This window comes from Saccostrea echinata, unplaced genomic scaffold (assembly GCF_033153115.1).
Source record: "Saccostrea echinata isolate AGI-Se365-2 ecotype Australia unplaced genomic scaffold, CSIRO_AGI_Sech_v1 ptg000030l, whole genome shotgun sequence".
NCBI lineage: Eukaryota > Metazoa > Mollusca > Bivalvia > Ostreida > Ostreidae > Saccostrea > Saccostrea echinata.
This window is the reverse complement of record NW_026889779.1, coordinates 11,106,199-11,177,655: the sequence shown is the minus strand read 5'-3', so window position 1 is coordinate 11,177,655 and position 71,457 is coordinate 11,106,199. Positions and strand designations below refer to the sequence as shown.

General features: G+C 32.2%; 8 protein-coding genes across 13 annotated transcripts in view; 2 read left to right on the top strand and 6 right to left on the bottom strand.

Annotated features, from left to right (window-relative positions):
• LOC133197290 (ufm1-specific protease 2-like) overlaps positions 1–1,021 on the top strand; it is a 13,787-nt gene extending 12,766 nt beyond the window's left edge. For both annotated transcript variants that reach the window (XM_061333252.1, XM_061333251.1), the window contains exon 14: positions 769–1,021. In XM_061333252.1, coding sequence (XP_061189236.1) covers positions 769–855 — 87 coding nt within the window. In that variant the 3' untranslated portion in view covers positions 856–1,021. The remainder of the gene's footprint in view (positions 1–768) is intronic.
• A 3,303-nt stretch (positions 1,022–4,324) lies between these two features.
• Positions 4,325–8,383, bottom strand: LOC133197298 (ubiquitin-conjugating enzyme E2-17 kDa). 2 transcript variants are annotated; one of them, XM_061333259.1, is made up of 5 exons: positions 8,207–8,383; positions 8,013–8,093; positions 6,442–6,557; positions 6,119–6,207; positions 4,325–5,102 (listed from the first exon to the last, which is right to left on the bottom strand). In XM_061333259.1, exons 1-5 carry the CDS (start codon positions 8,248–8,250, stop codon positions 4,962–4,964), a joined length of 471 nt encoding a protein of 156 aa, XP_061189243.1. In that variant the 5' UTR covers positions 8,251–8,383; the 3' UTR covers positions 4,325–4,961. The 2 variants fall into 2 exon arrangements, with proteins under 2 accessions (XP_061189243.1, XP_061189242.1); XM_061333258.1 differs by having other exon boundaries at positions 5,054–5,828.
• A 6,301-nt stretch (positions 8,384–14,684) lies between these two features.
• LOC133196332 (uncharacterized) lies at positions 14,685–22,063 on the bottom strand. Of its 2 annotated transcripts, none has more exons than XM_061332241.1 (4): positions 22,028–22,063; positions 16,546–16,843; positions 15,912–16,069; positions 14,685–14,929 (listed from the first exon to the last, which is right to left on the bottom strand). In XM_061332241.1, exons 1-3 carry the CDS (start codon positions 22,046–22,048, stop codon positions 15,924–15,926), a joined length of 465 nt encoding a protein of 154 aa, XP_061188225.1. In that variant the 5' UTR covers positions 22,049–22,063; the 3' UTR covers positions 14,685–14,929; positions 15,912–15,923. The 2 variants fall into 2 exon arrangements, with proteins under 2 accessions (XP_061188225.1, XP_061188226.1); XM_061332242.1 differs by lacking the exon at positions 22,028–22,063 and adding an exon at positions 17,686–17,770.
• Positions 22,064–23,878: 1,815 nt separating this feature from the next.
• LOC133196331 (uncharacterized) lies at positions 23,879–27,186 on the bottom strand. 2 transcript variants are annotated; one of them, XM_061332239.1, is made up of 4 exons: positions 26,829–27,186; positions 25,869–26,166; positions 25,453–25,627; positions 23,879–24,051 (listed from the first exon to the last, which is right to left on the bottom strand). In XM_061332239.1, exons 1-3 carry the CDS (start codon positions 26,859–26,861, stop codon positions 25,482–25,484), a joined length of 477 nt encoding a protein of 158 aa, XP_061188223.1. In that variant the 5' UTR covers positions 26,862–27,186; the 3' UTR covers positions 23,879–24,051; positions 25,453–25,481. The 2 variants fall into 2 exon arrangements, with proteins under 2 accessions (XP_061188223.1, XP_061188224.1); XM_061332240.1 differs by lacking the exon at positions 25,453–25,627.
• A 2,226-nt stretch (positions 27,187–29,412) lies between these two features.
• On the bottom strand, positions 29,413–39,528 carry LOC133197295 (peptidyl-prolyl cis-trans isomerase D-like). Its single transcript, XM_061333255.1, has 11 exons — positions 39,471–39,528; positions 38,978–39,118; positions 38,031–38,137; positions 35,647–35,835; positions 35,203–35,325; positions 34,713–34,828; positions 32,937–33,029; positions 32,594–32,651; positions 31,768–31,854; positions 31,491–31,533; positions 29,413–30,649 (listed from the first exon to the last, which is right to left on the bottom strand). Exons 1-11 carry the CDS (start codon positions 39,526–39,528, stop codon positions 30,561–30,563), a joined length of 1,104 nt encoding a protein of 367 aa, XP_061189239.1. The 3' UTR covers positions 29,413–30,560.
• A 436-nt stretch (positions 39,529–39,964) lies between these two features.
• Positions 39,965–50,926, bottom strand: LOC133197278 (integrin-linked protein kinase-like). 2 transcript variants are annotated; one of them, XM_061333238.1, is made up of 13 exons: positions 50,630–50,926; positions 49,015–49,180; positions 48,421–48,516; positions 47,816–47,912; positions 47,518–47,598; positions 47,287–47,372; positions 46,809–46,918; positions 46,249–46,370; positions 45,902–46,023; positions 45,282–45,356; positions 42,934–43,033; positions 42,453–42,583; positions 39,965–41,307 (listed from the first exon to the last, which is right to left on the bottom strand). In XM_061333238.1, exons 1-13 carry the CDS (start codon positions 50,716–50,718, stop codon positions 41,158–41,160), a joined length of 1,425 nt encoding a protein of 474 aa, XP_061189222.1. In that variant the 5' UTR covers positions 50,719–50,926; the 3' UTR covers positions 39,965–41,157. The 2 variants fall into 2 exon arrangements, with proteins under 2 accessions (XP_061189222.1, XP_061189223.1); XM_061333239.1 differs by lacking the exon at positions 45,282–45,356 and having other exon boundaries at positions 50,630–50,923.
• Positions 50,927–56,116: 5,190 nt separating this feature from the next.
• LOC133197277 (uncharacterized) lies at positions 56,117–59,886 on the top strand. Its single transcript, XM_061333237.1, has one exon. It carries the CDS (start codon positions 56,127–56,129, stop codon positions 58,095–58,097), a length of 1,971 nt encoding a protein of 656 aa, XP_061189221.1. The 5' UTR covers positions 56,117–56,126; the 3' UTR covers positions 58,098–59,886.
• A 3,084-nt stretch (positions 59,887–62,970) lies between these two features.
• On the bottom strand, positions 62,971–68,542 carry LOC133196330 (malignant T-cell-amplified sequence 1 homolog). Its single transcript, XM_061332238.1, has 5 exons — positions 68,468–68,542; positions 65,362–65,514; positions 65,001–65,101; positions 63,450–63,651; positions 62,971–63,164 (listed from the first exon to the last, which is right to left on the bottom strand). The coding sequence occupies exons 1-5, from the start codon at positions 68,476–68,478 to the stop codon at positions 63,083–63,085; spliced, it is 549 nt and encodes a 182-aa protein (XP_061188222.1). The 5' UTR covers positions 68,479–68,542; the 3' UTR covers positions 62,971–63,082.
• Between the last annotated feature and the right edge of the window lie 2,915 nt (positions 68,543–71,457).

The following is a 71,457-nucleotide window of genomic DNA, read 5'->3' as shown; positions in this document are numbered from 1 at the left end:
GTAGTTTGACCTACTTTTGCAAAATTTTACCAAACTAACCTTGGCAATAACTTTTGAATGGTTGCTGCTAGGGCTGTTATATTTTATATGTGTTTTCCATGACAAGACCTTTCTTTGGGTACCCACAATTTTTATGTTTCTACCTTGACCTTGGAGTTTGACCTACTGATGAAAAACTTTAACCTTGCCTATAACCTTTGAATGGTTGGTGCAAGGCCTTTCATATTTCGAATGTGTGTTTCTTGTGAAAAGACCTTTCTTTGGTTATCAACATTTTTGAACCCATGACCCTGGAGTTGACCTACATTTGAAAAACTTTTAACCCTGCCTATAAATTTTGAACGGTTAGTGCTAGGGCTTTCACATTTCACTTGTGCAATCCTTGTGACAAGACCTTTCTTTGAGTACCAATATTTTTTACCTAATGACCCTGACCTTGGAGTAAGAAAATTTTAGCCCTGGATGATTGGTGATATGGGCTTTTATATTTGGCATGTATATTCCTTATGAGAAGACCTTTATTTGGGTACTAATATTTTAGACCTCTTGACCTTTGAGTTTGACCTACATTTAAAAAACTTTAAACCTTGGCTTTGAGCTCTGATACAAGGCCATCAATGTTTTACAAACATGTCTTTTTGTTCTTCTGTAAAAAAAAAAAAATAGCTGTTGCAGTAAAGAACATATTTCAATATCTAGAAATTTTTATTTGCAATAATTTTTTAGCAAAAGAATTTTGTAAACCAAGTTTTCTGCTGATTTTATCAGGGCTGGTGTGGTTGGAAAGGGATGGATTTCTGGGACAAGACAGCTCATTACAACATGTGTCTACCTCAAAGGCCCAAGGTTATCTAAAACAATGAAACATATCAAACAAGTAATTCAAAAATACATGTAGCCAACTTTGTTGACCAAGCTGAACACAGCCCATACTTTTCAATGGATTGCTAAAAGGAACAGGGAACCAAGAAAGTTTACAAATTGTGTATTAAAGTATTGAACTTCTTAAGTATGGAACTTCTACCATTGTGTGTTGTTTTCTATTACACATATGTTTTTCCAAGCCAGAGAGGTTGGATTTTCACTCAAAAATTAGGAACAAACACTCTGCAATTTTAACTGGATTGGAAGCAGTGAATAAGAACATTTGTACGGACAAGTGAACTGTTTATTATTCCAGAAATAATGGTGCAATGATTTTAATTCATTATTTTAAAAAATAAACAATAAACAAAGATGAGTCACTAGAATCAGAAATTATTCTGGCATTTGTTAACTGTTGTAGTATCATACAATTTGTGAATGGGCAGCATATTAAAGCTGAACACAACTTGTAAATAGATGTACGCCATATTCTATTATACTATCTACGATATCAGCACCGGAGTATACCCTTCGCATTCGTTACACCTGACTGCTATATTGTCACAGGTATCGGCGTGGAGTGGTGACACGTGGTTATCTTGCGTTACCTTTGTTTACATTTTAGTGCCATTAGGTGTATTTGTATTTGTTTGTACACTGCACTGCCCTGTGCAACTGTTGTACGTTTCTTCGGTATCTTACTCTCCCTGCATTAGAAGAAGTACAACGAGTGTTGTGTAGCATGTGTCCGTCTACACCGGTGACGACTGATTACACTGAACAGTGACTAAGTGAGCAGCTTTATATAGGGCCTTTAGATATAGTGAGTGAATAATTGAATATGGCTGACAAATTCCTTTTACGAAAGCATATTCAGCTTTAATGATCTATTGAGAGGACATTCAATGTTTTGTAGTTGGCTATGGAAATTTATTTCATGAGTAAGACGGGATTTTTTTATATGTTCAAGAATGCGAAGCCAACATCACAAGTAAAATAAATCCAATATGCATCTACAAAACATTGACTTTCTTGTTTATTACATTTTCTTTCATTTTCCCTTTGCCTATGTCTATTAGCAACATATTGTCATAGGTTGTGATGTCATAGTTGAGCTTAGTGTTTGTGAGATTGAGAACATTGTAAAAAACATTTTCAACAACATGTTTGGAGAAACTTTGGCAGTTTATAGTCACTGTCAAGATAGTTTACTTACTCTATCTTAAAACAGACCTGTAAGGGAGTATTTTTACAACACTCTTCATGAATGGAATGGAAGGAAAATTGAGAGTTTTGCTGCACTTCTGATATTCTTTCACACTGTGACAGAATATCATTTTGATATTTTTTCACACCATGAAAAAATATCACTTTTATTCAATATTGTGACAAAATATCACTTTTATTCAATATTGTGACAAAATATCACTTTTATTCAATGCCATGACAAAATATCACTTTTGTTTAATTAATAAATTACAGTATTTCACTGTTGAAAATATAATAAATCTGTATATTGTGTAACTAAATACAATATGGAGGTAAAATATCAACTTTTATGAACTTTAACACAAAATGTAGAACACCTCAAAAAATTAACTTCAACTTGTCTGCTCTTTGATTTAAGTAGATGTGTTTCAATTCTTCAAGTTTATCACCAAACATGATTGAGTTTTATGTATTAGGTAATTTAGGCAATAAAACGTGTGATGTATGAGGCACTTGTACATTTTTTTTTTTACACATGCATATTAATTTTTTTTTTTTCAAATGGTCAAGAAAGAGCAGGAACATAATTATAGTCATTTTAATATACAATGTACATGTACAAGCAACTCCTTGTAGAATCATGCACAAACTCTCTTTAAAATTTATTTCATTTCCACTCGTTTGAAGTCATTCATAAAGCATGCAAATGATGTGAATTCTGATTGGCTAATATGTCATTTACAAAGAAATTCATGTACTTAAGAATTTGAAGTCTAGCTATGTGTCCCAACCAAGTCTGTCAATATGCCTTTAGACAGGGTTAAACTTAAATTTTTATCACTTTCAACAAAAGGTATCCAAACCAAATTTCAGCTATATCATGAATCTGTGGTTACCGATTTGATTGTGCCCAAATAGGATAACTTTGTCTCTTGGGTGACTTTTGCTATCACTGTCTTCCAGAGCTTTCAAGTTCAAATGAAGTATGTTATTATATAAAATTCCTTTGAGAGAATTCCTAAATCACATCTTGAGATACCAACTGATGATTATTAGTAAAGTTGAACTTTGGTATCTCGAACACAGATATCTCAAATACCATGTCAAAGTGATCTGGAAGTCCCAACCACTTATTCTTTAAGTGATATCTTGAATTCTCGGATATCTCTCAGTTTTTTCTGCATCCCATCGAGTTTGAGATGCAGAAATGTAGCTCTCTGGTTGAGAAAATTCAGACAGAAAACGTGTGTCCGAATTTTCTTGACCAGCGAGCTACAGTTCTGCAGCTAGAGACATGTCCGAGTGAAAAGTATCAAGACATACATGCCTAAAGAAAAAATGCATGGATGAAAAGTATCACATCACCTTCATCGATTATGCATGTTCAAAACCCATATACATTCTCAATGTTTACTTTTTCATTTTCAGCTTCTCTAACTATTGAATCAATTTTCACATAATTCTTGGGGTGGATTTTCTCTATGTTTACAAAACTGAGGCCTTGGGCTGGACCAGTGGATTAACAACATGGACCTGGGGACCCTTGTTTGAATAAATACTTCATTAAAAAGCTTCCATAATTTTTTTTCAAATTAATATCAAGCATTTTCGGATATTCTTTTCAATAGCTATACCTACAAAAAGTTTACTCCATTATTTCCCATTGATAAGAGACAATGCTACTTTTAGACAAATTTAATTGACATTTGAACAGAAGTACTTCAAAATTTAAGAAATGTTGAAAAAAGTTTCTGCAAGTGAATTCTAGACCTTTATTTTTACGTTATAGTACGTGCATTTGCATTCATATATAGTACCAGTTGTAAACATGGCACCAAAAATCTTCCAATACAGTATTTAGTTCTTTTAGCTTTGTAGTATATTTACTTGAAACAAATAGGAGAAATACTGATATGACTGAAAATAAAGTAATATATTTCAAGTTATCAGTGCAACTTTGTCTTAAATAAAATTATATTACTGGTACTTCTTTAAAAATGGCACTTTTATCAATCATTGAAAATTGATGTTTTACATATGAAAAGCACTTTAGAGACACATTAGAGAAATACTGATTGGCTTTAGATACTGAAATGACTAACAGCCTCCATAAGGGTACACCAGCAAAATGTCCCAGACCCAATCATAATCTGCTTCATTGATCTAAAGTACATGTACATGAACGGCCACATGTACAAGAAATAAATGTGCAGGAGATTGCATCCTAGGTAAAGAAGTACATAACACAATATCACTGTTCTTCAAATATATTTCATCTTTATGACTTAACAACAAACTTTGATCTACACATAAAAATGCACCTGTAGGGTACACACAAGTGCAGCAAGAACACTTGATGCTCAGTACAATCAATCTCAACAATACATTGTATTCAAGTTACTTTCCTTGACAGTAAAAAATCTATGAGATGGCCAAACATACAATTTAATGTCAGACAATGATAGTATTGTCTTAATAGACACATGAAAGACATCTTACGAGCAAACACAGATTTTCTAGGTATCACGATTAAGTAGCAGTATACATTTCAAACTTACAAACCAAGATTTTTGAAAACTACAGATATTCAGAAACAATGGTTATACATGTAATTGGCCTTTCATATAAAATAAAATTCAGTGATAGAATACATGTATGCTAGAAATTTTCATTAAAATGTTATCAAAAGAATATATAGTTAATGTCTCCCAGTTATTTTAAAAATCAATTTTTCACTTGAAATTCAGCTGGATATCAAACTCCAATTTTACATACTTCTCATTCTACCCCATTAACACTTGAAGTTTGCTTTTTTGAACAATATCATGTAACAAAATACAAAGCTAAAACATAAAGGTTTTGGTATTCTGTGAACACGCACACAATATTCATTCAATATCACCATGATAAATCCAGCTTTCCTCAACCACAACCTTTACTCTTTTTTCATATTCACGACGATTTTCTTTATATAACTGGGCTGCTACATTATTTGCGGGACTGTTTGGGTTAGGTTCATCCAGTAAGGACTGAAAAATCCAGAGCAAATCATAACATTGAAAACAAAAACAATGCATAAAGTAGGAATCATCCTGCAAGCTAGCAACATGCATGAAAAATACAACTACTTCAAAAACATTAAATATTATGAAACAAAGAAATTTACTTCCAATGAAAAAGTCCCAAATTCAAATTAAATCAGTGCATAAATTAGTAGCACAGAAAGCATTTCACACAGATGACAATAAACTTCCTTGCCATCCAAAAATGTTCATCAATAAAAAATGCACAAGTCTCGGATATTAAAAGTTAAAATGTTGCAGGATGTGTTTGGTATGATAATGATGATGAGGGGAAAAAGCTAGCAATAAACAACCCAACAATATTTGAAATATATATACCGACAGTATACAAATCTTCCTAAAAATGAGATTTACAGTCCTGAATTCAATTACTGACATGATCTGTGTAAATATAAATAAAAAGTACAATTGACAAGATATTACAAGAAATAATTTTCACACAAGTATGGATGCAAATGTAAGGTAAAGAATCGGTGTTTGCTAAGACTTCATCTCCTCATCTTCATCATCAACCCCATCATCGTCATTTTCATCATCATCATCGGAATCATCTTTCCAGCTCTCCTGTACAATGCACTGAACTTTTTTCTCATACTCTCGCCTATTTTCCCTATATAACTGAGCCGCCTCATTATTAGCAGGGCTATTGGGATTTGGGTCATGAAGAAGAGACTACAAACAGAATGGCATTTTTCAGCTACCTTTTGAGCTAGCATTTTTTAAAACAAAGAAGTCTCCAAACAAAGATTACTACATGTATAAACAAGATAATTTTTTATTACAGACTTCCAAATTTTGTAGTTTTTCTTCTAATTATATATCCTGCAATGTTTTATGCAAATTTTACTTATAATTTTTGTTAAAAAATAACTTGTTCATAAACCACAGAAAATGGTTTACATATTCATATGCCATTAAAGATTCAACTCTGAAAAAATAAATTCCTAAGCTTATATACTTACTTGAATAGAAGTTAAAATAGCAGAAGCATCATATGTGGGACTCCATCGATTTTGTAATATATCTAGACATATACTTCCATCTGCATAAACTAAAATGTAAAGACAATACAGTTTATATATATGACTAATGTAAATCTTTCCCAGATCTTTGTTTATGCAGAGATATTCTATATATAAAACTGATAAAAACCACCTTTAGTCAATAATTGATATATCACACAGAATGTGAAGCACAATTTAAATTCCACTGGACATTATTGATACATGAATTTATTCTCCGTTTTCATTTGAACAAGACCAAGAATTTTAAATTGTGTACTTACCATTAGGATGAAACATTTTTGAAACAAATCGCACTGTTGGGGGTTTATTTGGATATTCTTCTGTAAATTCTATTGTTAATTTGAAAGTGCCATCTTCAAATGGGGTATCATGTGGTCTACAAAACAAAACAAAAAAACTTCAATATAACCACAGAGAAAAAAAAGCATGCCCTCAGTTTTTTATACAAGTATTTACCATCTCTTACCATTTAAGATTTAGTTATATCAATACAATGAGAAAGAATGCTGTTAATTTTGTGTACATTAGTCACCTATAAATTACCCCCCCCCCCCCCCTTAAAAATCAACATGCAGTCATACAAATTCAGAAAAAACTCATTTTTCATTCAACTTATATTGGAAAAATGCCTTTAATTTAGAGGAAATTACTATGAGAACATCAAAATTAGGACAATGTACTTTTACAGAATGATTTCTGTGGTTTCTCCAATTACCCAATCATGACAAAGAACACACTGTGGGTTTGACTGGTTGAGAGGAGCTTCTTACTCCTCCTTGGCACCTAATCCCACCTCCCGATTTTTTTTTTATAGGACTGTGTTTGCTTTGCTTACAATTTGTATTGTTTCAATGGCCTTTTGAGCATGACTACTGTTCATCTTCCTCATTAATTTAGATTTGTTGACTCTAATAATCAAACACTGTCTAAGAAAAAAGCCCTCTTCTAACACTGTTTTGATCTAACCACCATTTCATGGGTTTGGACTTAACAAACGTTTTGTTTGATGACTACATTAACACCACCCCAGAAACTCAATACTTTAATCTAAGTTGCAATAGTCACCCAATCTTTCAACAATGTATTAAATTTTACTTCAATGGGTATGTCAAAGAAGTCTGCCACCTATATGGTGATTTAGGCAGTGTATTGCACAAAAAATTGATATCACATTTGAAAAAGCAAGCATTTTATTATGCAATATATCATACAGTGGGTTTCTTTAGGGCATGTAAAATTTGGCATTTTACTTCCTCAAAGGTATGCCATTAATTTTGATAGAACTTTTTTGTGGACAAAGAGTTCCATATTGTTGCAAACGAGAGGAAGTTTTTCTTTCAGTAAAATAAGTAATTACAGATTTAGGCAAGAGTCTGAGTAAAAACCAGAACAGGATAAAAGCTACAGTATTTAATAACAGACAGATCAATGGGGTTTTTTTTTTTTTTTTTTTGCATTTAGCACCTATATATGCAAATGTGCAAATTTAGCAAATAAAATTTTAGCGGGCTACTAAAACAAAACGTACTACAATTACCATCTGTGTAGTGAGGCAAAAATACATTTCTGACCAATACTGAATAGACATTTATTTGGTTAATTTAGTTTGTTGTGGATCCTTAGATTTTATTGTGGGTCAGTAAAACTGTCACTGTCAGTGACCTATATGGCTCTCCCAAAAAGGGATGTTCCACCTGAAAGTTATACTATGTTCATATACCAACCTTATGATATTTTCACTACGTTTGATTTTCAGTGGATTTTTTGTACCCAACAAACCATAAGAAAAGCTCAAAAGGCGCACTATGATGATAATTATGTGAATTTTTACCCAAATATCACAGCATTCCATAGCATAATATTATTTTCTGTCGGGGCACCACTAACACCAGCAGGAGGATCTTCTTGAAGTCTTAAATAAAATATAGAAAAAATATATTAGTGACGCATATTAATAGCATCAGAGGCCATCTTGGAAAATGTTCAGTAAGGAAGTCAAAACACTACCAATATGTCCCAATATACCTCTTAAAATCTCTCATTAATCGTCGTCTGGCAGGTGTAGTCATATTCTTAATAATCAGACAAAATTAAGTTTATCACAGTTAGGAAATTGGAGCACTTTTGATGTATAATTTTCGCCACAATCTTTGTTGTGGCTGGGATTTTTTTTCTCTATGACGTTCACATCCGGGCTACCCTTGCCTTTCGGAATTTTTCACGATGTTCGGAATATCTCGGATTTATCCATTCGGTATATTCGCCCCCAATCTGATTGGACCAAAACAACATTTTCTTTCATAACCTAAACATTCTCTTCTATTGATTTTATCACTACTAAGAAACAAATATATTAAAAATATTGCACAAGAGTAAAACATTAGTTTGTAGCTTTACATGTGCCTTCAATATAGACATTATCATATAATTTTAATATTTATAAATGCCTTAGCTTTTACCTTTAGACCTCACAACAAATTGCAATTGTAACTAAAACATTTTATATGTCATAATTCTAAGATTAAATATTTTCAAATTCAGAAGCTGAGAAATTTCACAATTTTTTTTAAACAAGAGGCCCATAGAACTCAACGCTAACCCGAGTCACCATTGATAACTGCTATAATATGATACTCTGTATTTCTCACAAAACATGGGCCAAGAAATCAACAATAGAGGGGGGTTCATGCACGAATTATTCAAAATCACACTTTAGTCCTTAATACTTTTAACATTCCAGTCAATGAAAGTGAATTCGATCTACCCTACTTATACTGGATACTGGATGCCCTGCTCACAAAATTATATTATTTTTTTTTATCTTTATTTATTTATTTATTTACTTTAATTTATAATTATTATATTTAGATCGACTATGATCGCCGTTTGTTAACTTCATGTATATCATTTCAAATGATGAAAAATATTATAGGACAACTTATATTGGAATAAAAAGAAAATAAAGTTTTTTAAAAAGTTAATTATTTCGGCACGGGAACTCTTTAGAAGGAAGTCCTACCAAATTTTAGTCGGCATCGGTTTCATTTCAATCATCCCTGAATTGTGCAACTTCATGCGTGTTTTAGATGTGTATTTTGTGTACAAAATTGTATGAGATAATTTTCACAATGAAATTGCACAATATGATTACCCATTTTTATACTGACTTCGTAAAATATTACTGATAGTTGTTGTAAGAGAAAAAGGTCTCGAGCCCATGTATTGCTAAAATTGCTGCTTGAAATGGAATACATGTTTACTAAAAATGCTAAAGATTAGTATTACGCTATACCCTAATAAAAGTAATGATTTTGGAAAAGTTCACTGGAAAATGTCGCAGAGCCTTGTTTTCCTTTTAAACACATTTTAATACACATTATCTAAAATATTACTGAATCATACATGCAACACAAATTAAATATGCTTTAAAAAAAGAACGAGCGTTTATTTACCATCGCAATGGCAAACCTATAGCCTCTTACAAAGAGAGAGAGAGAGAGAGATCTTGAAGGGACAACTCAACAAGCTTCTTGGTGTCAGGTTTTTTCGATACAACAAATTTTTTAGTTGTAATTAATTTTCGGAACAAAGTTATTGGCGAAGTTAAGCAAAATTTTAAGTGCAAATAAAGATTTCATTTTGTTGCAAAGTGGTAACATAAATATATAGACCGGCTACGATTCGAACGCATCCCAGATACCGCACAGGTCTTTCCTATTCAGGGTTATATGATTATTGGAAGAATTTATTCAAAGCATGACTCCTGGGGTATGGGTGGGGTCACTTGGCGATTAAAGTTTTACATGGGAATATTAATTTATTGGAAAAATCTTTTTTCTCACGAACAGCATAGCCATGATCAGTCATATTTTTTCAATTTATTGACAAAAACCAGATGTGGCTCAAGCCATACATATTACACTATACAAATAAAGTCACATAGATTTTCTTATGTTAAAGTTACAAATATTTCTTGGTGATTTCACATCTGCTGTATTAAGGATTTTATAGGATATACAAAATTATACATGTATTGTTAAAAAGAGTACAATATTCACTTCGCAGAGTGTTACAAAGAGGACATACATGTTCATCTTCAACAACAGTATGACAGTTAGTACAGTATCTTTCATCCCTTGGAATACATGTAATTGGATTACAATGTCTGCCATCTGTCTGTAATTTGTGGGCACTTGAGTAAAGAAAGAAAAGGAAAAATTTAAAAACGGTTGAGTTTACAGTTTGTTTAGATTTTGTGAACTTATTAATTGGCTGTAGAATGACAATTTTCCATTACCTTTTTCTTTGATAGATTCAATCCCTCTGACAACTACTATATTCTCGAAACCTTTTTAGAAATTATTTTCAAAATCATTTATAGACACTGTATTAGCTTTTGAATCTAGAACATCGTCAAGTATTCTTTGTATACAATTTTGCCAACAAGTTTTTCCATTTCCTGAAAGTTTTCCCTCTGCTAAATATGCATGTTTTAAAAGCAAGTTTGAGTTCTCCTGATTTGAAACAATTTTCTGTAAACTGTAATAATTTTCCTATTATAATTTGAATTTATATACATGTATTCTGAACATAATGTGAAAAGCACCAAACTCTACTCTTAAACTGCTAAATTAAAAGATTTATTATGAACATCTAAATTGTTTTTCCAAAGAAATTTTGATTTTTTTTTCTAATGGAGTTTTGCCAGTCTTTTGTCGTTTGTTTAAAATCACTTTTCTAAAGGAGATGGGCGAACATAGCGTGCAGAAAGCCTATAGCTTCAGATATACAAAAATCATGTTCAATTAGTGAATTTAGTATTTAGAGTAGAGTTCTCATTATTGATATTTATGAAATTATGATAAACAAAACTTTTCTGAGGAAAATTTTCTCGGCAAAATTTATTTTTTTATTTTAAAAAATAATGTGGTATTCGTGGGGTTCGAACCCTGGCAATAAAAACCCTGAGTATCATTTTCTTTCGAGACTAGCACGCTAACCACAAGACTACACAAGTCCTGATGAAGATTGGCATTTAAATCGTGTTTGTGATATGACCCTTGACTCAATGGACTTCAAGTATTTCTCGAAAAGATGCGATTCAATGTTATGTCATAAAAGTATATTTTTAAGGTATAGTGGGTCATTGCTCCATATTTTTGGTGACCAAAAAATGTATATTTTTATGCAAACTTTGAGGATTAACTTTCAAAAAAGTGGAGCGAAGACCCACACATATCGAAAAATTATGTTATATTACGAGAAAATGGCTCTTTTTGCCCGCTTTAGTGTGTATATAATATTTCATAGGCAAATAATTTCAATCTTTGAGGGATTTTTGCAAATTGTAGAGATTTTACATAAAGTATATTTTAATGTTAGACGAAATATCAAGGAAAATTTTGATATAATTGACATTTAATTTTTCATCTTCATGTTTGTCACACTATAGGCTTTCTGCACGCTATGTTCGCCCATCTCCTTTCCGAAGCAAAAGTCAAAATTGGTACAATGCATGATTCTTGTATCTGAAATTTATCCATTCCAATGAGGCTGAGATTATTTAGTACCTCTGACTTGATTGTAAAATATGCCTTCCTTACTCTACCTGCTAAATTCTCAAATGCATATTTCAATTTACCATATTGTTTTTTAGGACAACACCAAAATAATTATACTCATTAACAAAATTAATTATAACATTTTCTTTATACCTCATTGTTTTACAATTCAATTTTTTTTAAGTTCTTTCTAGAAAATACCATAGCATTAATTACGATTAGTTTTAAATTTTAACTTCCAGTCACAACAGTATCTTTCCAATGACTCAAGACAATACAGTAGCTCATCTGCTGATTCTGATGTAATAAATCATCTGAAAAAAATATTTAGAAGGAAGTGTCCTCAAATAGTGTAGATTCAAGTTTTTTTAAATCCTGAACCCCACCCCCTGAAGATAGGGTGGGGTCACAAAGGGCAATTAAAGTTTTACATAGGAATATACATCAAAGGAAAATTCTTTTTCCCAGGAACAGCGAAGCCATGATTAGTCATATTAATAGGTAAGCATTTGCAGGTATTGAAGATTCAAGTTTGTTCAAATCATGACCCCTGGGGATTGGGTGGGGCCACAATGGGCATAGGAATAAATAGGAAAAATCCTTTTAAAACATTCTCTCAAGGGCAGCAATTAGCCATAATTTGTCAATAGTTATATGGAAGCATCCTCATGTAATGTAGATTCAAGTTTGTTCAAATCATGACCCCTTGGGTAAGGTGGGGCCACAATATGAATTATAGGGGAAAAAATCTGCTGCTGAAGATCAGAAAGGCCCTAGTTACTGGGGTAAGTGTTGTGGCCAATGGGCCTCTTGTTTCCCCATATTATTTGCAATATGGGGAATCTTTATGGAACGCCATAGCTGCCTTATGTGGTTATTTCATGAGAAGATGGTGCTTTATTATGTTATGCTGTGGTTATTTCATGTGAAGATGGTGCTTAATTATGTTATGCTGTGGTTGTTTCATGTGAAGGTGGTGCTTTATTATGTTATGCTGTGGTTATTTCATGTGAAGGTGGTGCTTAATTATGTTATGCTGTGGTTATTTCATGTGAAGATGGTGCTTTATTATGTTATGCTGTGGTTATTTCATGTGAAGATGGTGCTTTATTATGTTATGCTGTGGTTATTTCATGTGATGGTGGTTTTTCATGTGAAGGTGGTTTTTCATGTGAAGGTGATTTTTCATGTGAAGGTGTTTTTTCATGTGAAGGTGATTTTTCATGTGAAGGTGTTTTTTCATGTGAAGGTGGTTTTTCATGTGATGGTGGATTTTCATGTGAAGGTGGTTTTTCATGTGATGGTGTTTTTTTTAAATGAAGGTGTTTTTTTTTATATTTAATGTGATGGTGGTCACTCGGAACTCTTAATACTTTTGAAGACTGAGTTTAACACTGAGTTTAACTGCTATTATCTTGAAATTTTGAACGTGAAACAAATAGTCAATATAATTTAAATCATTTTAATACGCCATTGTTAGTTCCTCTTTTTTCCATAGTCGCTTGGTTTCAGGATGGTGTATTTTGTGTATTATGTTTTTTCTAGCTATGTCTGCATTAACTCGATAACCTAAGAATAAAAAAATCACTGAAATAAGCAAGTTTTAAAAATGTCATATTACTTTATATAAAAAAAGAGTGAAGGTACGACAGTTGCAATCTTCGATTTTACGTCGAGTCCGGCTCGGTTCATACTTGATTTTAATTTATCAATATCAACACTTTTCCTACCAGTTTCGGGCAGGAATTTGGATGAAACCTACATTTAAAAATGATTGAATAACGCCTTTTAATCGACTGCCAATTCGAACTTGCCGTATAAAATATGCAGTAAACAAAAACGTCGTGATACCTAGAACTGAAAGTGAAAGCAATGGAAGTGACGATTTTTAACCAAATAAATTGTAGAGGCGTCCCGGAATAACGAGAACAAGTTTGGCGCGGTTTCTGACTTCCCTAGATTTTCCGAAGATGGCAACAGTTGTACCTACACTCTTACTATATAGACTAATATGACACTTTTTAAACGTGCAAATTTCAGTGATTTTTTATTTTAATGTTTTTAAGTGTATTCAGACCTACCTACAAAAAATCATAATACACAAAATACACCATTTTGAACCCAAGTGCCTAGATGGAAAAAAGAGGAACTAGCAATGGTGTAGTAAAATGATTTAAATTACATTGACTATTTGTTTCACTTTCAAAATTTCAAGATAATAGCAGTTAAACTCAGTGTTAAACTCAGTCTTCAAAAATATTAGGAGTTCCGAGTGACCAACATCACATTAAATATATAAAAAAACCACCTTCACATAAAAAAAACGCACCAACACTTGAAAAACCACCTTCACATGAAAAACCACCATCACATGAAAAACCATCTTCACATGAAAATTCACCATCACATGAAAAACCACCTTCACATAAAAAACCACCTTCACATGAAAAACCACCATCACATGAAAAACCACCTTCACATGAAATAACCACAGCATAACATAATAAAGCACCACCTTCACATGAAATAACCACAGCATAACATAATAAAACACCATCTTCACATGAAATAACCACAGCATAACATAATAAAGCACCATCTTCACATAAAATAACCACAGCATAACATAAAAAAGCACCACCTTCACATGAAATATCCACAGCATAACATAATAAAGCACCATCTTCACATGAAATAACCACAGCATAACATAATAAAGCACCATCTTCTCATGAAATAACCACATAAGGCAGTTATGGCGTTCCATAAATCTTCCCACCCTAGGAATTATTGCTATATTGAAAATCTTCCCATGTTGCAAAATTTGCCTTTTATATATCTATATTAAATTTGAAACCTTTATTCACACTATCACAATTAATTTTTTTTTAAGAAAATGAGACAAAATAAAGTTGTATTGGTAATGAAAAATAAAGAAGGAATTTTAATAAGAAATTACTTTATTTACAAGTTTAAATAAATAATAAAATACACAAAACGTAAAATTTACAATAATTGGTGTATTAATTAAAATAATTGTTCAGGTTGGTCTTACAAGTTATGCAAACCAGAAGAGATTCGTAAAATATGCAGATTCAAGAGAGTAACATATACGTATGTGGAGATTCAATACAATAACTGTACCACAATAATCATCATTAATAGCCATCACTGGTTACTCGTCACTCTGAAAATAAAATGAAAAAGAATTGGAGATTTTAAGAAAAAAAATCATATGTATAAGACCATGAAGGTACTTGTGTCATTTAAAGTCATATATGGCGTATTTTTTATAAGTTCAGACAAGCTAAAATTAAAAAGATCTTTCTATTTGTTTTATTACTTTATATGAAGATTACTTTCCTGTAAATTACACAATTTAAATCAATAACGTTTCAAATATATTAGAAATTTAAAATAATAACCGATTTATTTACCAACTCCGCATTTAAATAATAGACAATTTAAAGTCAATATAACTATAGAAAGATGAGATTATTCAAGTTCAAAATCGGCGAAAATTTTAATTTGAACTTATTAAAATAACATATACCATGTTTATCTACACTCAATCTCATATTTTTATTTTTTAGCTCAGCTACGCCATATATAGCTTTAAATTAGCTATGACAAAATATGATGACTACGAGAAACAAAATTAATATTCTGTGTTATCAAGTTTTTTTTTTCTTAATTCAAATTCAACAAAAATTGTTGCCATGGTTAATAAATTTAAAGACAAAATTCTTTGAAATTCATTCAAAACACTCATTCTTCTACAATTTTGGTCTGATTTTAATAAAACTTAGTGCATTTAGACATCACTAATATATAATTCTGTATATTAATTTTTTAATTTCAATTTTTGTTGTTTAATTTCAATTTTTGTTGCTGAAACAGTAATTAAACATATACATGTATATGTGAAATAAACCATTGATGAGGTGAAGACTAGAAGGTTGAACATGTAATTGTACTTTCAATCACATTTAACTTCTGCATAACTTCCTCCATGGTAATATTTTTCGATGTGGAGAACCTGGGGTGTGGGTATTACATACATAAAGGCAAGATGAAAGGTATTTGTCATGTTATGCTGAATAAAACCACCTTATCAACTTACCAATATCCCTGTATTAGTGATGTATGAAATTTTCAATAGAACATACCAGTGGTAACTGTTACATGAAAGCGGAGTGTTTGTCCTTGGAGTGGTGAAGCTGGTTATCCTCTTTGTGTTTGTGAGGTTCTGTAGAGATTGCTAACACAGCATGATAGGACTTCACAACATGGCTATGACCAGTAGGATCCTTACAATCTTTTTCAGCTGAAATATACAGGTATAATTATTCACTGACACTTCTCTCTTTCTCTCTCTCTCTCTCTCTTTAATGCTGTTATCTTCTTCTTACCAGATAATGATATTAATTACTAAAATGTCAGTATGTATAAGACACTCATAAAGATCATGACTTCCATGATTATTTATGCAAATGTGACAGTTCATTTCTAACAATGTACTTTAATTTAAACATATCCGTAATTTAGCAGGAAAATCACACTGTCAGAAGTACACTCCTAGTAAGAAAAAATGCATTTTTAATTCATATTATTTGAAGCACTAAATAACATTTGAACTATGCAGCAATTCTGCATGTGCATATACATGTATGTCTCCTTTTGGGGGGCAGCTTAAAATTATCTCATTACTTTTTTATGTGTTCATTGAATTATCCCTGTGATGTTTTATTGTTAGAATTAATTATACTTGATTTTATAGAACAAAATCTTTTTGTTGTATACCTGGAAGAGGAGCCAATCCTACTTTTTCTGCAATATTTGGGTGAGTTTCTTGGAGTGCGTCACACATATCGTTGGTGCTGGAAGGAGTAGAAGACACTAGAATTTCTAGAAGCTTGGGAACTGCCTCCTCACAACTTAAAACTAGAAGACTGTTGGCTGTTTCCTGATCAATTAAACCCCTTCTGCCCAAGTTGTCTAAGAAGGTGGGAAGGTGAATAGACTGCTGCAGCAAAACAATGTTCTCGTTTAGTTTCCGCCAGACTTCACTTCCCATGTACGGAAACCTGTTTCTACAACACTAAAATTATCCAAGATTAAATCAACTAATAAAGAAAGACACTTACAGCTTACATTCTCTCTCTCTCTCTCTCTTGAAAAACACAAGGATGTACATGTATACATATACAAATGATAGTAATTATAGGTCTCTGGTAAAACTAATCTAATATTCAATCACATAATTAATGTACCGGTAACATAAATATTTATTCTACAAGATATTGTAGTCTTAACACTACTATGCTGCATAAAAAAAATAATGAAACCCTCTAGATAGTCTTCTTTTTTTTTTTTTTAAAATAACTAACATATATAATATATCAACATATACACAGGCCCTACTGTCAATCTTTTTTTTTAAAAATTTAATAACTAACATATATATCAACATACACACAGGCCCTACTGTCAATTTTTTTTTTTTATTTATTCATTTATTTTATTTTATTCATTTATTTTATTTTTATTTTATCGTGAAATCACCAAACGTACAAGCTTAGTAAGAGACAAAGAAGCTAAGATCTACTTTCGTTTTAAAAACGTGGGTGATGCAACAGAGACCTATAATATATACTAGTGTGGAGCTGTATCTAGGTCCATGACCATGCTGACGCAACGTACAGTTACACAACTATGTCTACTAATATATGGCACGCTGTATTTCTGAAATCAATATTGGGTATTGATCATCATCTATAAATCTGCGCCTCCTGAAGCACATGTCAGGATGTGATTGAATTTGGCAGTATCCCTTACATTATTTCTTCAAACGATCCCTAGCCTAGTTAAATATTTAATGATTCCAGTGATTCTCATATATGATTCTTTGAGGATAATTACGTTCGTTTCTTACGGACTTACCTTGTCTAATTAATATCACAGGAAGAAATATCGAATGACTGATTCAGTGATTGTACGTGTATAAACAAATACACATGCGCTTGCGCAGGGGGTTACAGGGGCACACGAAAGGCATCACGAATCTGAGTCAAACTGGATTTTTAACAGTTTAATATTTTCAACAGTGAAATACTGTAATTTATCCCATGTTTATCCCGTGGATATGACTCATTGGGTATTTTTTTCATAACTCACAGTTAAGTGCAGTTGTGACGTCACAATGGTTTTTACGTTAGAGTGATGAAGTAAAAGAAAGTGGAGTCCTACATAAAACAGTGTAAAACATTGGTTGTGAAGTATTAAACATGGGATAAAAAGAATCTCCCATGATTTGTAGTTGGATATGACTTTTATCCAACTCGTTTTGTGTTTTTATCCCCTCGCCAAGGCTCGGGGATAAAAAAAAACACACAACTCGTTGGATAAAAATCATATCTAACTACAAATCATGGGAGATCCTATATTTATTCATTGAATAAAAATAAATATTTCATAACAGTGTGAAAGAATACGAAAGTGATATTTTGTCACAGTAATAAAGAATATCAGAAGTGCGACAAAACTCTCTATATATTTTTCCTTCCCGTTTTGGTAACCGTATGTAATCCCTGCATGGCTATTCTCTATTGAGAAGTTGATGGCTCGTTTAACGAGCCACCAACTTCTCAATAGAGAATACTCCCTGGCCTGTTTTAAGATGGAAAGAGTAAATAAACCACCCTGACAGAGATCAAAACTGCTAGTTTTAATGCTTCGCACACGTAAAAATATCCAAAAAATCTTGTCCCACTTTTAAAATAAATTCCATAATATTCTTTTTGACAATAATATTAGATAAAGACCTTCCCGAATTCGAAACAAGGACAGAGGCCAAACTTGACAATATCATAATAGACGAAAATGAAATTATGGATATTATCGAAATTTTAGATTCTAAAAAAGCCTCCGGTCCCGACAATTTTAGTCATATTCTAATAAAAGAAATAAGTAATGAAATTGCAATCCCTCTAAAAATTCTGTTCAATAAATCTCTGAAAACTGGGAAATTTCCATGTGTTTGGAAACATGCTAATGTTATTCCTGTCTTTAAAAAGGGAGAGAAATCAAACCCATCAAACTACAGACCAATTTCCTTGTTGAGTTGTATGGGGAAAATCTTTGAAAGAGTAATGTTTAAATACATTTATAACCATTTAGTATCACATAAACTGTTATATAACATACAAGCTGGATTTATGCGTAGACATTCAACAGTCACCCAGTTAATAGAAATTTATCATAACATTTGTATTGCTTTAGACAATAAAGAAGTCACCTGCTTTGCTTTTTGTGATATCAGTAAGGCATTCGATACGGTTTGGTTGAAAGGCTTAAAATACAAATTAGAAAAATACGGGTTTGTGGGTGAAGTTCTTGCTTGGTTAAATGATTATCTTACTGGTCGATCACAGCAGGTCAAAATCAAATCATCAAGTTCTTCAGTGGGAAGAACGAAAGCAGGAGTTCCCCAAGGTTCTGTTCTTGGGCCTTTACTTTTTTTAGTATATATAAATGACCTACCATGTGGACTTTCAGGTCTCTCTAGACTATTTGCAGATGACACATCTGTGTCAAACACATCTAAAAACTTGAAGGACTTAGAAAAACTTACTAACCATGATCTAGAAAAAATTAACCAATGGTCAAAAAACTGGCTTGTAAAATTTAATTCTGAAAAAACCAAAATATTAATATTTGGCAGTAGTGAAGATGAAGTATCCAAACTAAGCTTTAAGTTTAACAGTCAAGAAATCATTCCATCTTCTACTCACTGTCATCTTGGACTTACGTTTTCGAATTCTGGGAAATGGACAAACCACATTGATAATATTATTAAAAAGGCTTCAAAAGAAATTGCAGTTCTTAGAAAATTGAAATTATCTTTAAATCGTGATTTCTTAACAAAGATGTATACTACATTTATTAGGCCCTTATTTGAATATGCATCAGAAGTATGGGATAATATTTCTGCAGCTGACTGTGAAAGGCTAGAGAAACTTCAATTAGAAGCTGCACGTATTGTAACTGGACTTCCTATTTACTCCCCCCGTAACTCTTTATATTATGAAACAGGATGGGAAACACTTGCTTATAGACGAGAAAAGAGAAAGTTATGTTTAATGTTTAAAATAAAACATGGTCTCGCGCCAGACTATTTATCGAATCTCTTACCTCCTGAAGTCTCAGAAATAACCCAGTATGATTTACGAAATTGTAATAATATTGTTATACCCAAATGTAGAACGAACTTATTAAAAAATTCCTTCTTTCCATCTACAATATCATTATGGAACGCCTTGCCCTCTGAAATCAGAAACCTTGAAACTGTAAGTGCTTTCAAAAAAAAGACTTCTTAAATGTGAATCTCCTCCAAAATATTTTTCTTTTGGTGAAAAGAAAATAAACTCAATTTTAACTAGAATGAGACACAATGTGAGTCTCCTTAAGTCAGACCTGTTCAAAGTCAGGCTTTCAGATAACACTCATTGTTCTTGTGGATATATCAATGAAAACACTGAACACTTTTTTTTGTATTGTAAGAATTATGCTGAAATAAGATTAGAATTATTTCACACTATAAGAAATAACAAAGGAACAATAGACCTTGACATAATTCTATTTGGGGACTCAAACTTGGGACAACAAAATAATATGAACATAGTTAAAGCCGTACACAAATATATTAAAAAATCGAAAAGATTTTTATGAATACCCAGCGTAACCATTCTGTATCTATTACAACCCCTTTCCTTTCTTTCTTTGCACCCTCCCCCCCCCACTCTTTTCTTATTTCCCTGCACTTTTTTTGTATTGTACATTTGTTGGTTGTACATCACGTATATATGTATATGTCATTTTGTTTGTGTTGGAGAGGACAATTCTAAGTTGGTAAAACTTGTGTCCAATCCTATTGATTATGTTTCAATAAAATATGTTTAAATACAAAATATATTAATGAAATTATTGGAGTAGATGACATTTTTTATAGCTATGAATGCTTTTGCAATACTTATACAGATATAAAGATTTTTTTTTTTTTAGAATATTCTAGCTTAATCCATGCAGTTAAAGCTTTGATAAAGAGGAACAACTTTGATAAAAAAAATTATAAAAAGCAGAAAATCCTCTTATGTCAAATTTTTATCTTGTATCAAAATGCAAAAAATCAAAAAAAAACTTCTATGAAATTCTAAATGAAAATTCTTCTATAACAGCTGGTTACAAAAAGTGGATTGAATTATTTGATTTGGATAGCAAGGAATGCAAAATAATTCATAAATTACCATTTCAAGTTACAAAAAACTGTAAACTCCAGTGGTTTCAGTACAGAATTTTAAATAAAATATTGGCAACTAATTCTTTTTTATTTTAAAATCAGACAGTTTGTTTATAAGCAGTGTATTTTTTGTCAAAAAGAAGAAGAGACAATTGAACATACTACTATCCTATATGAATGTGATATTGTACGATCACTCCTTGAAAACTTTGAATATTATCTCCAGCAGAGAAACCTCCATTTGTCCAAAACAAAAAAATCATTCATTTTTAGGTATTAGAGGAAAAAATAATGAAATAGCAAATATCTTAATCTTATGGTTAAAATATTATATTTATACTTCTAGATACACTGAAAAACCTCTAAATGTGCACACTGCGATAATCACACGTGAGTTATTTTTACCAGACACAAAAATAAATATCATATAAAAATGGTGAGAAAGAGAAAATTGACACTCAGTGAAACAGGTTGAACCAACTATTTTCGTAATTCTATATATATACAATTCTGTTATAGAAAAGATAATGGACATTTTGTATAGAATGAATTGTGTTGAAAAAAAATAAAATAATTAATAAAAAAGAAAATTAATATTCTCTATGGCAGTATATATACCTTAAATAAAACTTCATTTACCACTTTACATAGGAAATTTTTTGAGTTGATCAAGACATGTAATAGAAAACTTTACAAGACCAATAAAATGAAAATTTTTAATATGTATAAATTAAACATTTGGAGGGGGGTTGCAATGATAGATTTATTTAAGGGAGGACATCTAAAAATAAATCCAATGTGCTACATTATGTTCAAGTACCTATATACTATACATATAGTGAGTGAGAGTACAAATTAACTAGGGTCTATAATTAAAAAAAATTAGTACTGTATTATGTCATTCATGGCATGTTTTCCAAGGCATTTAATTCTCATGTACACATGTAGCTTTTTTTTTATACGCAATATGTATAGAAAATAACTCACCATTGTTTCATTACTTTTCATTTTTCATCATGCATGCATCGATCTTCTTTCTTTCTTATGTTCATAATATTTATGTGTGCAGTGTATAGATTGTGACGTAACAATTATGTTTTATGACGTCATAATTGCTAACATAAAAAATCTTAATGACGTCATAATTAATCTCAACTTTCTTTTTTTCCCCCCTTACTTTACAGCTTTAATAGAACATTATACAGAAAATAAAGCATTTTCATGGAATTCAACTTGAAATTATGTGAAAAGTTGTACCGATATCTATAACCAATTCAATAAGTAGAGGCCAAGGACATACACATTACTGTTTTCAGGGAGACTGTAGGCGATATGGATACATTTCATTTGTCTGATATATAGAAAAAAAACCCTCCAAAATTCAAGACGTGTTTTCTTCATTTTTCATAAAAAAGGACTATTTAAAATATGTTTTTAGCCTTATTTACCTAAAAATTATGCTCCGATACACAATATTTAAATAAGCTGTAGTGATGAAGCATCATAAAAGGAACTTTTTTCTCAAATTTGTAGGCACCTTTCATTTACTAGATCTTGACCTTTAGGGCAAGATCTAATAAATTTAATGAAGGAATCTACAGATTTCCAAAATTCCAGATACATTTTCATTCCTTACGATGTCAGAATCTGTGGTGGTTTTTATTTCGAGTTTAGTGGGATATACTGAATCAACACAGGAATGAAAATGAATATTGTTTATTGATAAAACGTCGTTAATATAACTAAATGTCGAATAGAAGGTCACAACAAGAGACTTCTTTTCACGTTTTTAACTTTTTGAATTAATTTGGCTTCATAAGAATACAAAAAAAAAAAAAAAAAAAAAAAAAAAAAAAAAACAGGTCTGATAATAACGGGCCACAATTAGTATCCATGGAAATTCCAACAAATTATTGGAAGACTTGGCTTTTTCCAACAGTAAAAAAAACCCTGAAAGTTGAATATCAATTAACATGTGCCTCGCAGTTCGTGTAAAGTTTGTTATGTCACACTACACAAAGTCTTGTGCCTTATTGTTTACAAATAAAAGACTGCAAATTTTAATTAATCGTATTAACTCAGTAGCATTTCATCGTACAGATTTTATAATTAAAATAACCAAAATAACCATAATCCGGATAAGTGGGGGGGGGGGGGGTTCCTCCATAATATCGCAACATTCCGGGCAAAGAAATTCTACAAAGAGGGGAATATTTGCGAATAAGCACTCATTTCTAAAGTGGAAGGGGGTAGAATATAGCATTCCATTAGGGAAAGATTTGCTATATGAAAATAATCCGGGGTTAGTTTTGCTATATATAGCAAATTAACCCTAGGGAATTTCTGAAAGGGGGAACCTTTGCTATATAACACTCACTGTGCAGTAACCCTTTTTTGAAGAAGTCTTTTATTGACTGATGTTTACCATGAGCAAATGGACAAATGGAATAGAGATTTGGGTAGAATAATGCTTTGTGAGTAGCTTATTATTTTAAAAAAGTTCTTTTTTTTTCGTAAGTTCTATAAATATCTTCGTTGTGCATCAAACTTTAATTTTTTTTAACTTCCTTTCCCTATATTAATCTCTAAAATTTCAATTCCATGACAGAAAAGTCTTTTAAAACTTTAAAATGAGGGAAAAAATGATTTTAAAAAAAGGAAGAAAGGAAAAATGAACAACTTTCTGAACGATAATCCACAATTTGAGCAATAAGAAAATAATCAAAGGACTGGGCGTACTCTTATTAAAGTACTACATGTATATAATAAATTTTTACTTCAAGATTATAGACACAAATTGCAAAACGACACAAAAGTAACTCAAGTAAAAATACAAGCTTGAGGTAACAATACATGTTTACTATCAACAAATAATATAATATACAAACTGAAAGAAATATTATGTGGAGTTGCAATTATTCTGAGTGTTCCTATAAGGGACAAACAAAACAAAGAATTCCTGTATCACATATTTATCTTAGGATCACCGCAAGTATAATGGACTCTTCATCCTGGAATTAAAAAAATGTGGTATACAGTAAAAACAACCATTTAATAGAATTGATTTTAAGCACTTCATGTTAGAAAAGTGTAGACATGCTCATCTTATGGTTATCTTATATCTAAAGGGAGACATTTTTTTTTTTGGATTGATTATTTGTTTGTTAGTTTAATGAAAGACGGGGTTTTTATTCCTGAAATTGCTTGAAGAGTATTGTACACGAGAATACCCTCCTATTTTTTTGTGTATTTCTGTGAAAAATTTATACTTTCAAATACTGTCCGTAATTTTCCAGTCTGTTTCCCCAATTTACTAAGATAAGAGAACTTTTATATCTAACTCCCTTGAGATTTAAAGAAGAACTCTCTTGATTTTGAGCTCAGTAGGTCAAATGCAAGGCGAGAAATACGTAAAATGGTTTTCAGATAATAACGTTAGTTTTCTTCAAGCTTTTGCAACTTTTGATGGCTCTCTCTAACTACATAAAGACGCATATTTCAAGGCTACATGATGAAAATGCACTTCCTTTGATTGCTTAATACCCAGGAGCAGAGAAGAAGATTTTCAAAGAATTTATGCATTTTCACGATAAAATCAATAGAGCCCCACCCTAACAACAGAAACCCTGACCCTGCATGGGGCCATGATTTTCACAATTTTAGACGAGGCATCCTCGCTCATCATAACCATGCGCTTAGTTTATCTGCTGAATATCAAGGACCAGAGAAGAAGATTTCCAAGGAAATAATGCGTTTTCACCATATTGTCAATACACCCCCACCCCACCCCAAACACCAGAACTCCTGATCCTGGGGCCATGAATTTCACAATTTCGAAAGAAGAAGCTTTGCTCAATACAACCATCCACTTATACTTTGTTTGCTAAATATACAGGGACAGAAAAGATTTTTAAAGTATTTATACATTTTCAATACATGATCAGTAGGGTCCCACCCTAACTCCAGAACCCCTGATCCAGGTGCCATGAAATTCACAATTTTGGTAAAGGACTCATTATTACAACCAGTTAACTGATTTATGTCCAGAAGTAAAGATTAAAGAAGAAGATTTTTTCAACAATGCATCAATTTTTATAATTTTAGTCCCACCCTTCACGTCCCAGGGGGGATCACGAAATTCAAAAATTATGTTCTCCTTCACCCATAGACGCCCAATGCCAAAATTGGCTGGAATTGGTTCAGCGGTTTCAGAGAAGCTGAATATGTACGAATATTAATTTAACACGATGGACGAAAACAGATAGCAACAGGTCACTTGAGTGACTCTGGTGATCTAAAAATCATTATAATATCACAGTATTTGCCTCATAAAAAAACAGATCAAAGGGGTAAGCGTACAGAAACTGAAAAAGAAAAATCTCCTCTACGAATCAAGAAACGGTGATACTAACCTGACAGTATATCCAATGTAACGTAAAAGTTACATGAAAACTAAATGTCTATTCCGTGAATGACAAAGTTGATTAGGCTCAATGTGTATGTGAGGCTCTATAGATATTGTTAACACAGCATGATAGGATTTAACAATAGGACTATGAGCCGGAGCATCTGTACAATCTTCTGCAGCTTTAATATAACTGTTAAGTTTTCAATGTTATGACAAAACTGACTGCATAAAAAGCTTACGGTTAAACTGAACTTATTAATTTAAAAAAAAAATGAGCAAGCATATGTTTTGTTAAAACTATCTAAAATTTATTAAAATATATCTAGCTTTTTAAAGTTTATCCATTTCAACACGTTCGTTCTTTTTTTATTTCATAACTCAAAAGAAAATGTACGCACATAATTAATTGTGCCAGCATACCTGGGAGAGGGCCCAGTCCCACTTTTTCTGCTATGTCGAGGTTTGCTTCCTGTAGAGCGTCACACATGTCGAGGGCTCGGGAGGGTCTCCCGGTCACCAGTATATTTAAAAGTCTCATGACTGCGTCATCCCGATTTAAAAGTGAAAGGCTTTCGATTGTCTGCTGGTCGATCAAGCCCCTCCTCCGGAGATTATCTAACAGGGTGGGGAGATACAGTAACTGCTGCAGTACGCTCATGTTATCATTCAGTTTCGACCAGACTTCACTTTCCTTGCAGGGGAATCTATTCCTACAACACTGTATTTAAAATGCTAACATAAAATAAAAGCAATTTTTACTGTGGTTCTAATTTTATCATGCAGACAAGCAAGATCTCAGGGCCAAGAAAATGGGTTTAGAGGTTACAATTTTTTTTAGTGTTTACGTAAAATCTTGATGTTTTATTCAAAACTGACATTCAAACTACACTGAGATAAAATTTGCTGAATGCATGACTGGTATTCTATTAAAATACTCTTCTAATTAAGACAATTTTATGTCAATTTTCAAGTTATTCTTTAGCAAATCAAAACACAATATGGGGAAAATATTCCCCTTTCCTATTTCGAATTCACAAGAACCCAATACATCAAAGAATGTTAAAATTTCATGTGATAGATCAAAGAAATTTTTCAGTGCACACAGATTCCAGCCGAATGCTAATCAAATGCGCCCTCGTTCTTTCTTTGAAGCTGCACGTATCCTATCTGAGGAAAATTGGTTTGGAAATGATAAATCTTTCATATTTATTATTTTCATTTTGCTTCATGTGGGAATTCTCCATAATACTTCCAGGCGAGTTAGAAATGACAGACTATAAATATAATGTCTTAACCCGGTATTCATCAATCTGACGTGCAGTATTTACTTTAAATGTTACATCTGTACAATAAGGATATTGTACTAGAATAAAAACTCACCTTCTCCTCCGTACTTTTCGTCTGTTCCTGCATCTATTTTTATACAAGAAATCAAGATCCAAAAATGTACACTAGGATTTGTGAATCTATAGTTTGTGTCACACAGCGACCAGTCCTGATTTGTATTATTTTCTATTGCAAAGCGAAAGACATGATCGAGTTGACGAGGATTGTTTTATTTTTTTGCGTCTCAGAGTTGACAAGAAATGAACCCATAAATAAGTCACCTTGGATCCACGTAAAAGCCCCTCGATAGGAAGATTTGTTACGATCATTTTTTACAAATCCATTTAAAATTCAACATCATGCATACACGTAAACCTCTGCACAATTGATTTTTTTCTTTTACGTCTAGAAATGCTTTGGTTGTTTTCTACGGTGGCTGATTCAGGACATATACTGTACAGGGATTTTTTTAATTCGTTGCAACAAAATAAACATACAAAATCTTCAAGAAATTTTTAAGGTTCACCCTCCCTGTGTACTCATAATTCTTTTTAGTTTGAAGCTAGTTATTTTCCAAAAGAAATTTAATATTTAAATAAAGTGCACACAATTTCATCATACCTTACGGAGAAAAATTTTGTCAGAATGGCCTTTTAACTTGACAATTTTATAAGGAAATTAGTCACTTATCCGAGTGAGAGTTATCGCTCTTATCAGAGGAATAATTTATGAAATCCTTGGACCAGGGTGTATATATTGGGGTCCACAAGCACCTGTGATACAAGTTAGAATTGAATGCTAACTAACACGTTTGCAAGAAAAATCTTAAAAAATCCGATGAAATCATACGATTGTCATGGGTATCCAGTGTACAAACTCCATATGATCGTCATTGATCATTTACTTCGAAGATAGCTCACCTGATCTACCAGTCCCACATGCAAATCCAGTGAAAATTATATAACATCAGAAATTTTTTTTCATAAAGAGTTGCAACTAGTTTATATTTCAGACAAGTCAACTTTCAGTCTAACTTACAGATTTCCCCCAAAGGCACAGGGGGGGGGGGGGGGATCAGGTCTTTTCCAGAGTTTTTCAACATAAATTATTATTTTATTCTAAAGACAACAAGAGGCCATAGGGTCTTAATAGTCATCTGAGAATAAAACAACTCTGAAAAAGATCCATGGACATAATAAAATAAAATGAGAAAAAAAGATGATCAAAGATCAGTAAACTTCATTCGAACTTAAAGATTTCACCCACAGGCACGTAGAAAGGGGGGATGCCCCACTCCAATGTTTTTTAGAACATAATCTTTAACTATTGATTTAGAATGAAAATGTTTGTTGAAAGGCTGGTCCCCCCCCCCCCCCATTTTTGTCGAAGTTTAGTCATGTATTGCTAGACAAAGACTTAAGGTAAATTTTCAAATTATTATCCTGATTGTCCATTAAAAAAAACGATGCTACATGCCTAACCCAAGATCAGTTTGAATGAACTGGTGCATGAATGAACTTGGATATATTCCAAATGCAGATTCATTTTCTTCAAATGAACATTTTCTAGCTTGAAGCTTTATAAAATAAGGCAAAATCTTGAGGGAGAGTCATCCTCACAACATCAAGGGTACCACAGCCACGAGTGGACTCGGGATTACTGATAAGAAGGGGAGATAAAAGGAATTTGAGAATTCACCATTAAAAGACATTTCTGGGACCATTGTTAGTTTAGATTTCTTATTTCAGTGGAGATCATCATTTCCTTAGTTCGTACTTTATTTTCAAAGAATCAATGCATTTTCACTATATGATTGATGGAGCCCCACCTAACTCCAGAACCCCTGACCCAGGGGCCATGAATTTCACAATTTTGGAAGAGGCACTCTTGCTCATCATAACCATGTTTGTATAACTTGAAGAATTGCCTAAAGTTATAAGTTTGTGTTCTTAATACCCAGGAGCAGCGTAGATTTTCAAATAATAAATGCACTTTCACTTCAACACCAATAGAGTTTCAGCCTATTACCTGGACCCTATCTTTAAGTAGGGCCATGAATTTCACATATTTCGAAGAGGCACCCTTGCTCATCATATCTTTGCATGCAGTTTTTCTGCTAAATATAAAGGGAGAGAGAAGATTTCTTCATTTTCACTATATAATCTATAGAGCCCCACCCTAACACCAAAACCCTTGACCATGGGGCTATGAATTTAACAATTTTAGTAGAGGTCTTAATGCTTATCACAGTCATGCCAACAGTTTGACTGCTTGATGTCCAGGAGTAAAGAAGATTTTTAAAGATTGCCTTAACTTTCATGGTTTTGAGCACAACCCCAGTAGGACAGGGACCATGAAATTCATATTTTTTGTTCCTCCTCACCAAAAGATACCATATGCCAAATTGGTTCAGCTATTCCTGAGAAGAAGCTGAAAAATTATCAAATTTTAACCACAAGAGATGACGAATGTCAAACTAGGACAGACAAAAACAGATGGCAATAGGTCACCTGAGTGACTCACAGATTACTTGATAAAAAGATTTGCCTTCGAATATGCAATCAATTGAGAAAAGAATGTTTTTGTATTTAAAGTCTTTATTCATCTACAGTACATGTATTTGATATATGAACACTGAAATAAAATGTTATGTTCTTCAGTATAAATCCTTGTAAAAAGAATTGATCATAATGAAAAAAAAAATGTAGCAAATCTTAAGCATGAAATGACAAACCCTCACAAATCCTTTACACAATGCTCAATTAAAGGCAAACTTAAGTAAAAATACTTGTATTACTGACATACAATATAAGTAGTACATGTAATAGTATTGACCAAATATAATTTTCTTAAAAGGTTTCCTTTCACAAACAATCTATTGAAAATCCTTACAGTGGTCACCAAAGGAAAGTCTATAATGTACGAGCAGCAACTTAATATCAAAGTACATTTGAGGCTTCAAATGTGAGCATTACAAGTTTTTTGTTCTTGCAAATGTTGATATCTATTTCTGTATTGTTCCCCAATTGTGGCATACCTAGGGATCATGATTTGAATAAACTGTAATCTACACAACATTAGGATGCTAGCATATCATTATGGCTAATTTGCGGTTCTTGAGATTTTCATCCATACTTCGATTCCCTATTTTGGCTCCATCCTAGCCCCCATGAGCTATGATTTATCTACTGTACAGTTAAAGTATCTTGAACATCAACACCTCTAATACCATGGATATGAAAGCCTCACTACTTTTTGTATGTATATTAACCTCATTATCTCAAATCCAATAAAAAATTTAAAGGTCTGATTGTATGTGGGAGCTTTCTTTTCTGGTCTAGCTGTTCTTGAAAAGAAGATTCTAGAAGACCCTCATTTTCACTATTTCTTGATTATCTCCCTATGAAATAGGGATATGGCTCTTCATTTGAACAAATCTGTATCTTATTCATCCAACAATGCTTTATAGAAAGTTTTATAAATATTGACAAAGAGGTTCTGGAAAAGTTAATGAAAATATGAAATATTTACAGATGGATATCAGACATTCTTGAATCAGAGAATCTCACTTCAGCATTTGGTTCAGGTGAGCTAAAAATGAAACATCTGAATTTACTGTAGCTTTTCCTTCTTATTTTGCCATCCTATATTAACAGTTCATCATTCATAAAACTAATTCTAAAACATGTTCCATTCAAAATGGTATGATTAATTAGTTGATTATATTTATACACATACATTCAAGTAAAAGGAAATAGTTTGCAACAAAGTTTGATGTGTGAGAATTCATGCAAACATTTTGGCATACATTTTTTTCTCTTTAGCTTTATATTCCTCTATAACCTTCTGAACCCTTGCCAACTCTCTCTGAATACCTAAAATTCAAATGGAAAAAAAATCGTGTGGTGGCTTTGTATGGTACATTTTGTACATATGATGGTTGTCCGGTAAAATTGTGGACAAGTTTTCTACAGTGAAAAATAAACAACACTGTGTTCTAAAATTTTCACTACTCTTTAGTACATTTTTAATCAATATACATAGCAAATTTCAAATTGATATATACTAAAATAAACAAAATATGAGATTTTATGTTATGTGTGGTATCGCCTTATGGTGCACGGATGATAACATCATTTAATCTTTGAGAATTCATGAGGTACATGAACTACCGGTACAATGCTTCACGACTGCATATTTATCATGAAGCGCTAACACACATCATGAAATATGCTGGCGTGAAGCGTCGTAGTTCATGTCCTCATGAATTCTCATAATTTAAATTCATTTCTTAATTGACCTTTAATGACCACAAGTGACATACAAGTTCTGAAATACACATGTACCGAATTTATTAGGGGAAAAAACTGTAAAAAGGGAACTGGTACTTCATGAAATGAGTAAGTAGTATTACAGTGATCAAGTAATCAAAGTGTTCTTTTCCAAAATATACAATAAATTGCTATTATACACATGATGTTATACTGATATACCTTTATTATGTCATTATACAGAACAAAAGAAACAATTTTCTGCTTTACATTGTATATTTAATTGTATCATGACACACAGTATTATTTTGTCGTAGTAACATGATACCTATCATATCATGACAATACCCGCGATACTCAAATATTTACATGTGTATAACAACATTGTATGTTAGCAAAAGCACCAAGTTTATTTCTTTTTTTTTAAATTAGGAAAATGCATTACCTTTATCAGATGGTTCCAGTTTAGCAGCTTCACTTAAACAAGCCTAGAAAGAAATGTAAATAATATTTAAACTTAAATTTTTCATAGCTTAATTTTTAAAGAATAAATAAAGTACATGCAGATAAAGAAATTTGGAATTCAGAATTTAAATTTCCAAATACATATTGCATTTATTGGTGAAAACCTTGAATCTTGGGTAGCTTGTTGACTGTCAGATTTGTTTTCTTTTTGAGAAATTAAGACATCTGCTGAAAACACTGACAAAATTTATACATACCACGGCCACATCAAAGTTCTTGCGGGCACTCTCTGCTTGGCCTTTCCTGAACAGCGCTTTGACATTTTTATCATTTGCTGCTAGTACCTGAAAAGTAGGAAAAAACAGTATAAATGATTATTAAGTAAGCTCACATCATATACTATAAATATTTTTAAAAAATTAGGAAGCAAAAGGCCCACGGGCTAAATGCTCATCTGGCCAGTAAGAAATTACTGAGAAATATCTCCAAACAAATGCTTATAATGTAGCTCTAACTGAAAGAAAAAAACTGAAATTGTATTCATAGACTGAGGTTTGCATAAATTAGATAACTTTTATCAAGCAAACTTGTTTTTTCTTGTCAACTTCTTTGGAAAAAATCCAAACCTTTTTGAGATATGGAAGCACACATAGCCCCCACTGGTTTATGTTTCAAAAATATTCTTGCATATCTACTTTATGACATATTAAAGAAAGATTAACACCCATTTAAAATGCCAATTCCCTCTGATCCAACCTAAATTGATATGTTACACTGAACATGGAATAAAATACAAATCATGCTAAGTTTTTACTCTGGTTGTAATGCTGTTAGTAAAGAATGTTTTTTTTGAATGAAACTGACATCTAAATACACTGTGCAAACTCTTATGTATATCAAATTGCAGAGGGAGATTATCCATTAAATGTTATATGTTATAAAATGTTATTAAATGTTATAATTGGATATGACTGCAAAACTCGTGGTTATATACATGCAATTATAAAGACATGACTTTCATGAATCCTCAAGTGTTTGAGAAATTAAACACATTCAAATGTTTTTAAGAAAAAGTCTTCTTACTTCATTACATTGTTCAATGGCTTGATCATATTCTTCTAGTTTAAGGTGACATGCAGCTCTAGCAAAGAAAAAAGGCAGTAAGATCAGTAAAAATTAAATACATGTATGTTTTAGCATGATAATTACCATTCTTATAATAAAACTAAAACAAACTGCACAGTATGAAAATATTAATATATACAGTACATGTATTTTGATATATCATGTATTTCTCAATAAATCATATAGAGAGAAGCTGGGTTTATACAGAGCCATATCAGCCTGCATGTGCACTGTGACGTCCGGGGACTACTTTTGCATTTGCAAGTGTCAAATATAGAACAACAGTAGTACATGTACTTACAAATTAAGAGAAACTGGAATTAGATATGATGTTTCAATGTCTTTATTTTCTTCATCACTTAAATCCATGTTGTTGTCGACTTCATTTAAATATCTGAAAAAAAAAGGGGGGTGAATAAGTTCAAAATTGAAAATAAAAAGCTGATTACCTACATGTATAAACATTTTTTGATTGTTATATTATATTAACGTGTTTCTACATTCCTGGAGTATAAACATTAAACAATAACTGAAAACTGAAATGTTCAACCATAAGTTTCTGAAGGAACTGTCTCTCCATTGGTTAGACTTGTATGAAAGAAAAGCTGCACATGGATTTGAGTGCTTCATTATATCAAGCTTTTACACCATTCTACCATGCATACCATGCATCTAGTTTATAGAACTTTTGGCTCTAAGAGACCAGAAGAGATAATGCATTGGTAAAGTGTCCATCACTGATTTGTACATGTACCTGCCATTTCATCTGTAAAATAATATTCAAAATCCAGCTTAATTCTCTTAGTCTGATCAATAAAACTTGGTACAATGTTAGACCACTTCAGGTACCTAATTCAGTGCATTGGTTTGGGGTTTTGATGAGATGAGGTATGTTGCTTATACTGAAATAGAAAAATCTGTGATTTTTAGCTCTACTGGTCAGACACCATTAATTGCTGTAAACAATGTTTCAAAATGCTACTTCTCCTACAGTTTTGGTCCAAGTTCAGTAAGACTTAGTATACAAGTAGACTATATTAAGAGTTGTCAGTTATGATATTTTGTGAACTGTATCTCATTTTAGAAAAATGAACTCAAAATCTAGTAGCCTTGTTTAAAATTTTACCAATTCTTTTTTTTTTATTTTAGTTACCATGGAATCACATTCAATTTAATAAAAAAAATCAACACAAATAATAGTGTACATGTATATTGGTGTATGAGTCTACTTATGAACAAAGTTTTTTTTCTGAAATAAGATTATAACTGAAAAAGAAGTAGCAGTTTGAAAGAACTTTGCAGATTATTACATTTCAAGTCATACCTATATCACTCATCAAAATCAATATACATGTGTAATAAATATAAAAAGTTGCATATATCTACATGTACAAGTATATAGTCAATTTGTTCCCCAGTTCTAATGAAATAAAAATATAATTTTATGACAGTAGCATTGAAAACCAGAACTCTCTGATGAGACTATAGCTCTACTGATCCAACCAAAACCATAAGAGGGGTAATGTTTTGAAAGAATTTCACAGAAATTTCTATTTTTAGTAACTTTGGCAATGCCATTTATTGAAATCCAAAAAAAGATAGAGAATTATTATCTTAGTATAGTCTACTTGTATACTAAGTCTTACTGAACTTGGACCAAAACTGTAGGAGAAGTAGCATTTTGAAACACTGTTTACAGCAATTACTGGTCTCTGACCAGTAGAGCTAAAAATCACAGATTTTTCTATTTCAGAATAAGCAACATACCTCATCAAAACCCAAAACCAATACACTGAATTAGGTACCTGACGTGGTCTAACATTGTACCAAGTTTTGTTGATCAGACTAAGAGAATTAAGCTGGATTTTGAATATTATTTTACAGATGAAATGGCAGGTACATGTACAAATCAATGATGGACACTTTACCAATGCATTATCTCTTCTGGTCTCTTAGAGCCAAAAGTTTTATGAACTAGATGCATGGTATACAAACATATACCCGTTACCAGTTCAAGGAATACACTTTTCTGTCTCTAGAGAGTATGTATAGAGTCAGTCTATTAATCTTTATTTACCTGAGAGCCTTTTTATATTTTCTCTTTGCTAGTTGATATTTCTGTTCCTTAAACAACGCATTACCAGAGTCTTTTATGGATTTTACCATCTCTAACACTTTGTCTTTGTTTTCAGACTGTAATAATATATGATCACAGATTATTTAATACACATTACAGGTATATAAAATGTGTAGATGTAGTGTCTTTCCATTGGAAATAAATATATGTGACTTGGTGTCAATTTTTAACCCAGTGTTTATTTTCAAAGATGATACTTTGCTCGATGCTTTAATAACCTACAGTGTCTCCAACCACAGGAGTGTACTGTGGAATTATTTTAAATCATGGGGATCAATGTTACCGGGCAAGCAAAATTTTACTGGTTCGTAGGGATATAATTTCATTGGTAGCTAATTTCAGTAAATCAATACATTAATAAAATAATTGTTCATGGGGATGTAAATTCGTTCATAAGGGTGACCCACAAATTTATAATAATCATACATACATTACTGAAATCTACATCACAGTCCTCTGGCCAGTCTGGAATCGCATCACCTGTCTCATCACCTGTGGACACACCATCATCCTGACCGGGGGCTAACTCTCCACAATCACTGATTATACACTCCTGTAGGAAATATGTCAAATTTATGGTACTTTTAAAGTTGTATGTACAAGTATGTGTATTTTTCCCCACAAACTATCATATATCCAATAAAATTATCCATTTTACTTAATTTCGGACTTTTATAACTGAAAACAATGGTTTACCTCTAAAGAAAACTGTGCACTTTGAAAAAACAAAACAAAACAACAACACCTCCCTTTTTATGGTCTTGACATTGTCATTTCAAAAGCACAAAGCAAAAGAAAACTTTCCACAAAATTTTGTATGTAAATTTAAAAAAAAAATTCTATACATCCTACCAATTCTTTTTTTTTTACATACCAATTTTGGATTCTCTCCTTCTTTTTCCACATTCTCCAGTTCACGAACAACACCCATTCCTTTAATAACTTTTCCAAAAACTACATGTTTACCATCTAGATGATGAGCTGGCTTACACAAAATAAAGAACTGTGATCCATTTGTATTAGGACCTGCATTGGCCATACTGAGAAGACCTGCCTTGTCATGCTGAAATATAAAATTATAAAAACTAGAAATTTGTCCAAAAGACATGAGGGCCCACCCCAAATACATTTTTATTGCAACATGAAAAAAAAAGTACTTTCCTTCATTGGTCAGAGAAAATAGTCAAATATGATGATTTTTTTTCTCCATACAGAACTGATAACCTCAGTACAGTTGTTGTCCTTCATAGCATGATATGTAGTTCCAATCTATCATCTAACAGCTAAATGAAGTCTCACTGTTTCAAGTTCATATTTACAACGTTTTTATATGATCTCCTAAGGATGTATGGTTAAAATTCTCTTACAGAGATTTATCGCTGTGTGGAGTTTTATAAAGTAATCCTTTATGAAATTATGTAAGATGAACTAAGAGCAAAATGGGGAAAAAATTTAAATTCAAGGTTATGCAGCAGGTCAAGGTAAAAAAAACAAATATGACACATTTAATTGCATTTAATCGCTCTCACCAATTTGTATCAATATAACCAGTTTGATTTAAAAAAAAAAAGATATCTTGAACACCTTTTTAAAATTTAGGTAACTGCATAATGAAGGAAGAGTGAGGTAAAGGTCTGACGATGAAAATATCAAAGTAAGAAAATAATGGGTTACTTTCCTTTTGCCCCCAAACCAGAATGCCCCCACAAGAATGCCCCATAGTCTCTCACGGGTGCCCAAGTACTTGTACCAGTGCCCTAAATTCAATTTGAGAGTGCCCCAAATATATTTCATGAGCGCCACAAATATTTCAACATCCTCTCTTGTATAATATCCCTGGTATAGCATTGGTGCCCATATGTTATTCTTCTTTTTAATATAAACAATACATTGAAAAGTTATATTTTATCTTCTATGAAGTTATTGACTATTCTTTTAGATCTATGCTGCTAAATGCAATTGACTATTGTTTATTCAAAAACTATGCAGTTGTTCAAAAATATTAGAAATATATTCTTATTATAATTTGTATCTTTGTATAAAGTTTGATGAAAATATCTCAGTCTCTTTGAAATTAAGAGATCATAAATTTAAAGTGAGGATAGGGGGGTCATGATTTTACATAATGTCATGGTCAGAAAATTATGAAATATTTAAAATATCTCTTAATAATTGGTATCTTTGTATGAAGTTTGATGAAAATTTTAAAACTTGAACAGTCTCTTTGAAATTGATATAAATGCAAAATGAGGAATAGAAGGGTCTATGTCATAGGGAAGGTTAGAAAATTATAAAGTTTGAATAGTTCCCACCTGTATGTATCAGCTAGTGTTTAAGTTTTAAAATATCTTCAAAACTGAGCTAAATGCGAAATAGCAAATACATGTAGTGATGTCAAGGTTACAGGAAAGGCCAAGGTAAAAAAATATTGACTTTGTTGGAAAAAACTCATGAATATGAGTTTTGATTAAAAAAAAATCTAGAATAGTTACTTTACCTAAACACAAAATAGGGAATACCCTGGCAGTGAGGTCAAGGAAACGGGTAGGTGAAGGTCAGAAAATTATGACACAGTTGAATAGCTCTCTCTCTAATATGTATAAGTGTACAAATTCTGGTTAAGGCATCTTTAACAGTTTCTTTTAAAAGGAGTAAATGCAAAGTGTGACTGACAGACAGAGTACAGTAGTACATGTAAGGAGGGATGGAAGATAGATGGTAAACACTATATGCCCCTGCAATATTCACAGCAGGGACATAAAAATCCAAAAATCATCACACTTTATAAATCTATCACTAAGGCCAAATAAAAAAATATGTGTGGTTCCAGTTACCCGACCTTCCCTATTTTATACCCCCAACCCTAAACTTTTTTTTAGGCAATTTTCATATTTTTTCCAGAATTTTCCCCGATTTCCATTAATGGCTCCAGTTTAAGTTTTAGTTTCAGCAATGATGGCCTCCTTGCAAAACAATGTGCAAGTGTTTAATAGTGTTAAATCCAAAGCAAGCTAGCATGTAGGTGTCCCCTACCAATATTGACTAGTATATCATTACACCTCATCTAAATGCCATTTGCAAAGCAGTGATAGGTATTATTTAGAAAAAATTAAGAAAATCATTTTGTTTAAAAAAAAAAAAAAAAAAAAAAAAAAAAATTCCCTACCTACCTACCCTAATTTTTTTGGAAGTGTAACCGGAACCACACATATTTTTTTGTTTGGCCTAATGTTATTGCATTCACAATAAGCCTCTTACTTTGTACGGGAATCCCTCATCTTCAAATTTAGCTCCATAAATACTTTCTCCCCCAGTTCCATTTTTATTGGAAAAGTCCCCTCCTTGGACCATAAAATCCTTTATTACTGAAATATAAAGATCATTTTCTTACACTTAAGTTGCAGTTTACTTGTGGCAATGGCATTTAAAAAAAAAGTTTTCATAAGTTTACAATGCAAATGTATAGAGAGTTATTTTTGTCCCATATTATTTTCACCCTTTCACACTTGCAAACAATTTTTCCCAATTTTAATCTACCCAGACACAGTTGTGTTGAAGAGATGATGCTGTCTTCTTTGAATTCTTCTGTTGGACAAGAAAATGATGGCAAAAATTTCCCTGTATACAATATTCTGATTTGCTTACGACTAACCAACTACAAAAACATGTTGATCTTTAGTACCCATGGGAGACCTGGCAAAATATGCCAAGCTGATTTACAACTCCCTAGATTATTTTTCTATATGCATTCCATTTTTCTTCCAAAGACAAACCTACTTTATTAAGAATAAATACTTGTCTACTTTGATTTGTTAGTTTTTAAGCAAAACTGGAACTTAGGATTGTACTTGTCTACTTACCCTCCAGACAATCCTAATAAATAAAGGATGTCCACAATAAATTAATTACTAATGAGGAAGTATTATTCTCTTTGTAAGAATTATGCAAGGAAATGCAATACTTTTTCACATATTTTGTGATATTTTTTCATGACCACAGAAATGTTTTTATGTGCAATGGACTTCAGTACACATTCATGTCAGTCCGACATTACACATGTGTGCCTATACTGACAATAACACTTCTCTCCTCTCCCTAAAGTTTATATCACTGTTTCAAGTAATGTAATATTTATTGCTGTATTGGTTCAAAGGCTGAAATAAATGCATGGTACTGATGCTTTGCAATAATATTGCCCTACATACTTCTATGAAAAGGACAATTCTTAAAATGGAGTGGACATCCTGTTGTTTCTCCAGTGCCCTTTTCTCCTGTACACAGTGCTCGGAAGTTCTCACAGGTTTTAGGAAGTTTATCTTTGAATAATTCAAAGACAATTCTGCCCACTACAAAATAATACAGTTCATTGAAGCAGGGACCTATATACTTAGTATATAGGTCCCTGATTGAAGATTTTAAATAATGTATCATTGATTACATTATATATCGTATTCGACGTTAGACTGGGGGTCACAAATTAGAAATTCATTAAATTCGATTAAAAAAATAGTTTAACATTTACAACCATGTTGCATTGCTAATTGCATTAAAAATTTAGAGAAAATTCGAGACACCGCACAATACCGCGGTCTTTCTAAAAGAATGGGTTTTCCATTACAAAGTCAGGTCTTTATTTAAATTCCTCTTTTTTCATTTACACCTGATATGAAAGAAACAATAAATGGAAGAATGTCTTGCCATTTTCGCCTCCTATTTGAACATCAAAGAAAACTCGTGGGTTCTCTGGATTCTCCATGTTTTCAATGGCCTAACCGGTGCTAGACAAGTCGTACCAAGGTGGAATCTTGATGACACAATATTCTTGATATAAGCTTGCAGACAACATAGTACACCACTGTTTTTAAAATACTTGACTTAATTATATATTGTCCCCATTTCAAACAAATACCGTCCTTGGAAATTACAAGAAAGAGAATAATTAGTGTTTTGTTTACTTTTAATGGTCATACATATTAAATAAAACTTCTGGAGGACTATGAACCACATTTTTATCAATAAATTTATTGATTTTCTTAGGTAATGTAATCTAATCATTTAATAAATCACAAAATCTTAAGGTTCATGCAGCTATCTTTATAATAGAAATGTATTTTTGCACACAAATATTTACACTAACATTTGTAACATTTATAAAAGCTGCTGAGAAGACAATCTTTCTAAACATTTATATGTTTTGTTTGAAATTTTATTCACATCAGTTCATGCATAAAATGCAGTTTTTGTAATTTCTCAATCAGATGTCCGTTGATGAAAGGTTCCACAAAGTTTCCAAGATAAAAATATAACTTCTATATAGACTTGTGCCTTTAAAACACTTCTCATTGTTTGAAGACACCTCCAATATAAGTCTGAGTATTATTTAACATCAACTAATTAACTTTTTGTCATGAACTTCACACTCAAGTTATCTGCACTTTATCTTTTGTTTTTGTTTTCTACTTTGATTTAAAAAAAAAACAATCTTTAATATGCCGTAAAATCTTCAACTCAGAAACACTAGTCTAATAAATTGCTTACATATACAAGATTCAAAACACAAGCATTGCTCAGCATCATACAAAAAAGTCATGCATTATGACACCATAAAATATAAAGCTATGACATACATATAAAACCAGATATAAATAATTGGCAGTAATAAAGGTAGCTTATGTACAAAAACTGTAGACACACGTACATGTATATGTAGCACCAATACAAGAATCTAACATCTAAAAATTTACATTGTATGCTCCTTATTAAGTAAAGTCTAGTACAAACTGAAATAAACATGAATACCACAGCATGTGGCTAAAGTAAACCAGATTCAATGTCATACACAGTCCTATATTTCATTTAGAGCACTGCATTAAAAAAAAAGAAGAAGGAAACTTCAAGTTAAATCACAAAGTTCTTGATGCTTTATACAAATAGTTCATAATCAGTTTGAAAAACTGTAAAGTGCACTTACTGCAGAAAGTTATCAATATTGTTTAACCCATAATAACTCAATAAATTAATAATCATGCAGTCAGTTATCATATTTATAAATTAATTTTGGAAGGTGGTTAAAAGCTTCCATGGAAAAAAAGCTGAAGGCACTTTTCCTTGTATAGCATATATGAACCGGTACATCAAATCTGAGATTTGCAAAAACAAAAAAAAACAAAAATACAGTTTGTCAATTTTAACTTATCATCACTCTCTAAATGTAAGTTAATGTGTTATTTATGTATACACATACGTAGTATACCATATTTAAATGTACATGTACAATTTAACTTGGCACTCTGTGAAGTTAGAAGAAGGATAGATTGATAACATGTTATATATGGCTCAATGTTCTTTAACACCATTCAACTGTGCCTTGTTTGAATTGTCTCCTCTACTTCTGCTTTAATTTTTCCAGAATGGGAATAATCATATCAAACTTGGGTCGTTTTCCTGGCTCTTCATTGCTGCAGATCTTAACAAGTCGGGACATGTGAGAGGACATTCCAGGTGGTAGTGTCAACCTCAATCCCTCCATAGCAATCTATGAAAAAAAAAATCATATGTACAATTGTTTAATCTATATTAGTTTTTATTAACACAATAATACACAGATAGTTCTGCTTGCTTTTTACACTTAGAGTAAACCAATCTGCTAAATTATGTACAACGAATAAGTCATTGGTAATATAAAACTGTGAAAGTGTGCCATTTTTGCCCCATTCCACAATGCAATAAAACAAAATTTTTAATTGGAAAGGAACAAACCCTAACTGTGTCATGTTCTGACACTTTGATAATCATTAAAACAATTCACTTACACTATAAACTGTTTAAAAACATTTTGATAGCTGGAGCAATCAATAATTGAATAAGCATTATCTAACTGTTTAACAATTTCACGGGCACCGTGTGAGACCCCCACCCCCACCCCAAAAAAAATGTGACTGGCAATTTTTTAATGCTTACCAAATAAAAACTAACTAACTCCCAAAATTCAGACTTTACTTTGGTGAGTATATACAGTAAGCCCCACCCTTGGGCCTGAACCCTGGTTCTAAGTGGTCAGTAACATGTTCAAGATTAAAAATAGATTTTCAAAGGTTAATGTATTTTCAAAATAATGACCCAAGAAAGTCCAACCCTTGGGCATAAATCCTTAACATAAGGGGCCATGAATTTCACAATTTTGTCAGAGGGTTAACTGCTCACTATAAACACAATTTTATACTACTTTGTCCCTGTTTTCTCAAATAAAACTTTGATTTCCCCTACTGCAGCTCCATGCTGGCTCCAGGGACTATGATTTAAAGAAACTTGAATCTACACGGTAACACCATATGAGGAAGCATTCAAATGAGTTCATCTTTTCTAGCTTAGTGGTTCTTGAAATTTTTATTTAAAATACCAGACCATATTTTCACAATTTCATAATTTTCTCTTGTTAAACGAAGGAATTTCTCTTCATCTGAACAAACTTGAATCCCCTTCACCTAAGAAAGTCACAAATTTGGTTGAAACTGGCCCAGTGGTTCTATATAAATTGAAAATATAGAAAGTTTATAGACACACAGACAACAGACAGGAAGACAGACTGAAGTCAGACACTCTTTGATCAGAAAGGCTCACTTGAACCTTTGGTTCAGGTGAGATAAAATTTTTTCAAGAGAACATTGTAGAAAATCATACTCTCATTCCAGCTTCCATGGGTGACAGTTCAGCATGTGGTACCACTCTAGTCTCAAGTTCCCACAGTAGCACAGCAAAACTCCACATGTCTGCAGCCTTTACATTGATGTCCTCTGGTCGCCTCTGTAAAGCTAACATAAAAAAAAGACAGATTTAATGTATCTTTATGTACATGTACCAGTTCATATTTTGAAAATATTTTCACAAGGCTTGAGATCTTCACTCAATTAATTTTGAAAGCAAAGAAGAACTATTTTAAGTTTTAATTTCTACAATTCCATGGCAAAAAAAAAAAATAAATAAAATAAAATAAATAAACTACATCCACTTGTATGATAAAGCAGATTTTGTTTCCTTAATGTCGATTTTTTTTAACAAAAGGGTTTAATTTAATAACATTTAAGAAAATCTAAAATTGTAGCTTAAGGACTGCAAAGTCTTTTATGAGTCTGAAATCCACCACAACTTTTAATCCTCTTACCTTCTGGGGACATCCAGGCAGGGGAGTAGAGTTTGCCTCGCTCGTGGAAGGAGAATCTATAGTCCCCCATGTTGATCCTGGCTGTTAGATCCTCGTCTATCTGTGGTGTTTATAATCAACATGCACAGAAATTAGACAATTTAAATCTGACCAGACTGTCACAAATCATAATCCATATTTTAAAAGTCAACAAGAAGGCAAAAAAAAAAAAAAAATTAAACAAAAAATGATCCTAAAAACTTAATGACACCATTTGATCATTAAAATCTGATTTTTTTTTCCATATAAATTTTACAGTTCAGTTGTTTATATCAAGTCCAACATGCACATAATATACATTTGTATACTACTAACTTTATTGCAGTAATGCCATCAGCTTAATACAAAATAAACAAAAAAATCAAGACATGCTTTTCAGAAGAGTAAAACCAAAAACATGAATCAACCAGCTGCAGAGGCCATAGACATCTACCAGTATAACACAAGTGTTTTTATACATTCCTCATGATAACCCCTCTCCCAACCCCCTCCCCCAAAGTCCCTCATCAATGAAAGACTTATGTAGATCAGAAAGACTGAAGTGAAATATAAAACACTCATATGGTCTTTATCACATACTTTTTTTGGACATACATTGTAACTCATAAAATTAATTGAGTTTATGAACTGTATGGGAAGTATGTCACATGTCATTAATTATTATTTTGATAATCAACATGAGAATCTTTATATTATATCAACCTCCACTAGTTCTGATTTCACATTCCAATGAGCAGAATAATTCATTACTGCTTGAAATTAAAGAGCTACTTGCAAGTATGTGATAAATGAAAAAGTATGTATTGCACATGCCATATTTTAAATGGAGTTTATTTTTCCTTTAAATATAAATCAGAATAGTTTACATTATTTTCTTTCTTACAACAATAATTAATGTTCTGTTTAAAAAAATATATATACATCATTATAGCGCGCCACCAAATTCCACCGCCAATGACAACCAAGTCTGCTTTGTAATGCAACTTTGTTATACATGTGTACAGTTAAAATTTCATTAAACTGTACTGACTGATTACAATGTATGGCTTCATAATAAAAGAAGAATTCAGAATAAGCGCATTTGCTTTAAATATTTTTCACTGTATTTTTTAACTGCATAAAGTACATGATACAATAATTAAAACTTACTCAACATATACATACACTGAAATTTACACTAACAGTATATATACATGTAGATTATAAGGCTATGTTTCATTATATGCTACAGGTATACATTATCTATATTCTAAAGTTTAGGAAAAGAGTATATTTCATATTGTAAGTTCAGTTCGTGAAACACTTCTATAATTAATCATAGAGGAAAGTACAATAAACCTGGGCAAAATTACTGTCAATCTGTAAATGTAAACGGTGCAAAAAATTACCAAAAAGAAGGCAGAATTTATTTCTGAATACATGTATTACTGCAAAATGGTTATTAAAAGTGTCTTTCAATAATACCATCTGGAAAATTTATTGTAGAACAGAAAATTCCTTCATTGGAAGGAAGCTACAGTCTTGTTAATGGGAAACACAGCACAACTGAGTGGAGAGGTGGAAAAAAATAAACTGAACAAGTACAGTGTCATTGTAAACCATTTGTTGAGAGAATTTGTTGAAGTGTAAGATTAAAAACAAACTCCCTTTTCATTTATTATATCTAAATTGATTTTTGTGCATAGTATTGGTTACAGTAATTCACACTACATCATAGTTAAGTGCTGTAGTTATCTGGTTGAAGAACTTACAACTAACCAGTAAACTCTCAATTTCCGGCCTAGGAGAGCCAAAACAACTAGACACAAGGCACATTTTGTGATAAAAGTGGTAAAAAAAAAAAAATATTGGACTTCTGTTAATATCAAGTTTTAAAGTATCAATTAAAGCTATGCCATATAAATCGCATGTTTTCTGCGCAATGAAAATGCATGTCGCTGCATATCCATCCCCAATTTCTCATACCAAACCACTGTTCCATAGTCAAAGCCATTAAAAACTTTCAATTGTTCAATTATATATAGTGTACATCTGAAAATCCATATCAGTACTGTAAACGATTCTTATTTCTTAATTAAACATAGCAAATGATCACACAAGGACTTGGATTATATTCCCTATGCCTAATAAATGTATAGCAATCCTCTAAATAGCTAAAGTATATAAATGATGATTGGTTGACATGTTTTTCAAACTGATGATGATTGGATCATATTTTGCTAAACCTACATGAGCATTAAATAAGAATAATGATGATTGGTTGAATGATAAGTTAGTAGGAACTACACACAATGGGCACATTCCATTACCCCTCCATTAATGGTGGCATCTGGTGTATAATACTTAGGGTCATCGATATTTATCTTAGCCAAGTCCTCATCAATCTAGAAAACCAAACTGCTGTGATGAATTGGTGGGAATATTAAATCTCAATACTCTATGTCTCCAAACACTAGTATTACCTATGCTAGGTTAACAATATACACAACCTAGAACACAAACTTGATGACATAAAATATATCGACAAAATCTCTTAATACTGTAGATTCCTAAATATACGCGAGTAATTTATTATCACATAAATTTCACAAAAAACACTACTCCCAAAATAAAAATACTTGTTTTTATTTCTACATTGATAAAACACATGTAAAAAGTCTAAATCAACAATCCACTCATGAATTCTTGTTCTTGCTATTTGACTTCTACGAGGCATTTCGCAATATTAAGTACTAGTGTAAAATAAGGAAATAAGTCTGTGCATCTATAATCATTATACACACCATCCAACAATAGACAGTGTGTCACAATATGAGCATTTACATATTTAAGATTGTTACTAACCTCACTAATTGCAAAAAAAGAAAAAATTACCCCAACCATTGTTTCAGAACTAAATAAAATGGTCTTTGGAACATAAGTCACCTACCATGACATGTTTGCTGGTGAGTATCAGGTTTGGGATGGCTGGTTCTATGGTGTGTAGAAACTCCATCCCACGGGCAATGTCAATGGCAAATCTCAAAGCCTGGTTCTGATCCACTACTATACCTAGAAAAAATGCACAATGCATACCTAAAGATTATACAGTTTATTTTCAATAAAAATGCATCTTCCCATGCAGTTTCACAGAGCATCAACAAATATCTCTTTGTGTGCCAAATTTTAATGGTTCCAAATTTTAATAAATGAAATTTATTTTCCTTCTTTAAAACTTTTATTTATTGTAATTTGTAAATCTCTTCATGAGAATAGCATATTAAAAATATGATGTACCAGTTTCTCCATGTAACACATTAAAGAGAGATCCATAAGGCATAAATTGACTTATGACCACAAGGTTCGGGGGCTGGTTACAGCATGCCAATACTGGTAATATGTTTGGATGGTTGAAAATTCTGAAATATGTAAAAGATAAAATTATACATTCAATATCAAATGAAAATATGTTACAATCTCAGTCTATTTACCCCCTCCCCCTTTCCATCTTTTCATCAGAATAACTGAGAAGGAGAAAGGGTACAGTTTCAATCAAACTGTAAGATTACCTATTAAGTAGATTGATTTTTAAAAAAATTTTTCAAAAAGAAAAAAAGACTTTAAAATGTGTATAAGCAATCAGATATTGTTCAATATAAAACTACTGCTTGTTAATCTGGATGCTTCACCTTCAGGACAAAATTTATTGGGGACAATTTATATTTATGTATATTATGTATATCATTTCTGTTTCAGTAATCTGTCAAGTATGTTTTAGTAATCTGGATGTTTCATTAATACAGACAACTTGCTCAGGAACACAAGCATTCAAATTAATGAGGTTGGACTCTACTCACCTGAGTCTAGGAAATTCCTCCTGAAAATCTCTCGAGTTTCTTACGGTGCATTCTCTAAGGGACAAAATTTTGGCCACAATATCATTTTTCTGCCACTGTCCTCTCCAAACCTGTTAGATGTACAAAAGAAATAAATAAATTTGTTGTAACAAAATTCAGGATATTTCTTTCATTGCCTTTTTTAACATCAGTGAGCATGACTCCCTAAAAATGTTGTGCTCTACAGGTAAGGTAATCTGAGTATAACAGAAATGTAAAACTAACTTTAAAATACAAAATACAACTTGTAAACCACACTCTAATTAAGCTGTTTTTGTCATAAACATTCACTTCTGAATCTTATGACAATGTCCAAAAAAGAAAATCTATTCTACCAGGTATTCTATTTGGTAATAAGTCTTATTTGTGTAAACAATAATTTTGAAAGTGACAGCCCAGATAAGTACTGAGAAAGACAGAGACAGAATAACACAGTTACCTCTCCTGAGTGAGTGTTGGCCATATGCGTAGTCAGACTTAATTGTTCAATATCTATTCCTGTGTGCCTTGATAAAAGAGCATCTCCTTTAAACAAATGAAAATCATTTTTTAAGTCATTTTTTTACATCAGTAAATGTATCATTATTTAAAAATTAAAACTATACAAATTTGATCATCAAAAATATATACAAACAATAAAGGCCTATGAGATATTTGTTGATAAACTTACTGCTCCTTGTTTTGTATCCTAACCAGCTCCTGTCTTTGAATGGGATTTTCTGCAAATCTTGTCCAAGTTGAACAGCCCTATCTATTGAAATCAATAAACATTTCAAACAATTGCTGAACACACATTTATTATCAAGCACTTAAATTTTATAAACAAATATACCTTAATCAATATCATACACTTGAAGCAACATCTACATGTACTTCTTTCACAGTATTGTTTTTTTTTTCAATTACAAAAGTCAAAAGAAATCAGTTAAACTTGTACTATAAGTATTTATGCAGCCAAACACTGTTACCTTTGAGGATATTTGCCAGTCTCTTTTTGGCTTTATCCAAAGGGGTTTCATCAAATTTATTAGCCATCCCAACTAGGGCTCCATTGTTAACTAATTCCTAAATAGAGTCAAATATTCAGCTTACGTTGTGCTGGTGAATTTTTTGCACAAAAACATATGTTCACATGCAGCCTTAAAGAAATAAAAACACTGCCACGTTTAAAAATATATATTCTTTTAGAAGATGTGGTAAGCCTGGACACTTAACTCTAAGGTTCTGGTACAATGAATGCATATTAACCAGGAAATACTAAATGAAAGAAACTTTATTTTAAAGCAGTGTTTTTCACAACCTTAAATCAAAGCTGAATAGAGGCAGTTTCCCCTAAGAAATGGTCATTTTTTCCTAAAATTAACTACTAGTATATTTTCCCAATTGTTTTTAAGATTTTTGTGTAAAATTCTTTAAAGAAATGAATTAAAAAAGGGTGCTTTTATCATATGGTTGAAAATGGCACATGGTACAAAAAAACATGGTTGAATAATTTATGTACAATTAATAATTTTGTTAAGATTACTAGAATTTAGGCAAAAGAACTAAAATAATAGAGAAGGTTAATTTCTACCTCAGCTACATAATCGTGGCCCCAGAAGCAGGCATAATGCAGTGGAGTATTTCCATGTTCATTTATAGCATTGATGTTAGCCTTGTTATGGATGAGCTGAAAAAATATCGGTACATATAATAATTAAGGTAAAGAAAAAAAAAAGAAACACTATACAAATGGTAAAAATACATGTATGTATGTTTACCACATAAAATATTGCATTTACAGTATTGACAGTGCTTCTTAAGAGAAAAACTCCAGGCCCCAGGGTCATAAAACTTAGATGAGCTTACTTTTGATCTCAGTCTCACTTTTCGACTATTAATTCCTTTGGTAAAAGTGAGACTGAGATCAAAAGTGAAAGTTTTATGGGCCCGAATCCAGGTATTCAACTACAATTACCTCATGAAAGATCAACTATTTCCACATCATATCTCCCAAAATTATATTCCTTTTTCCTAAACAATAATTTATTACAATAATCTCTGTATGCTTAACAGATAATTGTATACAATCCAATCATATCTCTATTCTCTTAACATCTTATTACAACTTTTCCCAAAATAAACATTCATGTACAATTCATTTTATTCCTCTTTGCCCAGAACATACCATAACAACTATCTCTCTGTGCCCATGACTTGCTGCCAAATGTAGTGCTGTGTCATCCCCCATGTTGGTAGCATTGATACGAGCCCCTCGCTGGATAAGCATATCCACAATATTAGTACGTCCTTCACGGCTTGCCCAGTGTAATAAGCTAAATCTGTGGTCATCACTGAAGTGAATTTGATAATCACAATATTTAATCAATATTAATATTCTGACATCAGAAAAATTTTCATTTCTTAAAGAGAAACTAAGGTAAAAATACTATGAAATATGAAATTAAAACCTTTTAAAAAGTACAATGCAACTACATTGTAAATTATCTATAAGCAATTTGGAATTTCTTTGGAATTGCTAAGGATTTCATACACTAAACATTGACTTATAATATGCTATTTAACTAAGTAATATTTGATTAGTTAGAGTGGCATTGAAAAGTGATTTTTTTGCTCTCAAAACTTCATCATTCTTATCAAAAACATTAGTTTGCTTTAACATTCTCTTTATATAAAAATCTCCTTGGTTTAAAGTTAAAAATATTATACAAGATTGTGCTGATTAGCTTCATAAGTAAAAAATTGTCAAGTCTGCAAAACCTACAGGTTATTTGCCCTCTAAATTCTGTAAATTGTAGAAGACTGCATCAATTTTGATTGGAAACCATACTTTAGTAAATGACTTTCCTAATTTTTCTAATGTACATAAATCTTAATTTTTTTTTTTTTTTTTGGTTAAATTCCTGTCCTGTGCTACATCATTACATGTACAATGATGCACAAAAGTTAAAGTACTCAGTCATTAAAATTGGTAAAATGATGATCATACTGAAGTTCTTGGTTCTATGTTATCACCTGGTTATTACATGTATTTTAATAAAAATTTAAAAAATATTATAAACAATGACTAAGAATTGTTCTAAAAAGGTATATGAATAATTTTGTAATTTTGCGGTTATGTACATGTTGAAAATACAAAACATCTATTTTATAATTTATTTGTCAAATAAACCTGTGTACATCATGTACATCAAGCTGGTGTAAATTAACTCATTAAATACAAAATAGTTCAGCAATTTGCATTCTTTGAATACCTGGAAACATTTCATCCGGTGATGAAGTGCAGCTCCAAGTAGAACTGCCAAACAAAACAAGTGGTTGTGGTGTTTGGATGTACATTCTAAGTACATAAATAACTTCTAAGTATTCACAAGCTAGAGGTCTTAACAGGGTGGCTGGATGCAGATTTAAAATGTGCATTTTCAACTGCTACTTACCATACTAACTATTATATCAAGGAGAATACCTATATCACATTGTTTTCATTATCTTCGATTCTTTTACAAATAAATTTGTATAATTCAATCTAAGTTAACAAAATAAATAAATTCCCTGTGGTGTGCCCCCAACTACAAAGTTGAGAAAAAGAAATCCTTTTTTGGGAGTACCAGAACTTCAGCTTTGATACCAAGCTATTGAAATAGAACGAGGGCTTTCCTAATTTATTAATTCCTTTAATTCATTCTGCTTAAGATTTGTGTGGAACACTGACACAATTCTATTACAACAAAAGTAGAACTGAAAGTATCTGCATTTTTGCTTAGACCGGAAATGAACATTACCCCTGATTGAGATCATTTTCCGTGTTATCCAACCATATTCTAACTTGGAAAGCGTTGCCTTCTCTAACTTGAGAAAAAATATCATCCATGGTGATGTTTTTAAACGGTCCAAATGAATTATATTTTCCTGATATACGTTTTCATTCACATATCAACAAAAAGTAGGTCAAACTTCACCCATTCGGTTTCAATATTGATCATTCTCCATAAAATTCAAATATAATGAACGCTTTGTTTTCGAAGCTGAGAGTGGTGTAAATACACCTTGATAACGGTCCCCAACTTGAGAGAACTTGACAAGTTTCTGTTTCTGTGTGACAGACAAGTACCAGACACAGGAAATTTTACAGATAAATTAAAAGAAAAACCGAACCGGGAAATAAATCCGGAAGAATAAAGAAATATAAAAATAGGATCTTATGAGAGAGAGAGAGAGAGAGAGAGAGAGAGAGAGATGTATATGCATTATGAATATTGCAACCTAGCTAATAGTAATACCAATTTCAAACCTTATAATATATTTATAGATTGCATCATTATAAGAAAATTTCCTTGAAACAAGCTTTTTGGAAATTGCAAAGTTCTTGAATTTTATAGAAAATACGTACATTTAAAAACATTCTTCAAAGAATTAAAATGTGAACACACCCATTGATCCTTAATCAGTTTAAAATTACAAAGAATAAAAAGTATGTAAACAATAAAGAATAAAAGTAATCGTAAGCCAAAAGTAGGTTTACGTCTTAGTCCCATCTTGTTCTTTAAAAAAAAAACAAAAAAAAAAAAACGCAACCTAGATTTATTTTCTATAATAGTGAAGCAAAAGTATATATGGCAAAATTATTGGGGAGCCCCCCCCCCCTCCCCCATGCCTGCATAATTTCTATAATCCTGGCTCTACTTTTGAATGGGCAAGTCTTTTGGCATCTATTTTAAATAAATAAAGCATACACATATACATGCATATCGTACGAAAAAAGGAACAGATTATATAAATCCGATTCTATTCTATTCTATAATTATAAAGCCAGCTACTAGTACCCGGTGAATGTATGTTTTCACCCTATATTTTATATTGACTAAAATAGTCTAATATGTAAAAAATGTTTTAAAATATCGAGTAGTCATCCACACAATACGTCATGCATCTTTTCCAACACTTTTTTGATACAAGCACGAGGCGGATTCAAGCGATAATTTGTCCTATTCTTCATCAGACAAACGTCTTTCATTGAATTACCGCGCGGAGTGAGTCTGTTGATTGTCATGTGTTATATATTAGCAAACTACAGTTCCCTTATGATCGAAAGATTTATGAGTTAAATAGAGAACACCGATGAACAAAACGGCTTTAGAAAGGATTAGATCGCGTGTGAAGACCATTTATTCACTTTGAGTAGTTTAGATCAAAAACAGTAAACATCTCTATGTTGCACATATTAATCTTCAAAATTGTTTCGATTTTGTCGATAGAGATATAAAATGCTATATAATGCTGCATTAATATAGAAAATAAAATTATAACTCGGTGAAAAATATTTATCAAAGCTCAGAAACGAATGCACGAGTTAATGGTAAACTAACAAATTAGTTTAGTTGCAAAACTGGTATTAAACAGGGAGATAATTTAATTCCAACTTTATTTTCATTAATAATCTGGTACAGGATATTAACAATCTTAATTTAGGACTAGGACTAGTTAATCGTAAGCTGTCTATCTTATAAGATGCAGATATATAACATTGCTTTAATAGCCTAGTTTCCAGAAGATTTACAAAGTATGAAAAATTAAACAGCTGGCGCAGACCTTGGGGAGTTCTTACAAACACCAACAAATACAAGTGTATACATTTTCATAAAACTAGATAGATGCAAAGCAACCGATTCTGAATTCACAATCGAAATAAATAATTAAGAAACAGTTGATTATTATAAGTATCTAGGTATAATACGTTTACATATACTGGTATTTTCTGAAAAAATGCCGTGAATCTTGCTGAAGTAGGAGGGCGTGCTCATGAGAAAAATATATCCACAATTCAATGCACTATTTACTCTCGTGTAATACCTGCTTTGGACTATGCATTCAGTGTCTTGTGTTTCAAAAAAATCCATTCAATAGATTAAAATATTCCAAACAGCTAGGAATTTTCGGTATTTTATTGGGGTCCACCGCTTTAAACCATCTACAACACTCCCCTGCCTAAAATTTGCGGTACAATATGGCAATATAGTTGTGTGGTGTCGATTGAAGGTCGCGACCACCAATAGAAAACATTTTTATATTTGTTAATCTAATCGCAGTACTTTTAACTAAAATAAAGAAAACTTTTTTAAAATTGTTTTAATTTGCTTTTTAACATAGAAATTAGGGCTGGGTATTGGCTAGAGATTCGTATATATCGCGATATTTTTAACTGCATTGCGATATATATATGTATTGCAATATTTTCAGCAAAAATTTAAATGTTTATATATATATATATATATATATATATATATATATATATATATATATATATATATATATATATATATATATATATATATATATATATATATATATATATATAGATAGATATATAAACTTCCTTTTACATGTAGAATGTACAGAACTTTGATAGATATCTTGTTGATTGAATTACTTTACTGGAACTGTTGAAAGTGCATGCATCAGAGTATATGCAAATAAAAGTTCAAACATTAAACTATCGATTGTATGTTGCGATTTTGGGATTATTTGTCTAGATCTTTTGTAATTTATTTTCAAAGTGGCACTTTTTGCGCTCCCTTTTTTCTGCATATTTCTTTGTTTTGAAAATGTCAATAGGTGGCGAGACCGCCTCTTCTGATTTTGGAGATTTTATCCTCAAAAAACGGAGGCCGCCTGGACCTGTATCACAGAATAAAGCAGCCGATATTGTAAACATATATAGTAAATATGTCTCTCGTACCAGATAATGGACTACCATCATATTTTGACTTAATTTTTTAATGTCAATATATTTAAACCCCTACCTTTTCAAATTAGAATTGTGATAGGAAAGAAGAAAATGCGACGAATCCCCACTGAGGTCGACCAGTCAGGATTCAAACCCAGGCCCCCTTATCGTCGCAAACCACGGTTTTGAGTTCACAAGCTCCCTTGACAGAGAGAACCGAGACATGTGAATCAACCGTGGTTTACCGCCGATGAGGCTCCCTAACTCCAGTGGCATATGGTCACATGCGAGCTCGAGGACAATCAGACTTGTCTGACAACCACGTAACAGGCCCGTAGGAAGCAATTTCAATTTGGGGCACAGCCTAAGAATTTAAAAAAAAAAAAAAAAAGTCATCAAGCAAATTTTGAAGGGCTCAACCTCAACTAAATAAGTTTTGTTTCTAATATATTTAATACTGGCAACACTATATTGGAGGCACAACTGAGAAAAAGGCCCTAAATTAAAGAAGAAATTACAACTAAGTGTAAAAAAAAATTTGCTCAGTAATAATTCTAATTCTCACCTAAACAAATAATTTTGTGAGATTTTATTTATATAAATTCACATAACGGAATATTTCTGAAAGCTATATATGGCGTATCTGAGCTAAAAAATAAAAATACGACATTTGAGTGTAGAAAAACATGGTATATGTTATTTAGGTTCAAATTAAAAAAATTAATCGATTTTGAACTTGAATAACCTCATTTTTCCATAGTTAAATTGATTTTAAACTGTGTCTGTTAATTAAATGCGGAGTCGATAAAGAAATCGGTTATTGTTTTAAATTTCTAATATCTTTGAAACCTGGTTGATTTAAATTGTGTAATTTACAGGAAAGTCCTTTCTTTATATAAAGTAATAAAACAAATAAAAAAAATCTTCTTTTTTTAATTAAATAGTTAGTCTGAACTTTAAAAAAAAAAACAACCAAAAAAAAAAAAAACGCCATATATGACTTTAATTTAAACAAAGACAGGCACAGGACGTTTGAAATCCTCCGAAATCGAAGGATAATCTATTCCACAATGCATGCGATTTTCCATATATGGTAAAAAAAAAGTTGGTTTGAAAATGTATAAATATTTTTTGACTCCTCTTAAATGATAACTTAATGGTTAACAAGCAAAAGCTCGTTAGACTCGCATAAACTGATCAATACTTAAATTTCAAAGAATTTCTCCAAATCAAAATTCCCGCTATTGATATTTCGTTTTGTCAAAATCTCATCGTAAAAATATGTAATTGTTTGCTTCCTGTTTACATTTTCCCGAATAAAAGGTTTCACAATGATTACAGCTTTTGCAATTTTATTTCCCAGGGATGATCTTTTAAAGAATATTTGGGTGTTAGTAATTTTATTCAAAACAAACAAAAATATGCGTTTCTTGACCTTGTGTCCTTCTAATCAGCAATCGTCATGACGTGAGGTCGCTAGGTCAAGGCCAAACACGCAACACCCGCATACCAGATCGCTGTTGATGTCTGTCGGAACAAAAGAATCTGATAAGAACCTCAGGTAATTTGCAAGTTAACCGATCTTTTTATAATAATTATGTTATATCGTCCTGTGTTAGATAGAGTAATCACATATATACACAGGCTTTTTCTGACCTTGTGAACGTGACCGACTTCTGTTCTGGCGGTCGAAAGGTGGGAAACCATTTTACGAAAGTGGTAGAGATCCTTCTTGTTCTGGCCATTGAATTGTATTTAAGTAATGAATCGTGTCATTCGCACATGTATGAAAACTGTTAACTTTCATTTTCAAAACAAATAGGCCTACATGTGACAACAGGACAATGTTCAGCATGTTCAGATCACACACCAGTACCATGAGTACATTGGTTAAATTAATATCCTACATATGTCCTTTTGAAATAAAGTTTTTGGATTTTATTATGCACAGAATTCTCATTGATGACCCCAACAAATGATTGCATCAATAATGGGTGGATCTATAATTTTTGATCAACAATTATACATTTGTCTGTTTTGTATATATTTTACTTGGTTCCTCCTCTATGTTAATTAACGTAAACCAACAACAAAAAAGACATTTAGTAGTAGAAGATGCCAGCAAAATATGTTTCTTTAACTGCCTGAAAAATGTCCATTTTATTGTAGATGTGACTGATTTTCAGCAAGGTGTAGCATAATTTAGGAGCTCCATGATTTTCGTAACAGGTAAGTGCATGATACATGTATATGGATAACTTTGAAGAATGAAATTGACTCTTTACATGAGAAGAATTTAACAAAATAAAAAAAATCTGCAGCTTTAATAATAATAAAAAAAAAGACTATTGCCAAAAAGCTACCAGGTTGTAGTCAACATTGCAAGGGGCTTTGTGACATTTTTGAAAAATTTGTTCACAGATGCATTCCAAACTTGTTGAGCAACTGAATTTTTTAATCAAGCAAGTACAATACATAGCTCAGCACAAGTAGATAATAATAATAATAAAAAAAAAACCTTTGATATTTTCTATATTATTTTTGTTACAGATGAAATGGAACAGAAAATAAGTCATTTGCTGCAGTCGGCAATTATTTCACTCTGTTCTCAGCATTACACTGAAAAGTTAGAAGTGGATGGGATAATCTGTATCTCTTCACAACAGTCAAACTTCCAGCATGTAGTGAAAATCCACCAGAAAGTCGAACCCAGCAACTCCCTCTACAGTCAACGAGTCTCAAGAGATTCCTCACCAGCACCTCCCCCAAAGTCTGTCGCACCATGGACTGAGCAACAGATTAAAGTAGGGACACCTGCAGAGAAAACAAAGTCCAGAAAACGGTCGAGAAATACAGAGGATAATGATCCAGACTTTAATTGTAATATATCAAGCAGTGTAGATAATTTTCCAACCATTGTAAAGCAGCTTCACAAACGTAAATCACGAGCTCAGAAAATAAGCAGTTATACAGAATATGACACTGATGGGTCTGAGAGTCCTGGCTATGGATCTGATGTACAGGATGGCCGTTATGGGGTCAGTGACAGTAATGTAGGAAAAGAGCCTATGGGATCTGCCTCTGTGCTACTCAAACTATTGGCAAAGCCTCACAAAAGGTCTATGCTGGCAAACCAATCAAATTCAATACCTCCAAGTATTGAAATGGTCAATTTAGAGGGAGCCTCAAAAGCGGGAATGGAATATCAGATCAGACTAAACGATGGTGCAGTAACCAGTAGAGAACATGTCCCTGAAGGTGAGGACACAACAAAATCTGTGATCCCAACAGTGAAAGAGGAGCCTGTTTGGGATGGAGAGTATGGAGGGATGGACCAACAGGAGCAAAACAGTGAGTGTGATGAAAATAAAAAAGATGACAGTAGTGCAGGAGCTAATTCAGACTCATCTGAAAAAAATTCTATTCTAATGAAAATTTTAGAGGGTAAGAGTTTGAGAGAAGCATACAAGTCAGAAAATAGTCCATCACCTGGATTACAATCCCAAAACTTGGAGGAAAAATCAAAATCCTCAGAGCAGGAGAATTCTTTACTTTATCGATTGCCTTTTGTTTCATTCCAAGATCTTTTCCCACAAAACTCACAAGACATATTGCCCAATGAAAACAACACTGTGAGAAAAGAAAGTGGTGGACCTAAAAAGCCGCTTACTCTTCAAACTCTAGAGTATACAAAAACAGGTGGTGTTCCAACTTCTCAGGGATACACAGGTACACCAACCCATAAAACAGATCAAAAATATTCTACACGTCTCTCATCAGGAAAGAAAAATCCGGTTAGTTATCAGGAAATGTTGGGAACTGTAAGTTATAGTTCAGACGATGAGAAGGACCAAGGTGAGAGAGACCTCGATGATGAAATGTACACACCACAACAATCTGAATATCAGCTGATGACACAGGAGGCTGACATGATGGAAGTTAATACGGGGGCAAAACGAAGAAAAATGGGACCAAGAAGTAAAGTAAGTAACAAACAAGACAATTTCAAAGGAATAAATGGAAAGGGATCTGAAAGGTCCAAACCCACAGTTGTGTGTAGCAATGACCGGTTTGAATGCAGTATTTGTGGACGAATCTTTAATAATCGAGCTCTACGAGACATGCATGAGGATGCTGAGCGTGCTGAACACTTCTTTAAGTGTCCACTTTGTGATGGATTCTTCGGAAGTGAAGAATCAAAGCTCATTCACATGCAAGACAGACATGGAGTTGCCACAAAAGAATTTGCAGAAGAAAGAGCTAATAAGAAACTTGTTGCAGCAAAAAATAAGTCGCTAGCTAAGAAGAAAGAAGCGTTGCAGGCAAAGAAAACACTTCTTTCACAAGATGAAGAAAATGGACCAGTAGGCAATGGATCTAGGGACGACAGCCAAGAATCATTCTCTGTAGAGGTTAAGGAAGAGAAAATGGATGAAAACTCGATAGAATGTGACATGTGTGATATGACATTCTTAGGACTAGATGAACTCAAAGCACACACACAATCCTTTCACGGAGCAGTTTGATGATAAATTTAATGAGAAACGTTGGTAGTTTAATGTTGAGTACAATGTGAGTGATTTTATACAATATCCTAGTTGCATTAATCTAGTTTTTGTGAAACTTTTTCACATGGTATTTAAAATTTTACTTCATTATTTTGAAAATGGTTGCATTACACAGGATAATAGGTTAAGAATTCTGTAAAAAGGTTGGGTTTTTTTTTTTCTGATTTAGCTAGTGCAAAGAATATGAGATATTATTCTTTGGAAGTATAGTCCTTTAATTACCCCTATTGAAACAAAATGAGAAGTATTTCATTAAAACCTGTAAAATAAAAAAAAGGAAAGTTGCAGAGGAGAAGTTCGATACTTTTCTTATCTATAAACCTGTATACCAACTACTGTGTATTTTTTTGACAACTTTTAATTGCAATTCGGTTTGAAGTGGATCTAAAACTATTATTTGGAACTGAGGAAATATTCTACATAAAGTTACAATAATGAAATATTTGATTTGTGGCAAGAAATGTTTGTTAGTAAAAGAAGGGCATGTAACTCTTGACTATTTTTTCGTGAGTAAAAGTTTCCTTAAAGTGATATTGTCTGTAATTTTAGAAATTTTTGACTTTGTAACTAAGTTAAAAAAATTATATGGTTATTGTTTTTGAAAAAAAAATTACTTTTGCAAGAAAATTTCCTTAATGCGTTACACAAGCATGTTAGTAAACAATGACCTTAATATGATATTGAGACCTTGCAAGACCAAGTGTTATACATAACAAACTTGCTGAATGACACATCTTGTCACATGAAACTTGTTTAAAATTTTATCCATTGCTGAATTTATTTTTATAAATGCTATGCTGTTCATGTGATGTTTTGGTCCTTGTATGTAGCTATATGTAGTATTGACGAGGTCACTAAACTGCATTTGAATTGTCAGACTTTATTTTCTTTTTTGCCAAGGAATCAAGTTTAAATTTTGCAATTATCAGACCCACCTTAACTTGGATGAGAAGAAAAAATACATTTATTTTGCCCAGTATTCTCCATCAAAATCATGGACTATGTCATTCTGACAAATTTTTAGAATGCTAATTTCAAACTTAAAAAAATACTCTGCCAGAAGGAAATTTGTAATTTCATGGTCACATTCATGTAAACATAATTAATACATTATGATAAAAGTGAATCTCGAATCTCTTTAAAGTGTATATCATAATATCAATGAGTTCAGTGAAAGAGAAGTGTGTATTGCACTGTGAAAGTAGTGAATATGGCATTCAAACTCGTACAGATGTATATTTCTAAACATTCCTGGCACATTTTTAGATTTTGGACATTTTTTGTTTTATTTGTATATATAAGAATTTTATCATATCATGAAAGTGCAAGTTCATCATTTCATTTTTGTGTTTTCATCCTAACATTACTGTAATATTCACATCCCATTTAACTGATTTTCATGAGAACTAGAGTATTTGAATTGTACATTTAATACAGGTTGAATAAGTGTATGTTTTAATAATTATGTTGTATTATACTGTATGTATGTAAAAAAAGAGAAACAAATGTCTAAATTCTTAGATATATAGTTTATTGCTCATTTTCATAGTTTATTGTACAAAGTCATATATGCTGTATTTTCAGAGGAATTCAAGTACATGCATACACATTTTTACTCTTAACTGCCAGTGCAGTTCATTAATTTTCAATGTATAAAACTATTTGTAATGAATATTCTTTTATTTCCATTCTGAAGATAAATTCTGTTAGTCAGAATAGTAGTATTAAAAATGCAAAATGCTCATAATTTGCTTAAATTTCTATTTTAGCTCTCACCTCGGCATAATGTCAGAGTCTTGGGAGTTTTAGGAGCAAGTCCATTCCCAAGTACATGTATCTATAAGCCCTACCTTGACCAAATTTTGCATGGACTATGCATCTAGGGTTGTACACTACCACACTTGCTCTGGATGCTGGATCTTACCTATATTCCCAGATGAGCGACCAGGTTAAAGTTTTTGGAGCTAGTCCATTCCCAAGTAACTATCAGCCCTACCTGGACTAAATTTGCATGGATGATGCATCTAGGGATGCACACTACCAGATATGCTCCTGATGCTGGATTTGACCTACCTTTTCCAAATGATTGACTATAAGACCTATGTTGACCAAACTTGCATGGATGTTGCAGCTAGAGATGCTGACTAGCAGGCTTGTTTTGGATGCTGGATCTGACTTGGATTTTTCAGATGAGTGACCAGGTTAAAGATTTTGGGGCAAGTCCTTTATTAAGTAACTAATAGTCCCATTTTAATCAAACTTGCATTGATGATGCATCTAGGGATGTGTAATACAGACTTGGTTCAAAGACTGTATCTGACCTACAATTTCTGGATGAGTGACCAGGTGAAAGTTATTGGAGCAAGTCCATTCCCAAGTAAATGTAAGCCCTAGACCAGCCTTGCATGGATGATGCATCTAGGGATTCATACTACTAGACATGCTACAGATGCTGGATCTTACTGACATGTTCTGGATAATTGGATAGTAAAAGTTTTTGGAGCAGGTCCATTCCCAAATAACTATATCCTGTCAAGTGCATCAGTGTTGCATCTAGGTTTGCACACTACCAGAACATTCATTTGGTGTGAGACTTTGCCTTACTTCTAGATGATATTTGTCAATGTAAGCTTTGTAATCTTTGATTACCTATGTTTCAATTCAGCAAACAAAATATTTGATGCTGATGAATAAGACTGAACTGATAAGGAAAAATGTAAATTTGAAAGTTTTCATGATCCCAGGATATGTTCAGTATAATTTATGGATAGACCCTGTGTTGTCCAGTTTTGTAAAATCGCATTAAATTCCCAAAGAGTAAAAAGGTTAAAATTTTGTGAACATGAATAGTCATGAAACAAAAACATTTAAGTCCTAGAAAGTCCATATTCTTAGTTCTTTTAATGTGATCCGACTTTGTCTTTAACCTTGGTCACTTTGGTACCGTGATTGTTCAAACATAGCGATGTCTGCTGATATACACCTGACCTTAATTTTCCAGATAAGTGGATGGGTCAATAAGTTTCTGGAGCAGCTTCTCTACAGAAGGACTGTGTAAAAAGTAACTATGTACCATAACTGGACCACATCATAAAATGATGCATAATACTGTCATAGCTGATTCATCTTATTGACCATTCCTATGATACATGAATGTCATATTGCTTCAGAAGCCTTCTTTGGTAGGGAGTAACCAACAAACTAATGACATATTTTTATTCATGTATCTTATTGAACAATCATTTGAAGCCTTGTTGCTATTACAGAAGATATTTGTTGACACATGAGCTATTATCTTTTATTTCCCTTGTGTGAAATTTGAGGTACTACTGGACATGTGCCCTTTCAAAAAAGTGTTAAAATATCGCTACTACAAAGTGGTCTTTTTATTGGAGATAGAGTGTTCCAAGAAATGCTTGTGTTGCTTGCTTTGTAGCTTCATTAATGATGTAATCAAATCTAAGAGTGGTCAGCTATTTATCGTATACATTGAATTTTTAGCGAGATGCAAATTTAGCAATTTAGCTGTAAATATCAGACGAGTATATAATTTTAGTAAGAAGTAATTTAAGCGATTTGTCAATATCTTGCAAGATAGCCTTACCTCCTTAGTGCTGAATGAATTGTTAGCAATATGCAATTTTAGCAATCTCAACACCTCGCTAATAATGCCAAAATTGAATCCTCGCTAAAAATTCTGCTTATAAGGTATTAACTACTAACATAGCTCATGCATTTGCCTGCAAAGAAAAAAAAAACATCCATGGATAGTATAAGACTAAGACAGAATTTGTCAATCAAAGAAAATAAAGTTTCCCAATCCTCAAATGAATAACTAAATTAAAATTATTAGAAATAATTATTTATCATTTCATCAATTATACATGTTTCCAATAATCCTACAAAAGAAATTTCAGTCTGTATTTATTGCAACTGTCAGTCTATGCAATCCATTGTGGAATACCGATCCTGATGTATTTTCATAGAATTAAATAACTATAAGTTTTTTTGCAGAAACTGAAAATCATACAGTTCAAAGTACAGTGATCATGAGCTCATGAACATGTATAAATGCAAATTATCCAATCCCTGCCTCTCAAAATTCAGAAGACATAAATTAAACTGTCAGGGGTACTTTTTGCAAAGTAGGTCATGTGTTCTTGCATTTGCAATTATTTTTTGTAAGATATAAGAGCAAAAAGGTTCATTTCTGTTTGATTTCAGGCCCAGGATCAGAAGGGCTATTAACAATGGTTATGGGGAATGTTTTGTTGTAGAAATAGTAAAAGAATATATTGGGAACATACAGTAAGCAATATTTTGAGTTAAATATACAAAGAAATTGAGAAACAGTACATTTTTTTTAATGCGCAGTAAATATACTTTTCTCAAAGGGTGGCACTGTAGCTCTCAGGATGACCATCCCAATATTTTCAGACCAGCAAGCTACAGATCTGCAGCTAAATTTGACCTGAACAAGGATTCTGGACATCTGAAACCAGTAATCGTGACTTTATCTGAATGACCTACAATGTAATTTACACAGGGTCTTAACACACCTCAATTTGGTGCCACTTTGATGCCAATAATGAGATCTCAAGACAAGGTATTTAAAGACAGTGACCTTGACCTATTTTAAATGGCCTCAGCTACAAGTGACAACAATAAATCTGGTTATGCACATTTTATGATCTAAAATTATTTCAAATTCTCAAAAAGCCAAAAAATCCAATTTCAAATATGACAAATAAAATTAATTTTCAAGTATATTTCATATCTTGAAAATATTTAATAATATGAGCATTTTAGAAAAAGAAAAATATACATATACTGACTGGGAAAGGGATGGTGGTTTATTCATGATAAAATGCTTTAATATTGCAATAAATATTAAAGATATTTATAACAAAGAGTCAAACAATCTGAAAGAACATCATCCAGGGTCATTTTACAGTCCTCATGTTCCAAAGTCCATCATTAAGGTAATGGATATTCTCTAATCCAATACCCTTGTTTTTAGAAATGCTGAAAGACAAAAAAATATTTATATATATATAATCAGTCTCTTTCCATTATGTTTACATTTTAAAAATTGTATTAATGTATATGTACATAATAATATGCACTCAGGATGTAAATGTAAACATAAGCAACACCATATGAACATTTTTTGCATTGCACTGTAACATACATCTCATCAGAAGGATGTACAAATTGTCATGATTTCTTACTAATTAATTTGTGTGTACACCTTATTTGAAGTTTGACACAATGAAATACAAACAAAACTCAAAGTTTAAATATACTAACATTTCATCTGTGGACATTTTTGTCATTCCTATGGCCACAGCATGCTCTTTTCCCTCTGCCATCACAGCAACTACCTTCTCTGCATCTAACTTTGTCATCTTGGCACCTGGAGATGTCAATCCTGGACACATGATGTTGGCTCCACTCAAAACAAATCTAATGGCACCTTTATCTACCTGCATACGAGGCAACATGAATGGGTCTGTAAAAGAAAAGAGTACAACTTATGCCAAATTTTCACAAATTTTTAGTCCTTTGTAAGAGTCATTTATTTGAATAAAATTTAGCACTCAATAACAAACTTACTATGGACCACAATCTTTGAAATTGAATAATAATACTTTAAAAAATACTTAGAATGAAAAGGGCAAGCAACATTTGTGCAGATTTACCTGAATTCAGTATAGGACATTTGCTCAAAAGGAAAAGTGATCGTGAATCTTAGCACTAAAATTTATCATTTACCTGCACATTTTTAAATGAACTTACTGTCAGTGAATGATAGAAGTAAAATGTGAGATATACTTATTGATCATGACTTAAATACATTAATTACAGTTCAACTTGGATATTTCAAACATTGCTTCTCAAACACCAATTAGATATATTGAAATAAGTTGGAAGCCCAAAACTTTTTTCTTTAAAGTGACATAGTGAGTCAATATCATGTGTTTCTTTTAAGATAATTGTATCATAAAGCTAAAGATTTATGAGAAACATGAATAAGGTGAAGTTTTGAGATCTCAACTACATGGTAAAGTAAAACGCAAGAAAAGACTGCAAGTGCCGGAAAAAGAAAAGTATCTATGGCGTGGTTGTTATCATCAATGTCAAGATCATGTGTCTTTTACTTTTAGCATGAAACTTGTAAACAACATTGAATTGGAGCAATCAAAATTTAGTGAGGAATAAGTTCTGATCCTCTTTTTTGAAGATTATATAAAAATTCTCGGTCATCTAACATTTATATCTATGGAATTAACACCATGGTAACTTCTTCAACTTTTCTGTGCATGCGTACCTTAAAGAGGAAGAAGTGAAGCAATATTTTCATGTTGGGGCAAACTAAAATTATTTTTACTTATATTTTTCTCCATAAAAGTAGACTTTTTAGGTTCTGAAACCTGTAATTTTCTGAAACCTAATACTTCCAAGAATTGAATAAAATTTGCATGTGTCTTGCAAAAATTTTACTTTTGTCAATTTTTCCATTTGTCCATCACAGTGTCTCCTCAGATTTCTGAATTTTTTCACCTTGTCCCACTGTCAGTTCAAGATAATGGGGATTTATCGGTACACTATTTATGGATGATCTACATGAAAAAATTGCATATTACCAAATATTGATTCAATGTTGACTCGGACCAACAAAGGTAAAGCAAATCCTAATTTTGTACAAAGTTGTAATTTTGGTATCGAAAGTGCTAAAATTGTAATGGTTGGCAGGTCTAATAATGTAAATGTACATCCAACAAAAATCAATGTCAACATCAGTGGTCCAATAGGTGCTCATGCTACAGAAATATTACAGAAATAGAAAATGTCACTCACACTTGTGTAAAAGCTTCAGTGTCGGCATATAGGGTCCATCTCTGTGTCGAAACATCAAAGGTTCCCCTGCAGCATTTGCAAGTATTTCTATGTGCTCATGGCTAAATTAAAGGAAGAGAGAATTCTGAAATTTAATATATGTAACTGTACTTAACATATACCATATTGACCTTTTCATGAAACTTAATGCATTCAGTAGTTCTTCAGCAAACTTCTGAAGGCATTACAATAATGGGCCAAAAATTAACTAAAACCTGCCAGATCCTTTAAATGTCTACTTGCTCAACATATTTTACTCACATCAGTTTCATGCTAAATGTATGTAATATATTCAATCAGTATTATATTAATTAGAACTTACCATTTGACAACTTTAAGGTCACCTTTCTTTGGAATAATCTGATCAAGATATGGTTCTATAAAGGGATAATTTTCTAATACTGAATTTCTTATGGCTTTCTGGACTGAAGACTTTGCATTATTCACACCAGATACCATTTCTTTGTCATCAAATCTGAAAAATAATGAAAAACATTAAAACATTGCAATTGGTAAGTTAAACTTTCATAACCATAATGCATTAGGAATTGATATTTCTTTATAAACCACAATTCGTTAGGCTGTTTAATTGATAAAAAAACTAGGACTACAGGTCTTGACCAGTTCATAGTTCAACAATTTGCAGGCCCGTAGGAAGCAATTTCAGTTTGAGGGGACACTATCAACTACGAAAAATTCTTGACAAGCTAAAAAAAAAAAAGAAAAAAAAAAAGGTCATCAGGCATTTCGATTGAGGGGGCACAAACATATAGTGTTTATGTTTTCTATAGTGATCTATATCGGCAAAATTATTGGGGGGCACAGCCCCCCACCCCCCACCCCCCCGGTTCCTACGGCCATGATTTGTTACTCCAAATTAAGGCACCAAGTCCAGGTAAGATACTGTTACACATCACTGCTTTCATCAATTACCATGTATAGTGACAATACACTTAATTGACTTTGCTTTCCTGATAGGACACATACATTTTGGCTAGTACATGTAATTTGCTAACTTAAAATTATTTTATCTTTTAATCTTTTCATTAATTTAATTTTGTTTGCCAAATATGTGTACCTACTTTATGGTTGGTTTTGTGAATGTCTAAATGACTTGTTCAGAAATCATTTACAACTACCAAGTCCTGACAAAGCGAACTTGTGCTGTGTGTCTATGAGGGCAAATCCTGTTTAAGGAGTGAGGAATGTGGACAGTTGGTCTGAACAGTGTGCACTTAAAACTTTTTTAAGCACTACCCTAGTCAGGCAAGCAATGGCAAAATTTTACTAGTTACTAGCAGGGTAAGCCCCCCTTAAAAGTGTGAAAATAAAATGACAGTTTTGATTCATTCCTGTAGATTTGTTTTAAAAATATTTTCCGTTTTCCTTTGATTTCTATAGTGAAAAACACAAGTTTTACAAAAATTATAGAGTTATCTCTCTTTGTTTTCCCAAAGAAGTAATGTTTTATGAAAATTCATACAAATATCTATATAGATATGAAAAATCATTCAAATGTGTTAACTTTTGAAAATTGACTTGGAGGTAGGCGGGGGAACAATACTGTCGTTCGCAGTTCTTTCTATGAAACCTCTTCTCTGTCATTTTATTGTCATTAATTTGTTCCTGTAACTAAACTATTTAGTTTTACACAATGATGCAGTCCAAAGTAACATTCATCACAAATGGAGTCATGGCCCTCTGCCTACCAATCTTCCCATTCATTTGATTCTCTCAGTAACATTTTAATTCAACGACAGTCTCTGTCTCAAGTTTTCTTCGCATCCATTAGCCATTTCAACACAGCAACCAGAAACAACAAATTATAAATAACCAAACCAAGCATGGACAGAAAGAAAAGAAAATCATTGTGTCTCATCTTTTTCTTCACATTGATTAGCCATTTCAACACGGTGATCAGAAACGTCAAATTATAAATAACCAAACCAAGCATGGACAGAAAGAAAAGAAAATCATTTAGAAAGTCAAAAATTTCAATCAAGAAAATAAAACTTTTTCATACAAAAATGTTTTGGACAATTAATACCATACTTAAAATACTGAGATGAACATGGATAAATACAGCTGAAAATTCCACTAGTCTGATTGGGCTAGTACCAAATTGCATTGTACCAGCCCAGCAGAATTTTTACTTGTGTTCGGGCTTTAGGCGCACACTTTGGAATTATTCACAAGATGTGAGGATTTTTACAAAAAGGTAATCAATGTTCTGAGATGTCTAGCTGGTGCAGTTGGTTCAGCATTTATTTTGAAAGAACAAGGTACGTAAACAAGTGGGTGCAGCAGATTCCATAATGGAGTCTCCATACCATTACACATCTTTACTCTTTTTACATATGAATAAGAATGCCAAACTTACTGACAATAGGTATACATATACAAACCTATTCTCTGTTGAGAAGTTGATGGCTCGTTTTAATACTCCTCCTCAACTTCTCTACGAAATGTCCAATAAAAGCAGTTCAGAAATTGACTAAATGAAGAACCAAACTGGACCCCACTTCAATCCATGTTTTAGGGTTGATGCATTATCATAGACATATTTTGGATGCACAGATGTTGTTCTGCAATGGAAATGTGATTAAAAATACCCATTCTGCTGACTTAAAAACATTTATCACGGAAGAACACTTACTTGCGATATCTGTGTCACCTGATTCGTTTATTAATTCAAAACTGCATTTGAACCCGATTGACGTCTAAAAAAAGTCTAAAACTTTTTCTCCTGAAAAATTGGATAAAATGTTCCAGTGTTAAATAGTTATCTGGAGGAATAGTTTTAGACTTTTTTAGAGGTCAACCCGGGTTCAAACACAGTTTTGAAAAAATAAACAAATCCTGCGACACAGATATCGCAACTAAGTGTTTATCATTAAAAACATGTTTTAAGTCGGCAGAATTTGAATTTTATTCGCATTTCTATGGCAAAATAGCATCTGTGCATCCAGACTACATCTATGATATCGTGTCAGACCTAAAACATCGATCAAAGTAGGGTCCGGTTTGGTTCTTCATTCAGTCAACTTCTGAACTGCTTTTATTAGACATTTTATAGAGAAGTTGAGGGGGAGTATTAAAACGAGCCATCAACTTCTCAATAGAGAATAATACAAACCAAGACATTTGTCTATTTCAACAAAAAGCATTCTTGTGAAAACTTATATTAAAATAGCTAAATCAAGCTACTCTGGGTGCTAAATAAAGCTATGTAGGTAATTCAAGCCATGTACAGCTAAACACTGAGTATTGTACTGGACCTGATTACATTTAATACTAACAGTCGTCTGTCATCCAAGAAACTTTCGATTTATCCATTATACTGTGTCAATTTTGCACAGTTATAATAGGGTATTACTTCTCTGAAAGAAATTATCTTGAAAAGTATAAATTAAAATTGAAACCCTTACTTTTTAAACATTTTTGTAACAGGTTAGTTGCTCACGTTGTTTGTTAATTTCTTGTCGGAAACTGTTCTAGTGTCATAGTGGAAAAAATGAACTAAAAGAAGTTAAGAATTCCGGAAAAATAAGGTGTACGTTTTTTCTGGCAGCGTCACAAATGGTAATTCATGTTCAAGTGAGCTTAGACTGTCACTAAACAGTCAAGTGCTGCGAAGTAAGACTCACTGAGCTATTAAAGTGCAATGGCGCTTATTTCTTTCCACATACCAGTATACCAAAACAGACAGATTTTTATCATAATGTCCATATGTTTTTTTTGTTTTTTTTTTCCAAAATAATTTGTTCATGGTAAAATTAGCGTAAATTTATATATAACGTTATATATTGGGAGGAATTTGTTTGTTTTTTTGTTTGTTTGTTTGGTTGGTTGGTTTTTTTTCCTCATGTTTCTGCATTGAATATATTTGGGAGAAAGAAGAAATAAGGCTGGTTTGATGGGGAAATTTCGTGATTATTATGTGTTTTTAGCATTGATAAACCTTGTACAAGCTGTTTTGCAAATTTATATATATATATATATATATATATATATATATATATATATATATATATATATATATATATATATATATATATATATATATATATATATATATATATATAGTATCCTATGTCCTTAATTGAATGCTTCGATATTGCATTACGTAGTAAGGAGACAATATTAAATCAATGTTTAAAATCCATGTTAAATACAATGTATATACACAGGCATAGGATTTTATCTTCATTTGAAAAAAAAATGCTAAAAATGATTCAAATAGTTCGAAGAAAATGTTTTCAATCAGTATAATGTAAGCAAAGGGTCCATAGACCACATCGCTCATCTGAGTATACTTTGGTTAGCGAAAAGCAGAAATCAGTTCAGTACTGAAATGTTTATATACGTTGCCCCACTCTACCCTGGGAGGGACAGGGAAGGGGGTCATGATCTGAACAAAGTTGAATCTACACTAATTGAAGATCTTCCGTATTTATATAGCTAATCATAACTTTAAAAAAAAATTTATATTTTTTTTTCTTATATATTCCTTGTTTCTTTTTGTTTGTTTGATTATTCAGTGACTCATATTGAGAAGCCACAACTTGCCGACCGAGGGCTGCAAATTTAGACCTGTACTTGATTTGTGAGGGGTCTTTTTCGTGCCAGCGCTTACTGCAACACCGGGACCTTGGTTTATACGGTCTCATCAGAAGGACCAGTCTCCATGTCCTGCAATAGGATTCGAACCCGCGATGTAAGGATCATCTCCTTATTTCGCGACTCTAACTACTGCGCCAAGCAGGAGACTATATTCCTGTGTAAAAGTTTGATATTCTATTGTGGCCCCGCCCTACCCCCGGAGGTCATGATTTAAAGAAGCTTGGATCTAAACATCTGAGAATGCTGTCATATTAATATACCTGTAACCAATAATGACTGTATTTTCTGTTCTTCTTAAGATTTTTTCCTGGCCTCACCATACCCCCCAGGGGCCATGATTTGAACAAACTTGAATCTAAACTACCCGGGGGTGCTTCCATATAAATCTGACTTGAATCTACACTATCTGATGATGCTTCCATATAAATATAACTAATCTTTGCTGTTCTTCAGAAGAGGATTCTTAAAGATTTTCCTTAAATATTCCTATGTAAAACTTTGATCGCCGAATGTGGCCTTGCCCCGGGGGTCATGATTTGAAAAAAAAAATCTTTACTATGTAATGAAGTTTTTACATGAGTTTCATCTTTTCTTGCTCATTGGTTATTAAAAAAAACTTTTAGAAATATGACATTAATTTTTCATTAATTCTTTTAATTATCTCTCCTTGAAAGAGGACTTGACATTCCCTGATGACAAACTTGAATTCCCTTCACCCAAGGATGTTTTGTGGTAAGTTTGGTTGAAATTGACCCTCTGGTTCCTGAGAAGAAATCGAAAATGTGAAAAGTTTACATAGGACACACGACAGACGGACACTCTTTGATCATTGTTTGTTTGTTTATTTCTTGGCCCTATTCTCAATTGCATTCTTTTTATTCAAAATAACTGTATGTTACAGTTATAGTTGAAAATGGAAAGAATCACTAAAATTTGAAGACACGTTGTTCTAGTGATGTACAGTTATTGTTAAATCTACTCTTAGATTAAAAATTCTAAGTAATGTAAAATGAGGCACATGCACCACAATGTTCACCTGAGTTTATATTTAAGGCTCTTCCTGATCTTCATCATTTCCTAAACATTTTCATGTAAAACTTGATCACCAAGTGTAGCCCCACCCTACCTTCTGGGGTCATTATTTGAATAAACTTAAATGTGCACTACCTGTGAGAATACTTTTTTTTTTTTAAATAAGACTGATCATGGCTTTTGTGTTCCTGGGCAAAAAGATTTTTAAAGATTTTTCTATGTATTCCTATGTTAAACTTTGATCTCCCATTGGCTCCACTCTACCCCTGGGGGTCATGATTTGAACACATTTTAATCTACACTATCTGAGGATGCTTCCATATAAATATGGCTGATCATGGCTTTGTTAATGAGAAAATTTTTTTTTGAAGATTTTTCATATTTATACCCCTGTAAAACTTTGAATTCACCAATAGTGGCCAAACCATACACCAGGGGTCATGATTTGAACAAATTAGAAACTCTAAAATTTGTCCTTCCTGTTACTTCATTTTATGTTGTAAAAGCTAATTTTGCATAAGCAAGCGCTTTTCTAAATGTAAATCCTGTCTATTTGTATTGTACATGTAAATCAGTAATATCTAATATCTCAGTTATATCTAATTTACATGTAACATTCTTTTACTATTTACAAGATTGTGTATATAATTAGGAAAAGTCTCTCCTGTTAAATAATTTATTATTTTTGTTCTCTATTTCCATATCTTAAACTTGTACTTAAGGTATTACCATTAATTGGGGACACTAGTGTTAATTTTCAGGA

Bases quoted from the DNA above. Each gene is read 5' to 3' on its own strand.
- LOC133197295 (XM_061333255.1), bottom strand. From the start codon at position 39,528: ATGGAGAATCCAGAGAACCCACGAGTTTTCTTTGATGTTCAAATAGGA. The intron at 35,326-35,646 runs GTATGTAAAAAA...TATTTCCTACAG, and splicing joins AAGGAGAGAATCCAAAATTG to GAGTGTATAATCAGTGATTG. The intron at 31,534-31,767 runs GTATGTATAAAT...ATTTCTTTCTAG, and splicing joins AGAACTTTGATGTGGCCGTG to GCTTGTTTAAGTGAAGCTGC.
- LOC133197278 (XM_061333238.1), bottom strand. From the start codon at position 50,718: ATGGATGATATTTTTTCTCAAGTTAGAGAAGGCAACGCTTTCCAAGTT. The intron at 47,599-47,815 runs GTAACAGTGTTT...TGATTTCAATAG, and splicing joins ACTGGCAAATATCCTCAAAG to ATAGGGCTGTTCAACTTGGA. The intron at 42,584-42,933 runs GTAAGAGGATTA...TTTTTATGTTAG, and splicing joins TGCCTGGATGTCCCCAGAAG to CTTTACAGAGGCGACCAGAG.
- LOC133197277 (XM_061333237.1), top strand. From the start codon at position 56,127: ATGGAACAGAAAATAAGTCATTTGCTGCAGTCGGCAATTATTTCACTC.
- LOC133197298 (XM_061333258.1), bottom strand. From the start codon at position 8,250: ATGACTACACCTGCCAGACGACGATTAATGAGAGATTTTAAGAG. The intron at 6,558-8,012 runs GTAAAAATTCAC...TTTGTTTTGTAG, and splicing joins TGGAATGCTGTGATATTTGG to ACCACATGATACCCCATTTG. The intron at 6,208-6,441 runs GTAAGTACACAA...TTTACATTTTAG, and splicing joins AAAAATGTTTCATCCTAATG to TTTATGCAGATGGAAGTATA.
- LOC133196330 (XM_061332238.1), bottom strand. The intron at 63,652-65,000 runs GTGAGTGACATT...TTTCTTTTACAG, and splicing joins ACTGAAGCTTTTACACAAGT to ACCCATTCATGTTGCCTCGT. The intron at 63,165-63,449 runs GTTAGTATATTT...TTTGTCTTTCAG, and splicing joins AAAATGTCCACAGATGAAAT to CATTTCTAAAAACAAGGGTA.
- LOC133196332 (XM_061332241.1), bottom strand. From the start codon at position 22,048: ATGAAAAGTAATGAAACAATG. The intron at 16,844-22,027 runs GTGAGTTATTTT...GGATAATTTTAG, and splicing joins TGAAAAGTAATGAAACAATG to TGTTGTAGAAACAGGTTTCC. The intron at 16,070-16,545 runs GTATACAACAAA...TGTATATTTCAG, and splicing joins AGGATTGGCTCCTCTTCCAG to CTGAAAAAGATTGTAAGGAT.
- LOC133196331 (XM_061332239.1), bottom strand. From the start codon at position 26,861: ATGCAGGAACAGACGAAAAGTACGGAGGAGAAG. The intron at 26,167-26,828 runs GTGAGTTTTTAT...TTTTAAATACAG, and splicing joins CGAAAAGTACGGAGGAGAAG to TGTTGTAGGAATAGATTCCC. The intron at 25,628-25,868 runs GTATGCTGGCAC...GTTATATTAAAG, and splicing joins GGGACTGGGCCCTCTCCCAG to CTGCAGAAGATTGTACAGAT.